Source organism: Acomys russatus, chromosome 8, assembly GCF_903995435.1.
Source record: "Acomys russatus chromosome 8, mAcoRus1.1, whole genome shotgun sequence".
NCBI lineage: Eukaryota > Metazoa > Chordata > Mammalia > Rodentia > Muridae > Acomys > Acomys russatus.
Genome location: NC_067144.1, coordinates 73,774,168 through 73,845,936, shown reverse-complemented (window position 1 = coordinate 73,845,936; position 71,769 = coordinate 73,774,168). Strand labels below are relative to the sequence as shown.

Below are 71,769 nucleotides of genomic sequence, written 5' to 3'. Positions count from 1 at the left end.
AGAGTGCATCAAGTGCAAATGGCCTTTTGGTTATCGGTGGGAGCCCATGGCCACTTCCCCATGGGTGCTGGGACCCCATCTGGCTGGAACACGTTCAGGCCTTGCGTGTGCTGCCATTGTCTCTGTGAGTTCATATGTGCATCCGTCCTGTGTGTCTGGAAGACAGTTTCCTTAGCCACCCACCACCTCTGACTCTGACACTCTTCCTGTTTCCTCTTCCTCATCGCTCCCAGAGGCTTGAGGGGAGGGCTTTGACGAAGACATCTCACTTAGGACGGAGTGCTCCAAAGGCTCTCATTCTCTGCACAGGGTCCATTTGTGGGTCTCTGTGTTAGTTCCCTTGTCCTCCGATGGGGGCTGCTTACGTTCCTTTAAGCAGGATAATAGGATTAGGTTTTCCCATGACCTTCCTAATCTCAGGCTATTGGCCACTTTAGCCGTGTGTGTCAGGCGTGGGTTCTGTCTCGTGGAATGAGCCCTAAGGCCAATCAGAAAGTGGTTGGTTGTTCCTATAACATGTGTGTTGCTGTTGCACCAGTATATCTTGAAGGCAGGCGCTGTTTTGTTGTTGTTGCTTATTTCAAATCTAGAATACCTGTGCATTCAGAGAGATTTGTAGTCAGCGTTTGCCCTTCGCACATCATCTGTGGATAAAAATAGCAGGTCTGCACATCTTAATCTCTGGACGTTATCTGCAACTGTAGTTGTTCCCTGTAGAAAGTCACTGTCTACCAGATGTCTCCTGGGCACATGAGGCAAACTTGATGCCACAGACAGGTGGTGTTTCTGTCCTCGTTCCTGCTGGGCAGTGCCTGTCACTCTGCTACAAGCCCAGGCTGAGCCGGATGGAGGTGGACATGTGCGCTTCTCACCATGCAGCGAGGCTGCGTTCTGAAGGTGATGGCTTCTCTCCTCTCCATCTTGGCCCACTGCAGCCTCCCCTGGAGCCTTGCACTAGAATAGCTCTCCAGGGTGGTCCCAGGCAGTTTTCTGCCAACTTGAGTCAAGCTAGAGTCATCTGGGAAGAGGAACCTCACCTGAGGAAAAAACGCCTCCTTTCAGCAAGTCTGTGGGGCATTTTATTGACTAATGATTGACGTAGAGTGATCCAGCTCGCTGTGGGCGGTGACACCCTAGGCAGGTAGGCATGGGGTGTACAAGAAAGCAAATCCAGCCAGCCATGAAGCAGCAGCATTCCTCCATGGTCTCTGCATCAGGACCTGCTCCAGGGTCCTGCCCTGTGGAGATGGAGGCGTAAGCCGAGCGAATTCTTTTCTGCCTTGGGTCGCTGTGGTGTTTATCCCCGCAACAGAGACCTGAAACAAGAACTTAACACACAAGTCTTAGGATACTTCCTGAACCCCCCTCCCCCCGACGTAGATTTCTGCTGCCTTTCCCTCTGCCCTTTGGCTCACTCCTAACCTTCCTATGGGCGGCTCCTCCATCCCATGTTCTAGAGAGACAAGAGGCGATGGACACAGTAGAGTATCAGGCTGGCGGAAGATGGTTCTACCCATCGGCTGCTCCACCCTGTCAGTCGGCACCGGGGGCACATTAGCTGGACCCAGAGAGGAGAAAACGCACAGTTAAGTGGCTCTGCTTCCCACCTCTGCCTGAGCCTGTCCTTAAAGAACTTGTCGTTTTCCCCTTGTTTCCTACGCTGTTTGTCTTTGAGGCTGTGTCTCAGATAGCCCGAGCTGACCTTGAACTTGCCATACAGTGAGGGAGAACCTTGAACTTCTGATGTCCCAGTTCCCGCCTCCTGATTGAAGGTATTATAAACTGAGCCCAGTTTATAAAGTGTCAGGGATCCAGCCCAGGGTGTTGAGCACTGCAGAGAGGTCAGCAATCTCCCAAGTGAGCTATATCCCTAGCACCCAGGAGATTTTTTTAGTATATTCCTTGAACATATTGTGACAGATATGTATGCAGTTCTAGGACCCAGCACCGTCTGAAGCGTGACCTTTCACCTGAACTCACCTTTTCTGGGATAACAATTTTTCCAAACTTCCCCATTCTTTCCTTTTTCCTAAATACAACCAGTTTTTAAAAAGATAAACCATTTCTCATATTTCTTGGAAATTTCACTATGTTTTTCACTAAATGAAGTGTAAAGAAGTTGAACAACATAGATCAAATTCCCTTTAAACTCCACGAATTTTCTTCCAAATGAGGGGAGTGTGCTTTGCAAAAGCCACGGGTTTGGTTTTCCTGAACCAAAAGCACTTGGAAAAAAAAATAATTCGAGACATTCAGCAATTCCAAACCATGGCAGGGCTCACCCATTCTTAATTTCAAGGGAAATTAAATCCAGCTGTTTCTCATTCATGGCCATTCAGCTCGCCACATGCTATTTGGTTAGGAGCAGTGGGACATCCAGGAAGCTGCTGCAAGGCTGTTTTCAAGTCACACTGTTCTCAGCTGGGAAGTGGGCTTGGCCAGTGCCTCTCTTGGACCAGGCTCTCTGTCTTCCACAGGGAACCCACAATGTCCTAAAGAATTAAAAACTCGCTTAGGTAGTCCCATAGCTATGTGAGGGCGGTGAGGGGTCAACCCGTCCAATCTCCTGCTTCAGCACACAGATTCCAAGGTTCATCCTCAGAGTCTTTATGCTAGCCCTGTCTCAGAGTCACCGTTAATCTGTTGCTGTCACCAGAGCTCTTCCTCCCCAGGAAGTGCCCTTCATTCAGAGATAGGCTACTTTGATCATGGACATTGCTAATGCGTCACCTGGCTCTCCTGAGAGCATTTCCCACCTCTCTGCTCCCATCCCCCAATCCCGTATTGTCTGGGGTCGGGAGTCCTTAGCAAGAATAATGGCCTGCTTTCTCTCTCACTTGGATGGCACAAGGCGAGCCATAAGACAGCCTTGACCTCAGCTGCAGTCGCCACACTTTAGTCTAAACAAACTTCTTTAGTCCCAGGGATATCGAATAGCCTCCCGTGTCCCTGATAAAGGCTGGAACGGTTCCTCAGATCCCCAGAAGTTCATAGAATACTTTCCTCATCGTGTGAACTTTCCGGAATGAGATGGTAGGGGAAGGAGCACAAGATGACCCCACTGGCGGAGGACAGAGGGAGCTGGCGAGGATAGGACAGTGTTCTTGGTAAACGGAGACAGCCATCAGCATTGGTGCTGCCAGATGACTTGATAAAAGACAACACAGTCTCAGATGGGCAGAGAACTGAGGCTTGGCTCACCCTGGCATGGGGCAGCCCCCATCAGTTCCCAATGAAGGGCAGTTAGAGCCCCCGGCAAAGGGCAGCAAACTATTCTTGGATGCCAGCAACCGTTAGCTCTGGTTGTTGCCCTGACAGGGTCTGGAATCAGCCAGGAGACGACTCTCCAGGAACATAGGAATTATTTCCCCCACCCCCGTGAGATGTTATGTTGACGCAGCCTGAGAGTGGGCGGTGCCATTCCCTGAGCTTGAGTCCTGGACTGAGCTAGACACAAGCATTCATTGCTGTCTGCTTTCTGGTTGTGGGTACTGTGTGACTGTGACCCCTGCTGCTTTCACTGCCTGGCCACGAGGGCTTGAACCCTGGAACCATGAGCCATAATAAGCCTGCTCTCCTGTAAGTTGCTTTTGTCAGAGAGTATTTTATTACAGCAACAGGGAAAGACGCAGACGGTGAGGACATGGAGTGTAGCAGTGAGGCATGGGACACAGCAATCTGCCACCGTGGTGGGGGATGGGAGGGGACACAGGGGAGACATTCAGTGTAAAGTGCTTAGACCTGAGTCTTTCATGATGAACAGTTCCATACACATTGTGATTTGAATGTGGAGTTTTCCTCCAAGTGTGTCACATGCCAAAGGCTCTGTCCCTTAGCTGGTGGCAGCATGAAGAGGTGATTGTATGAGGAAGGTGCTAACTAACCTCATCAATAGAATAAGCAATTGATGAGTTAATAGCTGGGGAGGCTTAGAAGGTAGGGCCTGGGTGGAAAAGAGAGGTCTATGCAGGTGTGTGTGTGATGCCTGTTTCCCCAGGTCCTGCCCTTCTCCCTGCGTCCTGTGGCCGTGGATGGCCTCTGGCTGAGGTGCCTTCACCACCAGCATCACAAGTTGGCACCACTCGGCCGTGGAAGGCTCTGAGGAGTGGGGTCCTGGAATCACGGGACTCAGCCCAGCAGGGGACATGCTGCTTGGGAGAGCATCGCTGATGCAGAGGCTCGAAACTGACCCAGGCTGGATGAAGCAGGGTCTCCGCTTTAACCGCCAGTCACTGTATGGCGCTAGGTCCAGCGGTGGCAAAATGAGGCAGATGATGTACACGTGGAAGTTTCCTTGTCCCAGTTGATGTCCTGAGGGAACTAGAGATTTGTGACCTGCCATTTTGTTATGAGGGTCCTGGGTGAGGGGGCGGTCATCTAAGGGTGGAAAGATGTGTATGAGAAAGACGGGAAGTGACCGAGAAGTGCAGCGGCAGATAGGGAAGAGGGTGGGGCACTGAGCAGCATGACGTCATCTGGAGATCATGAGCTTGGGGTTGGGAGAAGGAAAGGAGGATGTCCTAGACACAGGGCACACAAAAGGGCTGCCAGACAGAGAAAGTAGCAGATATAGATAGTCTAAAGGCCTGGAGAAAAGCCAGCCACCCAGAGAAAAATGACCAGCTTTGTTAGAACAGGTGACTAGCTCCATCAGAGGGATGGGAGGAGCGCCCCACCCCCACCCCGGGGGAAGCGGGGTATCCACCCAGGGTGGGGGCTCTGGGATGGACTTAGCTTCAGACCCCTCCCTTCAGGCCTTAACAGTTTGTGGTGGTTATTAACAGTTGCAGGATTCTCTGAAAGCTGGCAGGAAGGCACTCCCCAGAGGCAGCAGGGGCAGGCCCACTTAAAGGGGTTCCTCTGTTTCCCAGATTGATCTAAGATCCCTTGACCCTCCCTCAACTTCAGTGAAAATTAAAAGTTCCTTTGCCCACATCATCCACTCCCAACACCAGATATTCTGCTCTATAGGGTGTTTTGAAGGCTTTGGGTTTGGCCGTGTGGGATCTTACGGAGTCTATTTGTGTGTGGCTCTGGGTGAGGACTGTGGAACTCCTGCGCTGCTGACCCCACTAGAGAGCTTACATTTCTGTAGATTCCCTTTGGGTGAACCCACGTGGCTTGTTTTCTCATCTACTGATAAACAGATGCATAGAGACCCAGGAACACTTCCGAGTGCAGCTCCTGAGTCTGAGGAGACAAGTGCATTTCATGCCACTGCGGAATGCTCAGACAGTGGCCCTGCTAGGTTTTCCGGTGGATGGAGGATTGGCTTTAAAGGAAATCTGGTGGCTGCTCTGCCTCCTAGGAGCCCCGAGAGGCTACGAGGGCCTTGCTTTCTCTAAAGACCCACATGGGGCATGGCAGCTAATTTTAAAATACTTCATTTTATTATTTTTAACCACGTGCACATGCGTGTGTCTGTGTGTGGGTTTGTGCCTGTGTACGTGTCCCTGGAGGCCAGGAGGGGGTCAGATATGCAAGAGACAGAATGACTGGAGTTTATACAATTTTCAGGTTTTATTTTCCAAATATATGCTGCTGGTGGTCCTTACAATTTTAATTGAAGTTTTATTATATAATTGAACTTTTATACCATGTGCCCTTATAAAATTGAGTTAGCAGTTCAAATAATTTTCTCTAAGTATTTAGCACTAATAATTTTAATGTTTCAAACTTATCAGAGTTAATGCTATACGGAGATTAAGTGTGAAAGTCTCGAGGGTGTTAGGTGCTTTGCCTACCCCCCCCATCTTGTATGCTGTTATTTGTGTGTCTGTGTGGCACACGCACTTCTGCATCCCATAAGGACTGAAGGGTTAGGCTGAGGAAGGAGGAGCAAGCCATTGCCATGGAGGGCTGCGGGGAGGCATCGCGGCCTGAGGAGGACGGGGGGGCATGGGGCGGACGGCCGGGTAAGCCTAAGAGAGCCCGGGAACACACACACACACCACAACAACAGACACACAGACGCACACGCGCACACACAGAGACAGACATACACTCACGCACGGCACCACACACGCACACGCAGACACACGCACACAGGCACGCACACACACTCGCACCACACAGACATACAGCACCACTTGACACACACACACACATAGCACACACGCACACACGCTCACACACAGAGACATACACGCACGCACTCACACACACCACACGCAGATACACTCACACATGCACGCACACACGCTCACACACACACAGACACTCACGCACGGACACACACACACACACATACACACACACTCACACACTCTCACACACATATACATACATACACTCACTCACTTTCACACACACTCACACTCATACACACTCACACATGCACTCACACACACTCTCACACACATACATACATACACTCACTCACTTACACACACACACACACACTCACACACTCTCACACACATATACATACATACACTCACTCACTTTCACACACACTCACACTCATACACACTCACACATGCACTCACACACACTCTCACACACATACATACATACACTCACTCACTTACACACACACACACACTCACACACTCTCACACACACATACATACATACACTCACTCACTTACACACACACACACATACACACATACTCACACACTCTCACACACATATACATACATACACTCACTCACTTTCACACACACTCACACTCACACACTCTCACACACATATACATACATACACTCACTCACTTACACACACACACACACACACATTCTTTATGGTTCTGGTAGAAGCAATTTCTCTTATTTTTCCTTTATTTGAAAAATTTATTTTGTCGTCAATCTTGAAAAATTCTTCTTTGCTGAAGCTAGAATTCTGTAGCGACAGCTTCCGCTTTGGTGCTTTGTGACACTGGCTGTGCACTCCGGAGCGTCTCTGCAGCCTGTGGGCACCGGCTTCCCTGAGCGCGGTGGGCTCAGCTTTCTCCTTCCAGAGAGTTCTTGCTGTCATTGTTGGTGGAATTTTAACAGGTGTCTCGGAGCATACCCCACACCTGCACTTGAGCTCTATTTGGGGACCCCTGGCCTTCTGGAACCCACCAATCAGTGTGTTTCACTAAATGATTTCTCTCAATTTTTTTTCTGCATTATTTTCCCCACTTTTGAGGATTCTGCTTCTTTTGACACGAGGCATTTGATGTTACCTCACAGGTCCTTGGAATCTGGTAAAGTTTTCAAATGTTTTTTCTTTCTTCAGTTTGGATAATTCTATTCATTTCTATTCAAGTTAATTGTCATTCCTCTTTTGCCACTATTTTTTAAATGATTCCAGACAAATTGCTTTAGATGATTTATTTTTCATTCTAAAATTTCAGTTTGGATGGATAAGACACATGCACATATATGCATTATATTTTTATTCATTGCTGCTGTATGTTCCTTGGCCTTTTGGATGAAGGGCGTTGCTTGACTTGTTTTGCTGTTATCATGCTGAGTCCACTGCCTAACCCTCCCACTCAGCCCTCTGTCCTGCGCTGACCCCAGCCTTGTCAGTACTGCTTAAATGGACTGCCTGAAGGCCGTCTGTGCATCCTGGTGCGAGCGAGCGTCTGCTGCTGTGGTTTTCTCTGCTGAGTGGGTCTCACCGTCACGGTGATCCTATGTGCTGCTAAGTTTTAGATTGTTTCCCAAGGGTTATCAAGGATGCAGGAGCTCTCAGTTCCACTGTGCTCTTGTGTGTAGTGTTGGTGGCTCTCCCATCAGCACCCTGGCTACATGAAGCCTTCTCTTACAGTGACGTTCGTCTGCAGTTATATCCCCATTAAAATCCAATGGTAATTTCAAAAACTTACTTTTGTTTATTTTATTCTTACAAAGTTGTTATTAATATTTTAAAATGAGCTTACTAAGCACCAAGTTTTCCTTGTGCATTTTCGTACCTACTTCATCTTGGGAGGTCGCCTGCTCCTGTCCTGTCCCCACTTTCACTCCTCCCCTTTTCCTGTCCGTGCCCTTTGACCCACTATTCTCCCTTCTGCGTTCACATTTTGTGTTCAGTCACTCTATTCACACATTCCCCTAAAACCTCTTTTTCGTTTTTTAAATTTTTTTCTTCTCTCCTGTGTCACTTTCTCCTTTCCTTCCATCTTGATACATTGACTACACACATGGGACCTCTGCATGCGAGAGGAGCTATGCTGTGTTTGTCATTTGGAGCCTGGGTGACCTCACTTACTGGAACATTTCCCAATTCCATTTACTTTCCAGCAAGTTTGATTCTTTTCTTCTTTGTCATGGATGAATGCAATCTCATGTGCACACACACACCTCACTACCTCACCTACCCATCCGACAGGGGCATCTCGGCTCTCATGTGGTGGAGCTTGGCAAGGGCTGGGCATCAGTCAGAGCTGGTCTCACCGTGTTGGTGTAGTCTGGCTGCTCTGAATTTTCAGTGGATGCCTCTCATCCTTCAGTTTCCTGGGAGCCTTCCTGTTTTTTTTTTTTAAGGGTGAGAAAATAAGAACACCCAAGTGGCATTTTCCTTGTGCAGAGCTGAGGAACACGGAAACTTTCTGGAACATTCCACTCCCTCCAACAGTTGCTTGCTTTGTCTCATACCCTCAAGACCTTGGGCAGTTGGTGTTAAATGCTTTTCTAATATTTATGTTAGTCTTCTTGAGAGTGTAGGTTTCTTAGAAGAAAAGCTCTTGATGGTTTGGCTTTTATTTCATTGATCTCTTCATTTTGGTTTGGGTTTACTTTATTCTTTTTCTAAGCTATAGGAATGAACTTATGTAAAAGATCCTCTCCTAGAGCCACAGTAATACTGAGTGGACCACTTGGGACTAAGGGCTACGTAAGGCAGGGCTGGCTGTGGTGTGCTGTGTGTGGGCCCTCACCCAATGTTCAGAACCACAGTCTTTTTTTTTTTTAATTTATGTATTTTATGTATGTGAGTGCTCTGCTTGCATGTACACCTGCAGGCCAGAAGAGGGCAGCAGATGTCACTACAGATGGTTGTGAGCCACCACCTGGTTGCTGGGAATTGAACTCAGGACCTCTGGAAGAGCAGGCAGTGCTCTTAACCTCTGAGTCATCTCTCCAGCCCCAGAACCAGGGTATTAAGCTCTGCCATTGAGCTCGGCCCCGAGCCCTGCTGTCTGGTTGGCTGGTTTGTTTTGAGATGAGGTCTCTCTGAGTTGCCCACAGTATACCAAAAACTTGGAATTCCTCCTGCATAGCCTCCCTAGTAGCTGGGCTTCCAGGAGTGTGTCACCGCACATGCGCAGGGTGCTAGCTTATATCTGAGCCTCAAGGAGTGTGTCCGCTGCCTTTCTAATCCCAGAACAGAAAGTGAAATCCCCGGCTCATCTCTTTCTTCTAATTCCTCTCATGCCCCCCATAATCAACGATCCTCCCAGTCACTTTCTCCTGCATCCTTTCAGCACTGAGTCCCTTACTCACTGCCCTCACACTCTGGTTTTTGTTTTTTGTTTTTTTTAATACATTCAAAGAAAGACACTTCTTGACAGATGTCTTAGAAGCTTGGATACGGGTGTGGCTGTAAACCAACATACCTATTTAAAAACCCACATTGCAGAGGTAAGTGTCCACAAGACAGCTGCTCGCTATCTGATGAGCAGTCTCCCATGGAGACTATGCACGCATACAAGAACATGTCTCTTCGATGATTATTTACAAGTTCAAAAAACTGTCTTAGGCATGTCTCAGAGTGTACATTGGTGTAGCTCCCCCACAGCTATCAGCAAAATACCATGGGCCTTGCTAAAAGTCTGTCTCTGTGTATTCTGCAAGATATGGAAACCCAGAGCCGCTGGGTACCTTGGAGGGGTGCTCTCAGTCACGGGGGCAATGTGGAGCTGTAAGGTAGAATAAACTCCTCCCCCTGCCCCGCAAGTTGCTTTTTGTTGTAGTCTTTATCACAACAATAGAAACCTACCTAGGACAGAAATTGATACCAGGAGTGGGGTGTTGATGTGACAGACCTGGTCATGTATTTTGCAGAAGACTAGAGTGGCACTTGAGCTTTAGGTATGAAAAGTCATTGAGTCATCAGAGTTCATTGGGATGTTCTGTGGGCGCCTGGAAGATGACAATATCATGGACAGTGAAGACAATAGATGCTTAGCTTGTGATGTCCAGAGGAATGTCCACTGTCCTGGAACTATCTGTGTGGTATTTTGATTAAAAATATGTGGTGCCTGGTCAGCTGGAGCTGAGGCATCAGCTTGGCCTGTGAGTAACAGGAGCCCAGAACCCGCTGAACTGAGGTTGCTGCTTTCACAGAAGGGAGAGGGGGCATTTCCATGTTGTGGATCCACTATCGATGGTTGTTGAGGCATGAACTTGAAGCCGCTGGCTCCATTGTATTCCAGCCAAGAACTGGGAGGAGTCAGCACACCCGTAATGCCTCCTCCAGCCCTTTCCTGTCCTCCGTAGTTTAAGACCTCTGACCTAGGGAATAGTGGCACTCACAGTGGGCTGCATTTCCTGCATCAGCTAACAGTTAAAGCAGTCCCTCACAGCCATGCCCACAGGCCAAGCTGGTACCCACAATCCCCCATTTGAGCCAACTTGACATTTGGAACTAACCAGACAGGCTCCTTCTGATGGACCTGAAGCCCTGGCATCCATCTTGGGTTACACTACAGGACTAAGCGTGCCGTGGGCCAAGCCTACCTTCCTTAGGTCCAGCTCTCTGCAAGCCCTCTTTCCAGGTAGCACTCCTGCGAGCCTTACCCAGTTTGGCTCTTCCCCGGTTGCTTTCTACTTCTGTCTTGGCCAGCCTCTTGCTGCTGGAGGTTCAGCCTTTATTTCGTTTTGCCCAGAAATAGAGTTTTTGACCTGCTTCCTTCCTTCACTAACTCCTTTCAGAGACATGTTCTTCCTCCTGGTTTGGAAGCCCTGAGTCTAAACCTTTTGCTCTGAGAGCTTCCCTCTCCTCGTCATCAGTTACCACAGACTTGTGCTCTGTTACTCTCTTGTCCACCCCTTTACTCATCCTGTTCCTGTAGTTTGGCTCTTGAATGCCCCCTCCTCCTTCCCCCTCCCCTTTCCTCTCCCCCTCCCTGTCTCCCCCCAAGGCCAGGTGCTAGAGGATTCATTCCCTGTTTAGAGAAGTTGGCAGGTGGCCACACCTCTAGGAGGTGGGACTTGCTGAGAAGCTTGGACTTGCCCTTGAATGGGACGGTGGGATGTTGGGTCCTTTCTTTCATTCTGACCTCAGGGAGCATTGTGTTTCGCCACACTCTCCTCTGTGACTTGTTGCCCAATGGCAGGCTCCGGGAAACAGGGCCGCCACCTATGGACCAGCGCCTCCAAAACCCTGTACCAACAGTCTCCTGCTTCTTCTACGTTAATAACCTCAGGTACTTTGTTAGTGATGGAAATTTCATGGCACAGCCGTGCATGATGCCATAACCCATCTGCCAGAGCATTTTTCTCCGGTCAGCTTCTGAGGGTGCCCTTGCTCTCTAAAAGCTTGTCTCTAGCTGGATCATTCCGGCTCTGGCTTGCTCGTTGCAGCAGCACTGTTCTGGGGATGGTTGCTTGCCCTCATCTGGTTCAGAGGCTGACTATCAGATTCTGGCCATCGCTGCTGACTCCTCAGGGTTTGCTTATAGATACACAGTACAACCAGCCAAGTCCTTAAATCGAACGCCTGTCTAAGAGTTTCTTAAATCTGGTTTTCAGAGCTCCACAGAAGCACCAGGAAGCCCACCTGCAGGTGGCAGCACTCTGGCAAAACCTTTTCTTATTTCTATTGTTGCTTCTAATGAAATCAGTGTAGGGGCGGGGTGGGGGAGCTCAGGTTTGTGGTGAATGCAGCAGTTCCACCATGGGTTTTTTGTTTGTTTGTTTGTTAAAGCACTTGAGGACCTATGACATATCACTATGCTCTAAGGGCAATCAGCTGCCAACCCCCCCACCAGCCACCCTAGGCTGTTTCCAGTACATCCTGGCATGGCCTCTCTGCAGCAGGACAGAGCACAGGACAGAAGGCACATTTGTGTGTGTCAGCCTTGCTCGCTAGATGGGTAACCTTGGACACAATATATGGCTTATCTTCTCTGAGATCTGGTCTCATCACCTGGAAAGTGAGATCCTCAGAGAGCTCATTTGTTTTGGAGAGATACAATTTAACCACAAAGGATCTCTGAAACAAGCTGAGCGCACAACCTTGCTCACCATGACCTTTCCTCTGGCGCTACTTAAACTACGGTCCTCATGACTTGTTTTGAATAAGGATGTGTCCCTCCTCAGGTGAACACAAGAGTTGGGTGTCCTGTTTTCATCTTGGTTACTGGCATCTGTACTCTAGTGTACTTACTTTTGTTTTGTTTTTGTGGTGTGTGTTTGTGAGTATGTGCATGCATATGTGTGTCTGTGTGTGTGTACGCATGTGTGTATACATGCACACACACGTGTATAGGGGCTAGAGGTTGACCTTGGGCATATTCCTTAGTTGCTCTCCTTTTTTTCTGAGAACATATTCTCTCACTGCACCTGGAGTTACTGGTTGGCTACACTGGCTGGCCAGCCATCTCCAGAGGTCTACCTGCCTCTGCTTGCCTGGCATGGACCACATCCATGTTTTCACATGGGTGCTAGAGTTCTGAACTCAGGTCCTCATGTGTTCCCAGCAAACAAGCTGCCACTGTTTCCCCAGAGCCTCCTGTATGCTTTTTAATTGATCACTCTGTGTCATGTCTGTATCTGGATTTCTAACCCATGACCACAGTTCATACCCCTTGAAGCATAGAAGGCTTCCAGGGACTCCTTCCATCTTCCAGCCGTATGAACTCCTAGGGAAGTCCATTCTGCCTGGACTATGACCCACTTCGTGTGGAAATTTAGCCCACCCACCCCCAGTAGAAGACATGACAAACTGCGGAGCCAGAACAGCAGGCGACAAGGGAAAGGCTCCAATGGTCACAGGTGGCTTTTGAATTCCTCTGGATCCGTGATACTGCAGGGTCTTTTCCAATGTACAACTAGACCTGCCTCACCCCCTTCACAGGATGTGGAACGCCTACAGTCCCCTGAAACAGCTGGGGCTGTATAAGTGTATTATTTAGGGTCTGACGAGATGGCTCTGTGGTTAGGAGCACTCGTTGCTCTTGCGGAAGAATCCAGTTCTCTTCCCAGCCCTTGTCAGGTGGCTCACAGCTGTCGGCAACTCCATCTCTGTGGAGCCCAACACCTCTGGCCTCCAGGGGACCTGTAGTCACATGTACCACATACCTAGCCACATAGAAACACACATGTAGCCATAATTTTAAAATACATTTAAATTTTAGAATAATGTAAAAATAATAACACAGTGCCAAGCTTGACAAAAGGACCAGCCTAGCTTCACCAAGAGCAGATTTCACAAGCCAAGTATTCCTGGGAACATATAAAAATTTTCGACCACTTGTGATTTTTTTTTAAAGTAATTATTATTATTATTGAGCGTGTGTGCCTATGATATGTGTGTGAGGGCACGCACATATCATGTGCAGAGCTCTCCTGGAGCCTAAAGGACAATCTTGTGAGGGGTCCCCTCCCTGCGCCTCTATGTGGGTTTGGGGAACAGTGTTGTGGTTACCAAGGTGGCGCGGCAAGCATTTCATCCGCCTCATCTTTCCTGCTTTTGTGTGAGATGTTTCGAGGCTGAGGGCAGGTGAATGAAATCAGAGCTTCCTGAGAGGAGAGTGTAGAGCCCCCAGATTGCTCCAGCGTCACAGTGTCACATACAAACGCCACACTCCCTGTCCCCAGGATGGGGTGTGATGAACGCAATATTCTGTGCGTTGTGGGCAAGGACAGCACAGTTCTCAGCTGGGGTCACCCAGTGAAATAACGGAATAGAAAACAGAATGAGAAATTCAGTGAAAATCAAAGCTCCCAGCCCGGCAATGCTGCCATGGTCCATAAGACAGGCCCTGCCCCTCTCCGAATGCAGCTCGCACATTTATCCTGCCGTCTGCAGAGCTTGGTCATTTCCCACAGTCAAGTACTCACACCAAGAACAAGGGCTTGTCGGCACCTTAGAGGAGCCACACTAGACAAGCCGAGCCTCTTGGGGACTCAAGCAGACATGTTCTTGTATGCGTGCATAGTCTCCATGGGAGACTGCTCATCAGATAGCGAGCAGCTGTCTTGTGGACACTTACCTCTGCAATGTGGGTTTTTAAATAGGTATGTTGGTTTACAGCCACACCCGTATCCAAGCTTCTAAGACATCTGTCAAGAAGTGTCTTTCTTTGAATGTATTAAAAAAAACAAAAAACAAAAACCAGAGTGTGAGGGCAGTGAGTAAGGGACTCAGTGCTGAAAGGACGCGGGAGAAAGTGACTGGGAGGATCGTTGATTATGGGGGGCATGAGAGGAATTAGAAGAGAGAGATGAGCCGGGGATTTCACTTTCTGTTCTGGGATTAGAAAGGCAGCGGACACACTCCTTGAGGCTCAGATATAAGCTAGCACCCTGCGCATGTGCGGTGACACACTCCTGGAAGCCCAGCTACTAGGGAGGCTATGCAGGAGGAATTCCAAGTTTTTGGTATACTGTGGGCAACTCAGAGAGACCTCATCTCAAAACAAACCAGCCAACCAGACAGCAGGGCTCGGGGCCGAGCTCAATGGCAGAGCTTAATACCCTGGTTCTGGGGCTGGAGAGATGGCTCAGAGGTTAAGAGCACTGCCTGCTCTTCCAGAGGTCCTGAGTTCAATTCTCAGCAACCAGGTGGTGGCTCACAACCATCTGTAGTGACATCTGCTGCCCTCTTCTGGCCTGCAGGTGTACATGCAAGCAGAGCACTCACATACATAAAATACATAAATTAAAAAACAAACAAACAAAAAACCAGGAAGACCCTGGTTCTGAGCCCATGCACAGCATGCCTCCAACAGCCCTGCCTTACGTAGCCCTTAGTCCCGAGTGGCCCACTCACTATTACTGTGGCTCTAGGAGAGGATCTTTTATGTAAGTTCATTCTGGAGATTTCTGAGGACACAATGGAACCGGCTCCATCAGAGCCACCAGCATCAGCACCACAGTAACATCCACGGAATGAAGATAAAAACACCCTGTGACATCAGGCTCTCGTGGGTGTCAGTGGTCCACACGGTAGGAGGGACAGAGTCAAGGCAGCTCATGGTCACACACTTGGTGAGGAGTCTTGTGAAAGAGAAATGGGCTTACAGAGTTTTAGAGGAGATTAAGTGGATTTGTTCACCCCTGATGCGGTCAGGCCCAGGAGTAGCATGCGTGCACATGGGTGATGCTCCGTGCGGTCTCCCCATCATGTACCCAACAATGGCCTAAGTTTCAGGAACACGCATCAGCATCCTGCTACAGCCAGTTCCAGGATCAGAGTAGATAAGAGCCGCAGTGCAGAGGTCAGGTGTCTTTCTGCAGATAACAAGGAGCTGCAGGGTGATGGTTTCTGTGACGGCACGCTGCCAGTTGTCCTAAATAGTGGCCTGTTAATGTAGTTGGCTCCTGAAATCACAGTATTCCTTGGGATGAGGCCCCCCCCCACCCCATGACTTCCCTGTGAACTTTATTAAGCTGTTTCCTGTGGTGCATCGTTTTGGATTTTAGACTCTGTACCAAAGTCCCTTTGTGCCTTAGGCTTCCTCCTGAGCCTACAGAAATAATCCCTCAAAAATAGCCCTGGCTGGCCATCATCCTGCCTTCCTCCCTCAGTGCTATTTACTGCTGGGTCCGCACACAAACAGCATTTCCTTTTGTCCTCTGGAGGCCTGTTTTCGTAAAAAGCCCCCACACAGTCATGCTTCCTGTGACAGACAGTCTGGTTTGATCCAACGTCCTTGTTCCTCAGCAGTGACAGAGGCGGATAGACCGGTCAGACCCAGTGAGGACACACGGCAGCCCCCCGGGCTTCCCACCAGCCCCACGGCAGCGCTTTATGTTTCTATGGCTAAGAGGCCAGGTGCATTTTTAGTTCACAGTGGCATCTTCTGATTTGAGCTTGTTAAGGCCACTGTGCATCGTCGCCAGCAGTCCCTGGACACAGACTGTGTGTTCTAACTTTTATTTACTTGTACATTTTACCCCGGGGGGGTGGGGGGGCATCTTAGATGTCACCAGGCTTGGGGAAGCAGAGATAAATAAATAAATTAAATATGACCTGAATCAAGATACAATGATATTGAAGGCCATAGAGAAAGTAGCTGAACAGAAAATCTGGCTACAGGATTTTAAGGCAACCCTGTTTTTTTCCCCAAAAGTTTCAATGGTATTTTTGATAACCATACAAATAAGTGGATTTTATTGTAACATTTTCATCTTTGCATGGATGGAGGCAGACTCTTCTTAGATTCTGCCCCTCAAGTGGTGGTGAGGAGCCCAGAAGCCTCATTCACTCTGGGGCTCCAGAGTCTGCCTTATTCTCACCCACGAGAGGGCGACTTGGCACTGATGACTTGAGGCCATCACCAGGAAAGGCTTTTTCCACCTGGGCAGGTTCAACACTGACTAGGAGGGTCACAAAGGCATCACAGTCCATGAAATGCATTGCACTTTTGCTGAGTGAGCGGGAAGGGGGGAGGGGGCGTGGCTTTGGATCACCCGCTTCTGTGGTAGTAGCTGTGTCAACACTCCAACTTCCGGGAAAGTGACATGCATTCATGCCCCACTCAGAAGTGAGCCTAGCTCAGGCTGTGTGAGTGCCCTCCGTGGGCTTGCCAGGTTGGATGAAGACTTCCAGTTACGCCTGGAAGTCTTGTTAAATTGATTTTTATTATTTTAAAAGTGTGTGTCTGTGTCTGTGCTCTGGTGTAGGGGTGATGTGCACATTTGTGCAGGTCTCCATTGCATCCAGAAGAGGGCGTTGGATCCCAAGGAGATGCAGTTGTGGGTGGTTGTGAGCTGCCGTGCAGGAGCTGGGAACCCAACTCAGGTCTCTGTGTGAGCGACAAGTGCTCTTGACAGCTGAGCCGTCTCTTTCAAAGCTGACTAGGAAGTTTGGTTATGTATGAAAAGCTGCTAACTACAGGATTTAAGAGCGCCCTTGGGGGACACATACAGAATGTATAGGATCTAGGGGAACATATCCAGTCCACACAGCGTCCCTCACTCTATATGTGTTCTGAGATGTCACAGCATTTCCTTCCTGTGGCATTGCTGTCTTCTGTTAGTTTTGTTTCACAGTTCTGGGGAGTCAAACTTGCGACGTGTGTAAGTCAGGGCTGTGCTCTGCCGCCGAGCCACACCCACAGTTCTCCAGGGGAGGCTTCTATCCATGTGTCTGTCACACCCTTTCCCTTTCCAATCCTCTATCTTATTAGTCATTGATTATTGACCCCAGCCCTTCTTGGTTCTATTTTTAAACACCCTATGGCATAAGACTTGGAAAACAGAAGTGCCTGTGGTCAGGTTTTAGGTATATAGAAATGTGGTTTTGTTGTTGTTGTTTTGCTTTGTTTTTAACCCAGAAAAGGATTTGCATATGTAGGATGGACAGTTTATCAAGTGGCAAGGAAGCAGAGTGCTGCTGGAGGCAGGAGATGGGGAGGAAGTGGCGTGGCCAAAGCTTAGGTTTTTCCTCCCCCTCCTCCTGGCCCCTCCTCCCCCTCCTCCTGCCCCCTCCTCCCCCTCCTCCTGCCCTCTCCTCCTCCTGCCCCCTCCTTTCCCTGCTCCTCCCCCTGCTCCTCCCCCCTCCTCCTGCCCCCTCCTCCCCCTGCTCCTCCCCCTGCTCCTCCCCCCTCCTCCCCTCCTCCTCCCCCTCCACTCCATCCTCCCCCCTCCTCCCCCCTCCTCCCCCTCCTTTTTACTCTTCTCTCATACATCACACCCTGCCCACAGTTTCCCCTTTCCCTGTTCCTCCCAGCCCCCAGGTCCACTCTTTCTCCACCTCCCTTCAGAGAACAGAAACCCTCGGGGTATCAACCAAACATGGCATAACAAGCTACACAGGACTAGGCACAAACACTCATGTCAAGGCTGGATGAGGCAACCCAGTAGGAATAAAGGGGTCCCAAGAGTAGCCAAGAGAGTCAGAGACACCCCGACTCCCACCACTGCAAGGCCCATCACAACATGAACACCATGCTGCACAACCATAGCACACATGCGGAGGGCCTGACTCAGCCACACAGGCTCCATCCATGGTCGTTGCTTCAGTCTCCGTGAGCCCCTGTGATCCCCGCTTAGTAGATCCCATGGACCGTGTTCTCCCCGTGTCCTCAGCCCCTCTGGCTCCTACAGCCCTTCCTCCTCCTCTTCCTCAGCATTTGCCAAGCTCTGCCCAACGTTTGGCTGTGAGCCTCTGCATTATTGGTTGATAGATGAAGCTGCTGCTGCTTCTATATGACAGTGGCAAAGCTTCGGAAAGAACATGACCTCCATCCTGTGGCATTGCTAGGGAGATTCCGGGGTTGAGAGAGAATGCTGCTGTAAGGCAACATTAGATAGCCATTTGGGTTGTAGCCGAGGTCAGACTTCCACCTTGTTTTTTTGAGACAGGGTCTCCTGTTGGCCTGGAACATGCCAAGTTAGCTAGGCTGGCTGGCTGGCCAGCAAGCTCCGGAGATCTCAGTGTCTCCACCTCACCACCAGCAGGACTAAGAACTCGTCACCAGCACACCTGGCTCTGGGGAGGGACCTCAGGCCCTGCTGTTAGGAGGCCAGCGTGTCCCTGAGCCATCTTCCCAGCCACTCCAGTGTATTTCCTACACTTCCCTGACTTCCTTTCTTACTCTGAAGCCAAAGACCATGTTCCTGATGCCTTTAAAAAGTAAGCGATGAGGACACAAAGTGAAGAGACTGGATGGCAGTAACACCTCAAGAAACCAGGTAAATGCTTTATCCTTTAAATCCAAGCAAGGCTCCAGCCTCTGTCCTTTTGCTGCAGACTTGGACTCTGGAGACCTCAGAGCTGCAGATAATCACCCTTTGCCAGCCCCAAACCTGAAGATCAGGGGACAAATAACCCACATTCAAGGCCACATGGTAGCCCCACAGGGCAGAGTGGTTAGTTAAGCCTCAGGAGGGAGTCAGCATGCCTCACGGCCTGCCGTGGTCCCATAACCAGATGCTGTCTTACAAGTTACAAGTTCTCAGCACGGGAAGTGGAAATCAAGACTTGAGATCGGGCAGCTTTAGTTTCAAAAACATCGTCAGAGAAAACTGGCCACCATCTTTTTTTTTCTCTCTCTCTCTCAAGACAGGGTCTCTCTGTGTAGCCTTAGCTGTCCTGGACTCGCTTTGTAGACCAGGCTGGCCTCAAACTCACAGTGATCCACCTGCCTTGCAGTCTCCATCTTAAATGACTCTTTCAGGCACTGTATAGACAAAGACATTCTAAGATGGAAGACAGCCACACATGGGGGTCGCTATGCCCAGCATCAGCGCCTGAGGTGGGCCTGTGGTGAGCATCCTGCAGCGGCCCAGGCTGCGCCCCCTTCTTTTCCCTCATCCCTCACCCTACTTTCTCCAGTTCCTTTCTTTTTCCTCTGCTACATCCTCTGCCCATGCGTGACAAGGATCTAAGTAAGAGAGAATTGCATTAGGATAGAAAGGCCTCTCCACACTAGAACAAGTGGCCTTAAAAAAAAAAAAAACAAAAACCAATTTTACATTCCAGTGATGTCAAGACCACAGCCAATTCAAAGTGAATTTAATTTAATTCAAATAAAGATCAAACAAAATGGATGTTTACATTAATCTAAATATTTGGTCCACTAGTGAATATTAATTATTTTTATCACTATACATTTATTTTAGATACTCAAAAACTTCACTGTTAATTTCCCTGTGAATAAAAAGAAAGCAGAGAACCAATGTTTAGCTCCTACCCTCAACCCAAGGTGGTTCACTGTGTGGGACAGAGGGTACATCTCTCGCTCAGTGTCTGGGTCACAGGCTGCAAGGCAGAGGTGTGGTGGTGTACACTGATCCGCTGCCGCTGGCCCTGTGGCTTCCCAGATGAAGGGCGTTTTGAGTAGAATCATTGAGAAGGCGAATGCATATTAGGTTCCTGAAAAAAAAAAACCCCACAAAACTCTCTTGGGGTTAAACGCTTCATTGCTTTGATGACTTTTATGCGTCTGTTTCAATCAGAAGACCATGTAGTTAACACCCCATAAGTTTATTACCTAACTCAGTATATTAACATGAGAATATGTGATTGAAAACAGTAATAGCTAAGCTAATAGGAAAATGTTGTTTCAAACCAGTCAGCTGTGGAGGTGCTTACTATATACTATGTTACAATATGACTGTTGACCCATAGATCATTACTCTTTTAGTCGAGGGGCTCATGTAATGCAGGCATTATGTCATCAAGGCTGTCCTTGTGCCCCCACCCATGTGGCGGGATCACAGGCATGTGCCAGCACACCTGACCCATACATTGGTTTTGAAGGCACTACCTATAATTGCATACATTACAAAAAAAAAATCAAATAATCAGATAATCCAAATTTGGCTGAAAATAATGTGCAGCGATTATACATAGACGATTTTGAGCCTGACGTGTCACCCATGTACCGTATACAACAAGAGAGGGCTGAGTGGCTGGTGTCAGTCAGGGTCACATGGGTACCAAGGTGGATTGTGTGTGAGGAACTTCACACTGCAGTAGAAAGGACACCACAAACACCCTCATAGCGAGATTTTCCCTGTTGATTTTACTATAATATATGACACAAATACACAGGATTAATAGCTAAAGGGACTAGTGTCCAAACAGGCATCTAAAAGTTTTTAAAGAATGGCAGCCTAAAACAGCCATGAGAGCAGGAACAGAAAAAAATATTGAATGATCTAAGATCACTATCTCTGTCTGTCTCTATCTGTGTGTGTGTGTGTGTGTGTGTGTGTGTGGCACTTGTGGGGTGGGGGACACACACCTATGCCCAGAGGCCGGAGGAGTGGGCCACTGTCCTCCTCCCCTGCCTTACTCCCCTGAGACAAGGTCTCTTACCGAACCAGAAGCTCTTCCTGGCACCCAGTCAGCCCCAGCAAGCTTCCTGCTTCGGCTCCCCGTGGCACTGGAGTTACAGGGTTATGAAACCCTCCCTGGATCTTTAGATGGGTGCTGGGGATTTGAACTGGTGTCCTCCTGCTCTTACCCACTGCACCATTTTTCTAGCCCTGAATTCTCCATGAATCTCGGGCTTTGACTACATTAGTCAGTTCCAATCCAAAGATTTTATTTACACATTTTGTTGTTGTTGTTGTTGTTTAAAGGAAAGGCACTTGCAAATGTGGGGACATGAAGTTGTGGCTGGGAGGGCAGCAGTTGACACCAACAGCCAATGCCACCCCAGCTTCTCTGAGCCCAAGTGGCATTTTCTTACAGAGTCAAATACACATTAGGATCAACCGTGGTGGACATCTGACCCCAGATGCCTGGTACTGTGTTTGCACATCCAGAGCACACACTGGCATGTTGTATGAGGTGTGTACACGTGCATGTGCGCGCACACTGCCTACACATTCACGGTCACAAGGCACTTGGGTGAATTTACAGTTTGTCTTGATTTGAGTAGAATGAACACACACCTTTTTACATATTCGGCCAATCCTGGCCCAAGGATATGCGAGTGTTTCACTCCTCATTACGCCCATTAACACTGATTTGTGTGAGGTGTGTTTGGACACTAGGCGTATGCTCTTGGCACTTGCATAAGGCGGCCTCTTGACTGCAAACTCCTGTCTCTCAGCTCCTCTTTCCTATGTCACTACCCAGCCTTGCAAACCATAGCATCTGTTTAGACTCCCTATGTTGTGACACAGTCTCAGTTTTCTCTTGTGGTGACTATAGTCTTCTACATACTTTGGCAGAGAGCTGTCTCATTCTCTCTTCTTTTCTTGGTTTTTCTTTTTTTTAAAGTGCCATTGACTTTGGTGGGACTCGAACTCACAACCTTTGAATTTTTCTTGGTTTTTCAAGACGTGGTTTCTCTGTATAGCCTTGGCTGTCCTGGACTCACTTTGTAGGCCAGGCTGGCCTCGAACTCACAGAGCTCTGCAAGCCTCTGCCTCCTGAGTGCTGGGATTAAAGGTGTGCGCCACCATACTCAGTTGAGGTACTTCGTTCTTAAGACATCAGTTAATTGTATGTAATTTCTTTGTGGCCAAGCTATGCTCAGAGGGAAAAACTGAAATGGCTAAGAGATACTGGCTGACAGCACTGACTAGGAAGTGGGTCTGCAGGTCACAATCTTTCATGACCTTGAAAACATTACTCAGAGTACAGCCTACGACAGGGACGCTTCTGTAAGCCTGGCTGAAACCCGCTTGTGTATGTTGCCAATGTGACCCTAAGTGGCACTGGTTGGCTTGTCTGTCATGGACGTTAAGAGGCTAGTACATACCTCTCCCTAAAATAATGGGGACAAACAGAATCAAGATGCGGAGGTATTTTCACAACTCTGATTCCTGATTAGATTACTTTCACTCCACACAATTAAATCCATTGAAAAATGAAAAACAGAAAACAAGGTGACTGTGTTTTGCAAGCTTGAAGTCCTTGCTTTCCCAACACTTTTGGTCATTACCAGATAATTTGTCATTGCAAGTAACAACTTATGCACTTGAACAAGAGAAGGGAGGAGGTTCTTAAGTGAGAGTCACACCTCAGGCCGCCGCCACTAGTGCCCTCGGCAGACGGGTTAAATAAATACTTTGCGTTATATACGTTCGTGTTCTTGAACAGACACATTTCATTTGCTGTCGACATTGCTACATGTCTGTCCCCCAACAGGAATCCTCTCTCCGTCTTTCTCTCCGTCTTTCTATGCTCAGTTCTTCAATGTATATATAGAGCTCCATTGTATGGGTGGCGGGGGCGGGGCAGGGCGGGGCGGGCACCTGAATTTGAGCGTTCATCTCTGACCAGGCACTCTGAAGAGATCCTTTTATATATTCAGCAATGCTTGTCCAGCTACCAGAACAAAGGGAAAGACGAGCCATGAATGTCCGTCTGTGAGGTTGGGTAGTAGGCCCACCTGACCCACGCTCTCGGCGGCAGCCATTGCTCTTGAGAGGAGGCCTGGTTAGGAGACAGCTCGGGGGGTGCCCGGAGGCCGGCCGGGGTCAGACGTTGCTCTGCTGCAGCAGGAGGCTCCTCAGCTCACGCCCTCTCTGGTCCTCCTGCCTGTAATGCTCTTCCAGCTTCTGTTTTTCAGAATCTGCACAGTAGAAGGTGCAATCCGGGCTCTTCCGGATCTGCTCGAACTGACTGAAGTCAGCCACATACTTTCCGTTTTTGGAGAGAGAAACCACAGGCACGAACTCAAAGCCCCAGTAGATCTCCTCCGGGATGTAAGATGTTCTGCTTTGGCACACGGCGCTGGTGGACTCCACGGTGGCGTTGAGAAGCACCACCAGCTCAAAGTCCTTTTCCTTTAGGTTCTGGGGCGTGAGATCCCGCAGGGGGCTCGTCTCATCCAGCACGTGGTAGAAGGTCATGGGCAGGATGAGGAAGGGGCTCTCGGAAGAAGAGTCCACATGGAACCTGACGGTGGCCTGATTAAGGAGGATACGCTCTCCCTCCTTGGTGACATGTGTCTGGAGCAGTTTCCCCGAGAGCTGACACTGGATCAGGAGACTCTTCCTCATGTTGGCCACCTGGATGACCAAGCACAGCCTCCCGTTCTGCTTACTGATGACCGCACAGTGGCTGAACTTGATGGTCTCGGCTCGCTTCTTGGGTCTTGCGATCTTGGCCAGGAAGGTCCCCGTGATGAAGATCTCAATCAACGTGGTGATGACCAGCTGGGCAACCAGGAGGAAGATGGCATGAGGACACTCCTCCGTGATGGAGCGGACCCCGTAGCCGATGGTCGTCTGGGACTCCAAGGAAAAGAGGAACGCTCCGGTGAGGGAGTCCACTTTCATGATGCAGGGCGTGTGGTTAGAGCTGGACTCCCCGAGTTCTAAGTCGCCGTGAATAAACGCGATGGCGTAGTAGACCACCCCAAACAGGAACCAGGTCATCACGAAGGTGGCCGCAAACAGGGTGAGCTTGTACCTCCACTTCATGTCAATGACCGTCGTCCACAAGTCCTGAAGGTAGAGCAGGTAGATGCCGTCAACCTTGTCTATCCTCACATTGCTGTGGCCACTCTTGGACATGACTCGAGGCCTGTGGGCCTTGAGTCCAAGGCCGCTGGCGTGCTTCACCAGCGGGGCACTGGACATGCCGCTGTGAATGGCATCCATGCTCAGGCTCCTCGGACCACCTGGATGAAAAACAAAGAAAAGATGTGTCTGACAACCAGTGGGGCTTCCAGGAAGCAGAATAGGTAGCAACCTTTTTGTTATGTTTTGGCGCCAATCTTCTACCACGTACGGTAACTACAGTCTATGGCCATGTACAGTAAGGTCGGGTGAATGGTCATCCCTTGGTACCCATGCCAGGTAGCTCTAATTATCAGCTCAGCACAATCTAGAATCACACGGAAAGAAGAGTTTCAGCGAGGGACCGTCTGCGCGCGTGTCTGTGGTGGATCTTCATGAGGTAGGAGGGCCCGCCTTCTGTAAGTAGCATCACTCCCTAGTCATAAGGGATCTTGAGCTATATAGGAGTGGAGAAGGTGGCTAAGCAGCCCTGCCTGCCTTCCTCAGTTTCTCTGGTGTAGAGGCACGTGGCCAGCTCTGTCAGGCTCCTGTCTCTGTGCCTGCCCTCCATGATGAACCATAATCTGGAATTTTTAGTTAAAACGAAACCTTTCTCCGTTTACTTGTTCCTCCCACAAAAGATGTTTGAGTGTATGTGCGTTGCAGGGTTGTGCCGCTGAAGCCAGAAGAAGGAATCTGATCCCCACAGAGCTAGAAGACTGCTTGGCCTGGGCGCTGGGAGTAGAGCCCTCTGCACGAGCCGTAAGCTATCTCCCCAGAGCCTGCCTAAGTTGCTTTTGCTAGGGTATTTTAACAAAGCGATAGGAAGCAAAACTAAGGCAGTTTCCAGGGGCCCTCTGTTTCTAGGACCCCGCCCCCCCTGCCAGGGCCATAAAACTCTGTCCTGAATCATAATTCCTTTACAGAGATGACAAATTAAATGCATGTAAATCTATGTGCAACATTCTCAGTACTGTAAACCAGCTCTGCATGATTCATACAACTCAGCATATGCTCATAGTATATAGAGGAGAGACTTCTGCTCTGTCCGCTTGGGGAATAATTGCCAGACCAGTGTCTGCACACACCCAGGGCAGGGTCAACCTTTCTTATACAGCCTAGACCACCTGCCTAGGGGTTGGCGCCGCCCACAGTGGGCTAGTACTGCCAGCATAAACCATCAGTCAGTAAGATGCCCCATAGACCCGCCTACACGTCAGTCTGGGGGAGCCATTCCTCAGCTGAGATTGCCCCTTTCCAGGGAATCCTGTGTTTGTGTCCAGTAGACAAGGACGGTCCTGCTGGTCCAGCTCTCATGATGACTGTGTTAGCACCTAACAAAGCCTTACTCTAAAAACAAAATGAGTTAGTTTTCTCCTGGCAACACCAAAAAGTTATGCAACTATCTTACAAAACATTATCAGCATTCATTTATAGCCAGCTTTAATGGTTTACCATGATAATACTGAAAACTTCCTTGGCTAGACCCAGAAGTGATCCAATATATGATGTTGCACACAAAAGATCTATCCACCCATAAACTGATTTTGGTACAGCAATAGAGACTATTACTCCAAATTTTCAGAGCCCAGGGCAGTATCAATACATTTTTAGATCTTCCTTTTAACCCATATACTTTGGAGCAATTCACCTGTCACCCCAATCAAAATTATTTTGGAGCAATTCATTTGCCACCCCCATAAAATTATTAATAATTAAGCATCAATGGTTTCTCTTGGTTCTGATGACATTCGGAAAAGCCCAATTATCAAGCAACTATACCCCCAATAACAGCAAGCAATTAAGCCTTCTTAACAGCTCAGTTGCTATGCAGGTTATTGTTAGACAAGCACAACCAATGTCGTTCTAGGTGCGATATTTAGGTATGCACGAGATTCTGCCCTATTCTTTAGATCAAAATAGAACCAGCTGGAGGAGTCTATTTTAAGAACAAACAAAAGGGTGTGTAGTGTAAGTGTAGAAATCTGACGTAGTAACAAAAGAAAAAAAACAAAAACAAAAACCACCTACCAGCAGCACTGGACTCCCAGCTTAGCCCAGGGATTGCTCGCCCTGCCTCAGCAGCCGCAGCTAGCGAAGAGCTGGCAGCAAGGCCCCCGGAGCATCTTATAGCACCTGCCTGGCAGATGACTCCTGCCTTCCGAGAAAAAGATGTTGGCTGTTACAGAGTAACTCTACCTGGCTGACCATGTTTTTCCCTACTTCACTGGCATTTTAAGAATTGGGGAAAAGTTTTTTTTTTTTTTCTCCTTTGGAAAGCAATAGATGGGCACGTAGTGCCTTATGACTCAGACAATGATCTTTCTGGTAGAGGGGTGTTTATGTCAAAAAAAGAAAAAGTTTTAGAATGAATGCAGGCAAATCCCTTCACGGAAATGGCAAGGGTCCCATGGAAGCCAGCGCCTGCTCAGGATGTAAAATGGAGCCTCTGGGCCACTTAATCTTCCTGTTTCATTGTGAAGGACTGAATATCCCTTGAAATGACCTGTGCCTCCACCTTTCTTTCTTGGAAAGTCACTTTTTTTTGTTTTCATTGTAAAGAAGTTACTCAGAGGTCTAACTTCTTGAAGCCTACTGCCCTCTCTTCCTGGATCTATTCTTTAGAAGGCAGGGCCATCACAGAGCGCATAGGCCTTCCTCCTCTGTGTGCCCCCGGCCACACTACTTAGGCCATAATGAGGCAGAAAGCAATCTCACTGAAGGTCTGAAGGTCGGAAAGGGGACGCCACGCCAGCCACAGAGACATTGGCGACAGGAGCTCTGCCAAGGGCAGACGCAGCAGCTTACGTGCAAGCAACTGGATGTACTTAAGGAAAAAGACAGAGGAAAGAGGACACGCATGCCCAAGGGCTTAAGCTTTTCCAGGACAAGTGAAACATGAGCATCTTGCACACAGAAGGCAGACCTCCTGCACAGCAGCCTGCAGACTGTGGGCACTGTGGCCTTGTTCCCTGGAAAGCAGGGCTGTGGGGCTTCTGTTTCTCCCTTCCTCTTGCTGGGAAGTGGGCCTGCCTGAGGAAGAGCTGTGTGCCTTCCTGTTTCTGGTAAGCGCTTGTTGGCTGCAGGCCTGAGCACTTGGCTTTAGGGTTAGTGTCTGAGCAGCGCCTCCTAGCAGTCAGGGCTTGGCATCTGAGGCCCTCCTGTCTCTGAGAGAAAGACAACAGCTAAGGGACAAGGGTCTCAGGACAGCCAGTCTCCTTTGTCCTCCAACCCGTGCCCCCAGCCTAGTACCCTCTGCCCTCCGAGCCCTTTACCACCTGGTCACTCACTCTGTAGGTCAGGAATCTTCTGCAGGGCACGTGGCACGTCCTCGCTTCCCTTCACCCACCTTGCTACCATGGGGCTCGGCTATAGCCTGAAAGAAAGAGGGGTACACGTGCTGTTCACAGGTGGTAGATCCGGGAGCACCCAGCAAAAACTGGCCCCTGAGGATTTCTTCAAGGCAGTGGGTGTGGCGTTTACCTTCGAATCCCTGGCCATCTGGCAAGGTGCCCAGTCCAGGCCAAATGACCAAGAATTTTTAAGAATGAAACCACCGTTGCTACCACCACAGCCCTCGCTGGGAATCCAGCCCCTGGAGGGAGCTCATTGGCAAAAGGCGCTGCAGAGAAGGGTCAGCCCACCCCCACCGAGGCCACAGGGATCCGAGCAGGAGGCAGGAAGGGGAAGCTCGGAGGAAGTAAACAGCACGCATTGGAGGGGAAGAGACCAGAACAGTTCCCACTCCACTGCCTGTGGAAACACATGGCTGCTGTCGAGTCAGAGAGAGTGGATGAAAAGATAGGCTGTCAGCACCACCTCCAAAAAAAAAAAGGCGGACTGGACTGTAGCAGCAGAGACTGAAGCCTGGAGCAAAAGGCTCCATGGAGCGCTGGAGGAGGTGCAAAGGCTGTGGAAGGTACCCCAGTGTCCCCCCAACACACACCACACCCTCTGCTCCTCATGATCTGCTCTAAAATCAAGGGGCTTTCACTCCTTTCTGAAATACTCTGTGTATGGGTGTGTTTGTGTTCTCGTGTAATTTGTCAACCAGTTATCAGTCACTTTCCCACATTTTATCTGCTATCTAATCCTCTATAATCTATGTGTCATCTCTACAGCAGCTACCAAATAAACTGTTAATCTACTACCTCCCTGCATATTGTGTACCACCTGACTACTACCTATGTTACCCACATCTTTCTATTGACCTTTTCACCTCTGTGTGGGTCCCACTCAGGCTCACATGCCTGCTTGTTGCCGATCAGTCACTTTGTTTACAGCAGGTGCTGCTTTATAGTTAACCCAGTCCCCCCTGTCAGCCCCCGCAGCAAGTGTCCACCGCACGGTTGGAAGACAGCCGCTTGCTCATGGCTCTGCTAAGGCCAGGGATCTGCCTTGCGCACACGTCAGTTCGGCTGTTAGCTTCATTGGCGTTTACATATCGGCACAACATGCTCTTAATTTACTCTACTTGTTCTTCAGCGCCCTTATTTCAGGAAATGTACTTCTTGGGGGATGGAGGGATGGCTCAGTGGTTAAAAGCGGCTGCAGCTATTGCGGAGGACCCAAGTTCAAATCCCGACATACACACAGACACACACACCTGTAACTCCTGCCTCAGGGGGTTGGATCCCCCTCTTCTGGCCTCCATGGGTGCTGCATACACAGCCGTACACACACACTAAATAAATACACAACATTTAGAATAGAAGTCTGCTTTTTTGCACCCTGACATGTTTTCATGTTGTTGCCTCTGGTTTTGTTTTTCCTCCGTGATGCTGCAATCTGCATGGCTTCTCTACTAAAATACTAAGAGTCAGCCACAGTTTTCCATGTGCTAAATGTGGGTATGCATTGTCACGTGACTCCCCCATCCCTCCCCCTCCCCCCGCTGTCAAAGCTTACTGGTCCAGATCAAAGTTCTCAGGACCGTGATGTCTTCACTGACATCCTAGAAAGTATTGGATGGAGAAGTCAGGGCTACCCTTTCTTGCTCACACAGGGCAGGGCCTGAACTCCCTTGGCATTTGTTCTGCAGTGTACACCACTTGTTTTCTGAAGATGAGGGAAAGAAAAGTCGGTTTAAGAAGGAAGCTAAACAGTAGGCACACTGCAGGAGACGCTTGGCTGGGTGAAGAGTGGAGCAGAGCTGCTCTGGTAGCGCTGGGAACCAGGCAGGGAAATGGGGGGCAAAAGCTGTCAAATTATCTTCTATCAGAGAGGCGGGGCTCCAGTGAGAAAGGAGGGTCTGGGAAAGCATGTGGAGCACCCTGGGGGGAGTCTCTGCTGAAAGGAAACAGCCTGTGAGTGGACAGAAGGCTGTGAGCCAATCAGAAGAAACCTGTGGGGAAATAAGGGGTGGGACAGGAGCGAGAAGCATTCAAAGTGGAGATTAGGACACTGCAGTCAGAAAATCCTGGGTACCACACTCCCTGTAGAATCCTCACAGATAGTACAACACCGACAAAGCAGCCCTGCCTCAGCCAGCTTCCCACACGGGCCCTTCGCTGTGCATCCCTGCAGCCCAGCAGAGCGAGACTGCCATTTGCTCTTGCAGGAGGACACACCGAGGCGCACACACGGGCCATGGAGAAGTGGCTCAGTTCACGCTCCCAGCACCACCGACTCATGGCAGGCCTGTACGCCTCGAGTCACACCTTTTCCAGAGGGCTCCGGGTTCAGGCCTCAGAACCACCTGGAAGATCTGAAGCCTGCCAACGTGAGGCCTAATGGACCCCACGTGCTGCTGCTACTCTGGGGAGTGTGCTGTTGCCACCGTGAGTGATGGAGCTTCAGGATGTGTGGTACTGGCTCTGCCTCCTCTCAGCATCCTGAGAAATACTGTTGCCCAGGTGTTGAATACGTCTGCACATGGATGATTACGGTATCCAACTCCACCATCTTTGTAGATGGAATGCCACCTCCTGGTGCCCAGAGCCAGGGACAAGGTGTTTAAATCCAGAAATACAGAGATTCTAGTAAAAACTGTGACATATTATTTATGCTTATTTTATAAGTACTTACATGTCATAAAGATTAGAGAGTATATGTATGTTATATATTATAAAATATAGCAAATATATAAAAATTATATATATATTTTAATTTATATTATTTATAATTATTTCAGTATTATTAATCTGTTAATATATGACATAATTATTGTATTAAATATTTATATTAATTAATATGTATATTAAATATATTACAATATATTAGTTATTTGTACAGTACAAATAACTAGCTAAAATTAATCTATACTAATTGTATAAATGTTATTTATATTTTGTGTTAAATATGTATTTTAATATAATAGAAATAATTCTAGCAAAAATTAAATGCAGAGATATTTTTAACTCTCACAATAAATTTCACCCATTGTTTTTGCTAGCCACTCCTATTTACACACCTCCTTTTTTCTAATTCTTAAAAATAGGATCTTCTGCCTGCCACAGATACTTTCTTAAGAAAAACAGATTCATTTGGGAATCACTTCCCCCTCCTGCTTAGCACAACTCTGGGGATGTTGTGCCCTGCTTTTCAGCCAGGTCTCTAGTGTCCCCACTCCAGACGCACTCACAGGGAGGGCAGGTGCCAAGGAATAAAACCTGGACCAATTCATACCTTGATTTTCTGGACTAACAAAATACAAAGGGTCTAACTTAAAGTTTTGACAAAATATAGCCTCTTGTTGATATGAAAAATTGCTTTAAAAAAATTGGGTACCAGCTGCTTCTGACACACCATTTTTTTTTTTTTTTTTTTTTTGATGACCTACAAAGCCCAAAGATTACCCAGATTAAATTCCATGTTAAGTATACACAGGATTAAGTATTAAGTAGGAAAGAAAGTGCTTAACAAGAATTTGTTCAGGGTTCACTGCGCTTAGAGGATTTCAAAGTAGCTGGAAATAGAGCCAGCCAGGCTGTCCTTTGGACCCTGTGGCAGACCACACAGAAAGACACCGGGAGACCTTTGTTACAGCTTTGAACCAACATTTTCTCTCCTCTTCAAAACCATCTGCCATTCACTTCAAAGTCTGGCTGAGTTCTGGAGCCAGTTCCTTGCTTCACCTAGAGGGTAAGACACCAGTGGCTTTGCCCACACACCCCAGCACGTTCACAAGCCGGTTTCCTGGGTCAGTGGTCTACGCAGGGAGCGCTGTGGCAGGCTTTGGTTAATGTGTGTGATAGGGATGCCAGTTATTCCCAGCATTTTTCTGAGGTCTCTGTAAAGAATCCTTACTGTAGGCCTGACCCTTTGCTTCCTGTGTGAGAGGGTCATGTGACTTTATCTGAACAATGAACTGTGCGTGGCAGTGGCCACCACAGCTGAGCAGAGGCACAGGGCTCATACAGGGGCTTTTGTGATGCCCCCAGGCTGCTCCTCATTCTGGGGAGGGAGAAGAGGAGAAAGATGTCCAGATCTGGACCACAGCAGAGCAACTGCTACCTTGTAACAGGTGAGAAAGGATGCTTGTGTGGGTCATGGAGGTTTTGGAGTTTTGGGATCCACAGACAAATCGTACTGAAAACTGGCACCAGAGAAGCCTGTGAGGCCAGGATTTGGTGTTGGATTGCATGCTACCTTAACCACACACAGAATTTAAAGGGAAGGCATACACACTCTGAAATAGCCCCAATGGAAACTCCAAATGCTGACCTAGGGTGAGAACTTGGAGCAGAGAAGTAGTCTAAGTCTAGGCAGAGACAGGTGTGCCTCATCTCCAAGCATGGCCTAGGGAAGGAGGCTGCTGCCTACCAACAGACTTCAAAGTCAGTCAGCGCTTAGGTGCCAGGCGCAGGGAGAGCCATCAGAACAAGCGCATGCGCAGACCGGACCTCCATTCGGACCTTCCTTTGGAGAGCCTGCAGAACACAGCGCATGCGCAGACGGACCTCCGTTCCAACCTTCCTTTGGCTTGGGGATCTGTGCTCTCGCAGGCATACTAGATGTAGGGGCATGGGGGCGAGGGAGGCGCATTATCTCTGTGCTGCTGATGGACAGCTTTGATTTCAGGAGGGGGACACTCCGAAGCAACGTCGTTTTTTTATTCCATCCTTCTCTTTACCAGCAGAAGAAAGAAAAAAAAATCTATTTTCTAAATGGGGAGCTTAAGGTGGGAGAGATTAATTCATGCACATGCATAAAGCCTGTAGTCAGAAGACTTTGGCCAGAGAACCAGGTCTGTCAGGCCCTGCCCTTGGCCTCTGTCAGCCTCTGGCACTGGCCTCCCAGCTACAACACCATCACCAATGACACGGTGACCCCTGTCTTCTCCCAGTGGCTTGTGATGGAACCCACACTGGAGGAGAGCACCCATCGCACAGTAAATAGGCATCTCTGACTCATCGCTTACCCTCTGTCCCGCCTTGTGTAGGACCTTGTCTCAACAATGACGCAACAACAATGATGAAAAGCTTGAGAGATTTGGTGAGGGCTCACTTCCTTGTACAGGCACAGCCTTCCCTCCCTCCCCAGGCTCCACACTGGATCGGAACCCCAGAGGCCTGCCCTGCACAGAGAGGTGGCCTCCTGGGATGCCTGGAGTCTACGCACCATCTGACTCAAGCATGGCTCAGGCAAAGCCCCGTCAGAGGCATTTGTAGGAGGCCAGCTGACGTGTTTTGCTGGCGAAGGCCATGCTGCTATAAGTCCTTGTAGTCAAAGAATGCTACAGGACCATGCAGACTGAGGGGCTCGCCCCAAGCCTTTCCCTGACTCTGCCACTGTGGGGCCAAATGCTATTTCCTGTGCGGCAAGGAGTATGTAAGGAGTCACTCACCATACTTCAGCGTAGATCTGACCTTCAGAAGCACCCTAGGGAATCCTGATCTGGTCTATACCGAACAGACCTAAAAGAGGATCTAAGGGTGGGGATGCTTTGTTGACAGTTCCTCACCCAGCAACTAACCGGCTTAGCGCTGGGACACACTTGTGATTCCCAGGCATTCCCGTGAGCAGATGTCACTCCTGGCTATCACCAAGTGTCTCGAGATGAGTTCATTGGAAGTGCAGGGCTGCGGATCCCACCCCTGAGCTGAGAAGCCAAACTTCTTCAGGTAGTTTTTTTCAAGAACTTGAATCTTAAACCCAGTTTCCCAGAAGATGGAAAGGGTAGCTTGGTGAGTTGGAGAAAATTTATCCTTCATCCTGTCTCATACAGTGAAAGCAGCAAGTGTTCCCTGAGTGACTAATTCCCAAGTTCATGTGCCACGTGGCCCTGTCGGGGACCCATTTGGCCTCTGTGTTCAAGTATTTAGCCTCCCTCCTCTGTCTCTGTCCTACTGTTATTCTTTCAAATTCCATAAGTACTAAAAAAAAAAATCCTTTTCCATCCTTAAATGTGGTGTGCACAGTTGTACCTTTAGTCCTCAGTGCAGTCCCTTCTAGTGCTTTCCAGTCTGTAGACTGTCAGTCAACCTTCTCTCCCCAGCAAGGACAAGTCTAAACGGGATCCCAGGCGCAGCAGAGACTCGTTTTCCATGGCAAAGAACCTGAGCACCAGTGCAAGTCAGAGCTATCATTTGCAAAGACAGCTTAATTTTAGGCTCTTTATTTGCAGGAGAGCTGGCTAACCCAAATAAAAACGTTATACATCTGTCTGTTGTTACAAGTGACCAACTTCAGCCGAACACTTCCTTCATAACAGCAGGCTTTCGTATAGACCAAGAGTGTGCGCAGCTATGGGCAAGTGGAAATTTCCTGTGGTTTACCACCTGGATCTTGCCTGCTCCAACATGCGAAGAATGGGGGGTGATAAGCATGTTCTCCTTTTTAATCACAGCGTGGCTTGGACATGCCTTGTTGTGAGGTGAAACAGGAAAATTTATGTCTGGGACATGGGGGGGGAGGGCGGCTGGGGGGAAAAAGGCAAACTGTGTTGTGTTAACCTCCCCAAATGTGCTACTCAAACTGTTCTCTTTGGGGAAAGTGCTTCTCCAAGAGGCTAACTCAGTCTCTCTTGCTACTCCTGTCTAGATCAGTCCAGACACAGAGAATTGTTAAATGGATTAACACTGTTCTGTTTGGTGAAGGAAGAAGAGTGGCCGAGCCAGCCGTGGCGAGTGTCTGACTGGCACGGTGGAGGCAGCAGAGAGGAAGACAGCTGCTTGTGCAGACAGCTCTGTGGGGGGGGGGGGCAACAATTATTTCATATCGTGTGTTTTACTTAACGAAACTGCAAGCTGGGTGCAGCGAGACCTTGCGAGGGGGAAGCCAGCTAGCAGGAAGCAAACAAGGGGATGGCCTTGGCTTTCCTTAATGCCTGTCTTCCTGCGAGGAGCGAAGGTGTCTGAGGGGGCAGCGCTGCTGTCTCTTTAATCACACATCCTTGAATAATTTACAACACTTCAGATTGACTCCCCCTAAATAAATCTCCCTCATGGTGAACCTTTTACTATTTCACTTGAATGTGACAAAGGCACAGAGACACAGGAAACCCCTTGTGAATGTGGTTTCTTGTTCCTCTGGCATTATGGGACATTTTCTTTGAAAACAGAAATGGAATTGTGATCTGAGTGGTTAAATGGGTTGAGCATGATTCACCTGCCATGGGGTGCTTTTCTCCCCTTGCTGGTTTTCCTGATTATTACTATCCCAATGGGAATTGTAGGCCAGGCAAAGGGAATAGCTGACTCTTGCTTGGTTTGGAACCAAGTTATTTAATAGCGGGACCCATGTCAAGCCGTCTCACGGTCTAGTCTCAGCCTATGCTTCGACCACATGTCTATGACACTGAAACTGGAGTGTTCGTGTCTTGGGGGGGGGGGGGCGGGGGAGCACAGTTCATGCCAGCAGCTTAACGTGGAGGACAATACACGTCAAGGACCAGGGGTACGTCACGTGTGATCTCTGAGTGACAGGGGTGTTTTCTAATTTCAAAATACCGTCACGTCCAATCAAAATCTTAGCCTTTTGGCAGTTAACTAATCCGCCATCAGTAAACAGCGAAACACAATCCACGGCAGCCATCTGTGCTTAATTAGCTGGAGGGTGGTTGGCTCGGCCTTGGCCATGCTAGGGCTGCCAGATAAGCTACAAGAGGCTCGGTTAATTTTGACTTTCAGGTGGCTAGCAAATACATTTTATTATAACTATGGCAACATTTAATATTTAATGATATGGATATACAGAAAAAAGTCATTGTTGATCTAAAGTGCTTGTATGCATCCTCTCTACATATGTGCAGTTTATAGATATATATAGCTAGCACGGTGGTCTCTTATTTTTATTTGCTAAATCTGGTATCTTTAGGGAGGAACAAATCTACAATCCAGAGTTGTCTAGAAGGCCAAAACACATAAAGACAAGGTTTTATACACAGAGTTCTTAGAACAGCATCTTGTTACTAGGAGTTCTGAAAACAAATGCAGGCATTGTGGCACTGTGGGGGCACAGTGCAGCCTTTTCCTGCACAGTTCTTAGAAGCAGCCTATAAGCTGGTAATCAAGGCTTATCCTTTGTTTGTTTGGGGGGATTGCAGGCCTGCACCACCATGCCAGGTTTGTGAAGTGCTAGGGATCGAACCCAGGACTTTGTGCACGCTATGTAAGCGTTGGATCAACTGAGCCACATTCCCCAGCCCTGGTTTCATTTTCAACAATTTGGTTCAGAGATTCTGAATCACTTTTTGTATTATGGTCTTTGTGTGTGTGTGTGTGTGTGTGTGCGCGCGCGCGCGTGCGTGCGTGCACGCACTAGATAAACGCATGCTTGCCTTCTTGGAATGTAATATTTAAACAGATAAAGGCAAGCCATGGAGATTACTAAAGTACCATCGCAGTTAAAACAGGCGCCTTACAACTCTGTACATGTGCTTCTTTCCCAGTCATTATGTAAAAGCTATTGTCTGAACTGCAGTGAAAGGACGCGCATATTCCCGATCCCTGGGGAAGCCAGCACAGCTGAGCTGTGTATGGCCGTCACTGTGCCAGGCCCATGGTTGGAGCGGACACAGCCATGGTTTGATGACCTGACAGAGATTCTAGTGGGAAGTCACTGGAAGTAAACGGGCTCCTTTCTTCTTCCATCTGAGGTACTTGGCCCTCTTCAGTTCTCCTGGCATGGTGGCCTGGATTTAAGTAAAGTTACATTCTAAATGCAATATTCTGTTCATGTCAACTGGGTCAGCCTATTCTGACCTTCCTGACTCCCTGTCCCCAAAGGCACAGCCAGGCATCTAACACATGATTCCTTTTATAAGTGTAGCATAGTTTAAATCACACTTAAGGAGTTGGCAAGCTGGCTCAGTGAGTGAAGGTGCTGCCAAGTGTGACAATCTGAGTTCAATCCATGGGACCCACATGGTAAAAAGGAACCGGCTCCTGCCAGTTGTCCTCTGACCTCCACACATGTGCCACAGCACTTACACACACACATATGCACAGGCACACACACTCACACACACACATGCACAGGCACACATAAACTAAATGTCCCTTCCTACAAGATGACACACACTGATGTTAGGCGTGGACACTGAGTCAGCATCACGCACTTGGGATGAGACCCAGGGGAGGCAGGCGGTCCAACATCCTTTGCTCTAGAAGTGGTACCCTTCCTTATGGCACGGAAACAAAGGAGAAAATAACAGGAAATGGCTGAATATGCTCAGATGATCCATGCTCATCATTTCGTTACATGGCATTTCTACAAACTAAGGAGTTTCAGCCAACACACTGCATGGTCCCGCACAGGGTTAGAGCACCATGGCTGCAGCAGAGCTCTTACCAGGAAGGAGAAAATGCCTTCTTTTACCCAGTCACACAGCACTGCTCTTCACAGCTCTCCCAGCGGCGCCTGCTGCAACCTGGCAGATCCTAAGCACCTTTGCCAGGACTGTGCCTACTCTTTAGCCCTAGCTTGTGTTCACGCGATGGCTTGGCTCTCTCTTGAATGGGACCTGAATTCTGGCTTTGTGCTTGCCTCTTCTAGAACAGCTTGGTGCCCCCAGGGCCTTCCCTAAGGCTCTCCTTTCTTCCGTTGTTGGCTCATCCGACGTCTCCTTCAGAAGTCAGGGTGAGCATAGCAGCCTCGGTACTTAATGATACACTAGGCATGTCCTCAAGGCATTGTTGTGTGAAGAAGGACAGAGGGCTCTATTCCTATTGGCACTGGCTCTGCCACTTTGGGCACATTCTTAACCCTTTGAGACTTGGTGTCCTCAAGTACAGACTGGAGGCAAGGATAATCCCTGCACCCCAGAGACTGGGAGGCCTTAAAATCCATCTTCTTTACCAAGTACCACATGGGAGTTGACTGTTACAGACTCATGGCAGGTGACCTACACAGAAGACCACCGAGGAGGTGCGGAGAATTCCGTTCTGAGTCTACAAAGTTCTCACAAGTGCATAAGAACTGTCACCTACAGCTTCTATAAACACACGGGTCAAAACACACGGCAGGCTGAAAAGACACTCCAGTTCTTCAACATTTGCTTATCTCAGCAAGAACTTACTGTGCTGAATGCTGAGCGAGACCCGGCAGCGAATACAAGCCACTCTTTTTTTCCCTACGGCTTAGAGTGGAACTGGGAAGTGAGGCCTTGCCTAAGATTAGGCAGCAATTCAAAGATATCCATGGGCATGCTGAGGGGGAGTCCGGGTCAGAAGACGGAACCAGGGTGTACGGTGTATTCTAGTCTGGGGTTCCTGGAACGTTCCGCAAGAAGGAGTGAAGAAACATAAAACCTTCAAGTCAGGTGAGAACTGAGTGTCTGTGGCAAAGTCCCTCGTAGACGGAGCTTAGCGCCTTCCAGAGCGGAAGGGAGGTATCAAGGAGGGAGAGGGTCTGGTGGGAGCAGGGGAGACTTAGGCCCTTGTGGGCTGAGAACCATCACATCGTCATCTCCAGAGAGCAAACAACTTCCTGCTTTTTTATTCAAAGAAAAGACAAGATTTAACTTGCTTGCTAAGCGGTTGTCTCTGACACCATGGGGAATGGCCTGGCAAGCCTTGATGCTGACACCCTACTCAGCTAACACTTTCAGCAATCCACGCTGAAGTGGCTGATGCAGAGACCGGGCTGGTGTAGCTGCTTGAGAGGCGAGCACCTGTGAGCTGTGGGCTCCCTGTAGGGTCAACAGGTGCTTGGGACTCAGCCAAGAGGCCTAGATGTAAGGCCTCAGAGATGATGACATCGGGTCTCATTCTCACTCTGTGGCCTCAGACTCACAAGGTGGCCCAGGCCAGCCTTAACTTGTAGCAGTCTCCGTGCCTCTACATCCCCAGTGCATAACAGGCGTGTATCTCTGTCTGGTCCTAATATGTCTTTTAAAAAGCAATTGATATGGCTGGATCCACTGTGTTCTCGCTCTCTTCCCTCTCTCTCTCTCTCTCTCTCTCTCTCTCTCTCTCTCTCTCTCTCTCTCTCTCTCCCCTCTTCCATCTTCCCCCCTCCCCACCCCCGCCCCAGGTAAGCTTAAAGTGAGATTGCTTTAAAATGCCAACACCACTCATTTCTTCGGAGGAAACACAATCAGAAAGGACTCCCAACCAGACTTTCCATTTCGTGCTGTTAATCTGAAAATTCAATCCCCCCTGCCCCCTGCCCCCTGCCCCAGCATGGGCTCATTCTCAGACCCTCCACATATTACTGTAAGTGAGCTGCACTTACAGTGTCCAGCTGAGAAACTTTCCGTGCCCTGCCACAGCCGAGTCTGTGGAATCATTTACTCTCAGATGTGTTCCAGCCATTCAAACCCTGAAGCCCACTTTGCGGTGAGCAGGGAGAGCTATTATTTCATGTTAGCTTAGGGCTTCCTCTAACTGGCTGAAGAGTTTACACTTGGCCCAGAGGGGCTGCGGGTGGATGAAGCAGATTCCTGCTTGATGCCTTTGCTCCGGCACACCCAGTTCCTCCGCAGCCCTTTCTGCCTCTTTCAAACCCCTAGCCTCTCCTCACAGCCCTGCTGACTCGCGTCACTTCTGATCCTAGGTCCCTCTCCTCTGCCTTTTCCATGTGGTCAGCAACTCGTGACAACGTCACCCAGCTGCTGTAGAACTCTGATCCAGAATCTGGAGGGATGGGCGCTCAGTTCACCTTTCGCACGTATGTATGTGTATATGCGTGCATTGCATGTGGTGTGTGGATGCACATGTGTGCACGTGTGTATGGAGGCCAGAGGTTGATGTTGCGTATCTCCCTTGATCAATGTCCGTCTTACTTCTTGATCAGAGTCTCCCACTGAACCTGGGTGTGTGCGCTGACTCAGCTCTCTGGGCAGGTCAGCGAGCCCCAGGGATTCTCCGTCTGCACTTACACACCTGGATCACAGACATGCATGTCACTAGCTCCTTCTGCTTGTGTTGTGGGCACTTTATAGATGGAGCCCTCTCCTTAGGCACTAGCCCATTTTAAAATCACTAATGCTAAAGAGAAAATTTGACACATATGAGTGACTTAACCTTTAAGGGGAGACCAAGGTAGGCAGAAACCACTGCTGCTGAAGTGAACTTGGAAGCCCCTGGATCTAACCAGGCATCACGGTTACAGAAACCAGACCAGCTGAGCATGGGTGGTGGGGGTGGGGAACTTCACTGACTGGAGTGTCAGCTGGAAATGGAGACACAGTCCATACGTTGACAGCACAAGTACATGCATAAATACACTCAGCTTAGTCTGATGAAAGACTCTCTACTACTGTTCCATGTCCCCTGTCTCACGTACACAGATGTCAATCAGTGTATCCAGAGAGCTGGGCTTCTATGGGCCTCTATGTTATGTTCTGTGCCGGTGTCTCTCGTGTGGAGACCCAGGCGACAGGGGCATATGGAGATGAAATAGCTGAGTAAACCATATCCAGCCTTACTTCATCCCTTAACATGCTTTTCCATCATGTGTGGCACTATGCGCGCACACATGTTAATACCATGCATGTTGTGTCCCAAGTCTTGGTTAAGAGAGATGAAGGATCATAAGTATTTGAATCATGTGTGTAGGTGGTGAACCTCCCACCTCTGCCTCCCAGACACTGGGACCATAGCCATGAGCCGCCAGGCCTTGTGAGTCTACAGCACCAGGTTCCAAGGGCTGTTGTGTTTCAAGACATGCACACATTTCCCGGGAACCCTTAACATGGACATTCTTATCCAGAAATCCCTGGGCTGCAGCCTGAGGCTCGTCAGCTCCCAGGAACCCCCATATGATGCCAACTAGGGCTGAGGGGCCACAGCTCACACTGCTTAGCCGGGGTCCCCACCTGACTCATAGCAAACAGGGCCCTGGAAGGAGCCTGCATGGCCAATGACTTCCCGTTTCCCCTGCAGATTGCAGCTACTAGTGTCACCACAAACACACACAAGAATGTCCCATAAGTTTGGCACAGAGACACAAGGGTTAGTTCCGCCATCTGTCCCTGTAGGAAGGGCCGTGTGGGAAATCTGCTTGAACAGAAGGCTCTCCCTCATTAAGGCTGAGAGCATCACATGTGCATCACCATGCAGGGTTACAAAGGTCCTGTCATCAGCAAACTCCTTTCCAGCGCTGGCTCTAACCTAAAAGCTTTCCTTCTGGGGAACATAGCTGGAGACTGAGGTCTTGGCCTCCCTGGTGTCATAGCTCCTGTGGGGCTCACACTGAGCTGGGCATGCTGAGTCAGGCAAGGCAGCTCTTCATGGTCACTCTCACTAGGACTCACTGGAGCTCACTGGATGAGGACCACATGGGGAGGACCTCATTCAAAATGAGAAAAACATCACAGGTGTGCGTGTACACCACACAAACACACACACCACACATACACACGTACATACACACTTCACATACATACACACACACACGCATACACACACACACACCACACACACATACATACACACACACACGCATACATACACACACACACGCATACATACATACATACACACTTCACATACACACACACACACGCATACATACACACTTCACATACATACATACACACACGCATACATACACACACACCACACACACATACATACACACACACACGCATACACACACACACACCACACACACATACATACATACACACTTCACATACATACACACACACACGCATACATACATACATACACACTTCACATACATACACACACACACGCATACATACATACATACACACTTCACATACATACACACACACACGCATACATACACACACACCACACACACATACATACCACATATATTTCTTAATTTCAGAGATATTTTGCATTAAGCAAATGCATTTGAAAAAGACTTGTTCTCGTGTATGTGTGTGTGTGTGTATGTGTGTATGTGTGAATGTGTATGGTGTGTGCATGTGTATGTGTGTGTATGTATGTATGTGTGTGTGTGTATGTGTGCGTGCACACATGCACAGGCATACATGGAGGCCAGAAGACAGTCTTGCTGTGGTTCCTCACCTGCCACACACCTTGGTTTTTAAGATGAGATGTCTCATTGGTCTAGAGCTTGCCAAGTAGACTAAGTGTGTTAGTCAGAGATGCCCAGGGGTCCTTCTGCCTCTGCTTTCCCAACCCTAAGACTGTGTGATGTATGAGGCACCACACCTGGCTTTATATGTGCAAGGAAAACACTTAGGCAACTGAGCCGTCAACCAAGGCCTGCACCTAAGTTTTTAAATACTGTGTATGTTCTACTTAAATGGAAAATTATATGAGATTGAGTACCATAAAAATTAGGTCCACAGTGCATAGAAACTGAGGCAAGCCAGCAGAAGGCCACCTCTAATCTCTGATGTGGGACAGATGTTAAATGCACAGAGACCAGGGAGCAGTGGTGGGAGGGCATCAGCTTTACCAGTTGAACCGAGTTAACTCTTAAATAAAACCTAGTTGGCCGACACCCATGTGCTTGCCTGGAGGTAGATGTGGGGATGGGACTGTGATTGAAAACCCTTGGCTGTGTCTTCACATTGATCTGCATGTCCTCACCTCTTCCTGTTGGCCTTGTCACTGCCAGACAAACAGACCATGAGAGCAAGACAAAACAAAACCCAAGATGCCCGTCTTTGGGTTATGAGAACTACCAGTAAGAAAAAAGGGGGCACTCATGGGCCTTATATAGAAGAGCCAACAAAGATTCCATTTAGTGCACTCTCAGTTCTGGGTCCCCTCTGATGGGAGCTGTGTTGCTCTCTCTGCTGGTCACCTTTCCAGATGTTTATTCTTAGTCTGTTTCACAGAATGAACTTGGCTATCCCCTCGGCAACTGCCAGCCCCCTTTTACACTTCCACACACTTCCAGTTATCTCTGTTTGTGTGTAATTCTTGTGAAACCCCAACAGGCTCATACTTGACATCCCTGTCTCAAGTTCATCTTCCTTCTAGAATGTTCTACACAGTGAAGCTCCGGTGAGCCCTCTAAAGCTCCCGACTGTCTAGATTAGGGTTCCCCATTAGTCAAAACTTCACCTCTAACCTTTTAAACATGGACCTGTAGCAGGCCCCACCTGCCTGGCTGTGGTTCTGGAAAATAGTTATCCTCGATTATTAAAGGAGGCATAGCAAAAAGAGCGTGTGCTTGAGTAGAGCAGCAGCACCCTCGTCCTCAGCACACAGCGGAGGAAGGTGAGAGGAGAGCCACGCTCAGGCTGTGTGGGATTGAGGAACTGGGGGGACGCTACAGCCTTCAGCAGGGTGTGGCTGCACGTCCCTTCATGCCCAGGGATTCAGGGTAGGGCTCAGCATGTGGGGCACGTTCAGGTTTTGCATTTTGGAGCTTTCTACACTTTACATTGTAACACATTTTCCTGCACCTCAACACTTACTCTCTACATTTAACATTTTGTCTCCTCTGTCAGAATCTTCTGGTGCAAGGCCCATGAGTTACTTTGTGTTTCTTTGATTGCTACAGTAGAGCTACACTGGAGGTTCCTGTCTCAAGTTATCTTCCTTTAAGAATGTTCTTCCCCTTGGTGGGGAGGCCTGGTGGCACTCAGAGAAAAAATAAGCAGGCTACCAAGATGAGACTTGATAGTCTGTGACCATATAGTGAGGGAGAACGTCCCCCTCGGTCACAGACATAGGGGAGGGGAATAGGGTGAAAGTGGGAGGGAGGGAGGAATGGGAGGATACAAGGGATGGGATAACAATAGAATCTGAATAAATTCATTAAATAAACAAAAAAAGAGTGTTCTGTGTACTACAACCTCAACAGTCTCTGTAAAGCTGCCTGCCGCCCAGCTCAGCAGCAGCCACTGCCTGTCACTCGTGGGCTATGACACCCTGCCGTCGCTGCCCCAATCCATGGCTGGCTTCGGCAACAGCTGCTCCTGAGCCCGTGCCTACACAAGTTGAGCGACTCACGGCTGTCCTGACAAGCTGCCTGTTACCACGGTCTCCCTTCTGCAAAGGCCTTTTTTCCTTTCCTGATGTTTCAGATTTTGTTTTGCAACATTGATCATTCGGGGCAGATGCTTTTCTTAGCTGTGGGGACGGGCTCGGTGCGTTCCCTCCGTGTTTGACTGTGCTTGTGTCCAAGAACCCTTCGTTCAGCATGTGTAGTCGCCTGCTTCCATGCCCACACACAGTAAGGTAGCCGGCAGTAGGAGAGTTGAGAATGCGCCCACGCTCCCAGGACTGTGTGGACAGTGCAGACATTTCTAACTCCAAATTTCAGAATGGCTGGTGAAACTCTGATAAAAACTAGGAAATGGGGGACTATAAGCTAAAGAGTTTGCCTGCAGTTGTGTCTAGGCCACAGTCGGCTTCCCTTCGGGATGGCAGGGAACCCACACCTCAAGGATATGTATGGGTCAGGCTAAGCTCATCTTGTGCCCTCATCACCAGAGCCCCTGGCATAGGACAGGTCTCCAAAATTTTTTTTTTTTTTTTCTTTTTATGACTCATGACTCTAGAAATGTGTCGGCACATGAATCAGGAAGTGGATTACTTGTCAGTTCATGAGATGAAACACGAATGACAATCACAAGTGTGACTAAGAACACACGAGTGGCTCCTATGCCCTCAGCACTGCACACAAAGTCTTCTGAGCTGCTGACGCTGAAATGCCCTGAGCCTGCACACTGTCCTCTCTCTCTCTCCTGGAAATGAGTTTCCACAGCTGAGATCCTTCGGGTTAAGAAGCATGAGTTTGTGTCTGTCTTGACTCAGACACCTGTGAAGGGGTCTTGGGGTTCTGAGAGAGCATGTGAGCATTCCAAAGTAGGCTCTTTTCAATAGAATGTTGTATTTCTTAGGGTGCGTTTGACCAAGGCTTAAACTGGAGAAAGCAGCAACCTTTCCATGCACACTGCCCCATGCCTTAGTTTGCCCTGACCAAAGGCATACCTACAGAAAATTAGCTCAGGAAACCTGCTGCGCTCACCAGCGGCCACTGAAACAGTTTTACCAATAACGCCTTTAAGAAGCCCAAGCGTTCACCTTGGGAATGGGGCAAGGTCAAGGGAGGGGGAGGGACGGCTCATGGGTCTGCTGGGCGAGCATCTCTCAAAGCCCCTCAGTTCCTTCTGCTGCCCACCTAGGCACCATTTGCCTCCTAAAGCCAAAGAATTTTTGACGTCTTAGCCATTAGAATTGGGACCTAGTTTTAAATGTGCTATTCTCATTCTCACCTTTAAAACATTATAAAAAGATGGCAAGGGAAGTAGAAATCTGATATACAATTTAGGATGGAAAATTATGTCTTTGAATTTGATGCAACCTCTTACCCCTGCTTCAAACTCTGGACTAAATGGTGCCACTTGCTTGGAAATTCCATTCTTTCCCAATTATTCCTAGCCACAAAAACTTCTTTTTGTTTTGTTTTCTTATTCATTCTGCAAGCATTTAACACTTAACATTTTTTCCAAGTGTATAAGGATAAGTGTGATATTGTTTTTATACCCAGCACAACAGATCCTTTAACAACTAAATAGTTCCCATTTACTCGTGGATGCTTATCCGTTTCTATGATAAAATTCAATATTCTCTGACTCATATGTTTCATTTCCCTCCTCCCAGAAGACTGTTAGCAAGAACAAGGGTCTGGTCTTCCCATCTGTGCTGCCTCTGTCTGACACAGAGTTGGCTGGGTGCCCTTGAAGGAACGCGATCAAAAGAGAAGACTGGGTGCTTCCAGAAGAAAGTCAGATTAGTTTCAATTCAAAGGGTCAAGGAAGTCTTTGTAAATTTCCTGGAGCAAAGAAAACAGGAAACAAAGGAGCAATCTCCCAGGCAGAAACGATTTGGTAAAGAGCGTTCACAGTGTCCTCGCTGGCTGGATGACAGGGTTCATCAGTCACCAGGACCACCGCACAGGGCTGGTTCAGATGTGCTAATGTCTGGGCTCTGGCACAAGCCAATCAAGTCAGGATCCCCTGAGGAGCAAGTGGTTAGACTCCAGCTGTGGCCATATTTTAAAAAGCTCTAATTTGTTTCAATGCGTATTTATGGTTGCGAATCTCTGGGTACCACAAGCCAAGGTTGAACATGGCCAGGTTGTGGGTACACTAGTAATGAATTTTATAAGAAGTGAAGGTCAGACGGAGAAGTTTGACCTTTCAATGGGCAGAAAGAAGGGAGGTTTGTGTAGCTGGGTGGACTGAGACCAGGAGAGTGCCCGTGGGAGATTATGTGGAGGATTTTGGATTTGGATGAACAGTACGTGAGCCCAGGTAGGCCTTCACCTTGGTTTGCCATCAGGTAAAATTCACACAGCTGTCATATGGGCAGGTGACTGGAAGTGGAAAGAAACATGGATTTTCTGCTTGGACAGAGAAACTTGGAAGAAACGCAGACCGAGCTGAGGGTGATACAAGCCTTGTGGCTGTCCACACCAACAAGAAGGAGAAAAACTTTCCAGGAAGGGGCCAGAACAAAGCAGCCAGATGGTTAGAATGTTTACACAAATAGCTTCCTAAGATGGCGGCAGATAAGACCCAGAGGGCAAGGGTTTGATGGAGGATGAAGAGGTGCTGATGCTCACAGAGGTAAAGCTTTGGAAAGAAGGAGTTGCCTGTTACAAAGAATAAAGCCACTGTGTGTACAGTAGATGCACAACTTAGATACGGGGGTACAACGGACAGGCAAGGTGCATGCTCTCACGGAGTCTGCGGTCATGTGAAACTGTAGAATCTCTCTGATTAGGGACAGGGCGGTAGCTCAGTTAGAAGAGGCCTCGCCTAGCATGACAAAGCCCTGGCTTTCATCTCCAGCACCACAGAGAGCGAGTCTCTGATTCCAGAACTCCAGCGGTGGATGGAAGACGTTCAGAGATGCAAAGTCACCCTTGGCTACATAGCTAGTTTGAGGCCAGCCGAGTCTACTTAAGGAAGAAAAGAATTCACGCTCAGAGCTGTGAATACAGGTGATACGGTGTGAAAGGGCCAAGGAAACCCGGACGTGGGCTCATAGATAGTGAGCCGCCTGGAAGTGCTGGCTGAGTATGGAAGACATGAGTCACTCTGACTTGGGGCCCCAAAGGCCACTGTAGCGGGAGATTGCAAACCCAACATTAGGAACATAAACACTTGCAAGCCACAGGAGGTGGGTCCTCAGGTCACAGCACACTCATCAGTTTGTGCAATCTCTAGCCGAACACACAGAGGAGCCGACTGGCCCGACCATCTGGTCTGAGAAAAGCCGTAATTTAGCATCGCAGGCTATCAGTTAGTCCCATTTTCCTCATCTGTAAAATGAGAGGTTTGGCTGACATGACCTCAGGATTGTCCTACGGCCTGGTGCACAGTGAAGGTGAAGCCCTGAGAGTTCACTGAAATCGTCAATGCTTGTTTCGAGTGTTTAACTGTCCATATTCAAAATCGCAGTACCAGGGCGATATCCTCAAAGCTCTGAGCTTTAGGAACCTGCCTGGTTTTAAAATAAGTTGCTCTGTGAAAATACAAAACCTAAATTCTGCATGAAGAAATCTCCAGGGGTCTGGAGAACCGCCCATGGTAGCTGGTAGATGATGGATTGGACATTGAAACAGGCCGTCTAGGAAATGACTAGGAATGTTCCCGCCCCAAGGTGGCAGAGTGCTGTGTCAATACTGAGGGCTAAGAGCCTTCCATGGGGTAAGGGTGCAGCAGGTAGGCACTCTCCTTAGTCCCTCTCAAATACTGGAGCTAAGGGCTCAGGAGATGGTGAAACAATTAGGAGCACTGGCTGTGTTTCCAGGGAGCCTCGGTTTGATCCCAATTATCAGCCACCACATGGTTGGTGCCCCCCTTTTGAGTGGATCCTACACCCTTTCCTGGCCCCCACGGGCACTGCACACACACACACACACACACACACACACACACACACACACACACAGTGCACCGACATACATTCCGACAAGATACCCAAGTGCATAACATAAAATCTCTTTTTTAGAAATAAGAGCTAACCGAGCTTTCATGAGCTCTACATGTCCAGCACCACAGTACCCTGCATGGCAGTTAGGGACCAGGCACATCGAGGCGTAAACAATACAGCGTACAGACTCACCTTTCCCAGTAGAAATGTCTGAAAGGGCTGCTTAGACCTCTTGTCTGGGGCCACCTAGCAGCTCACTCCAGTGCTAGTGGACCACTTCGCTGTCTCCAAAGGAGGGAGCTGAAGGGAGACCAGACTTGTCCAAAGTCCCTGGCCCAGGAGAACCCTCCCTCCATCTTTAGAATGGCCCAGACCGTGGCCTTCAGTTCCTGCTTCCAAGTTTCCGTCTCAGCTGCCCTTCATGGTGAGCTATAACCTGCGAGCCAAATATGCCTGTTGTAAATAGTGAACTGTGCCCAACTGGTGCAGAGCTGGGACCTGCAAAGGGTAGCAGGTCCCACTGCAGCCAAGCACAACATGTCATCAGTCCTCCAGGGACCCACTGTCTCCTAGGAAGGCATCTGCCTCAAACACAATGCTCAGATGCGGACACAGTGACCACTAGCTGCGGACACATCATAGACACGGTGCCATCATGCTCAGCCTAGAGAGGATGAGATTTGCGGACCGCAGAACTGGTCAGGCTTTGCACGGCTGGAAAATCAGAGTCTGGGCCAGCCTGGAGAAGTGGACAATAGGTGCTAATAGGAAAAGCAAAGGCTGGCTTTCCCGGAAGGAAGGGCAGGGCACTGGGGTTGAGGAAGAAGCCTTTAGCAGCTGGGACGGACCTCCCAGGGAGAAGTGGGACCTGAGTGATGGCTGAATTGCAGGGCTGGTGATGGAGGATGAATTCAGGCCGCACTGCCCCATCCTTCCAGCAGCATGGGCTACAACAGTGGGCATCTTGGATGACCAAGTCCAATGGGTGTGTCTAAGCTGCTGGGGGCTCGTCTCATTATGATTCCCAGGGGAGCGGAGAGGTATGTGGTCGGCGCTCCCACTTCTCTTGTTCCCGGCAGCCTCGAGGTTTCTCTCCACCCCAGCTCAAGCAGAATGCGGCCAGTTTATAGTTTATGGGGGTTTCCTGCACACCCATCCATGTTTTCCACTGAGGTCTGTGCTTTTTCCTAGACCCACCCAGATTCCAGAACACTGCCCGCTTGCGTGCCAAGTTCAGGCTCTTTTTCTTTGTCATTCCATTCTCCAACTAAAACACAGCAGAGTTACCTTTCAAAGGCTTCTGTGAGTTCTTCACAGGCAAAAAAAAAAAAAAAAAGCTTCTAAATAATTAAAAGAATAATATCTAACTCATTTTGCATGGTAAGCAACAACGCTCCTAGAAATAAACCAGTGAATCGGTTCTGTCCCATCTCAAGTCCTGTTTGTCAGTGGTTAGGCAGCATGATACTCTGTGTGTGTGTGTGTGTGTGTGTGTGTGTGTGTGTGTGTGTGTGTGTGTGTGCGCGCGTGCATGTGCATGCATACATGCGCAAGTGCATATACATGAGTGTGCATGCATGTACACGCATGCATGTGCATGTGTGTATGTGTGCATGCACATATGTGCGTGTGCATGCATGTGTACATGCATGTGTATGTGCATGCATGTGTGTGCACATGTGCATGCATACATGTGTGCATGCACATATACATGTACATGTGTGCATGTGTGTGCATGCATATACATGTGTGTGCATGCACACATGTGAATGTGTGTGTGTGCGTGTGTGACAAATTGGGTGTCATTCCTCAGGCACATGGTTATTACTGCCTCTCACTGGCCTGGACCACTCCAGACTACACTGACTAATGGAGAGCCTTGGGAATTGCCTCTCTCTGCCTCCCAGGCTCTGGGATCACACGCATGCTACCATGCCCTGATTCTTTTTACATGTGGGTTCTGGAGATCAAACTCATAGCCTCATCATATTTGAAGGCAAGCACTTTACCAAAAAGTCATGTCACTGGCCCCGTGATACCCATTTATAGGTTAAAGGACACTTCTTAAAGATTTTGTAAGAGTGATAACTTAGATACTAGAATTCAGAATTTCTTTATGAAATAATTTTTTTTTTTAAAGCAGAACTGCGTAGTAAGGAAATTGGGCCCTTGGAGGAGGAAGCTAGGAATTATTCTTTGGTCATGTAAGAACATTTGTTTCCTATCAGTTCATAGAATACAAGGCAGAAGTGGTTACCAACACTGTCACTACCACCATCACAGGTGGCTCTCATCACCCCTGTGGTGGACATTTCTCTGGGATTTTCAGGTGAGAAAAACTAAACAGTTCATCCAGAAGCCGCCGCCCTGTGAGCAGGACCCCAGCCCAGGCCATCTTCCAACTCCCACCTTCTCCCTGAAACTGACTCAGGGAACAAGCATGCTGTGTGCCTGCTGAAGGAAGCCAGTGGTGGTGAGGGCGGGCCCCAGGACGCCCCGGGATGTCCGTCTGCTGAGCACACTTCTGCCTGCCTGGAACACCTGTCGGGTGCCTGGAGTCTACACACCCGGAATTCACATCTACAAAGTCTGGGCCCCAAGGACCAAAACCTCTGCATGGGGCCAGGTTGCCTGTCTCGGCAGAGTGACCCACTGCTATCCCTACTCCCCTCCGCTCTCTGCAGAATTTTAAACGTGCTTTTACCCTGCATGTCACTTTTTGTCCCGTCAGGAGATTTCCAAATTGTGTGCCACTCGTTTGGCTAATGTCTGCCCCTCCATCCTTCCATTCTTCCCTTCCTGCCACCCTTTCTTCAAATGCATGTCAATACGTAGCCTGGGCACAGCTGGGGCTGATGAGCCTCCTGCCTGTGCGCCAAGGGCTGGAAGAGGTTACCTACCATCACATACAGCTCCCATTTGACTTTTTCTTTTTTAAAAAAATCTATGATTACTCTTTTAAGCTCTCTATGTAGTTTGCAAATTTACTATCACATATAGTCTGCTGAAATTTTGCATTGTCATATCACAGTTCTGAAAATCCAGAGGGCAGACCCAGCGACAGGAACCGGGAGCTGTAAGAAGGCTCATGGCCCTTGGAGGGCTGGCAGGGCTTTCTTGTCCTAATTGCCTGTGTTCAAAGGTCACTGATCTTATGAAAGAATTAACATGAAAGGTCTTGCTTTAATCACAGCAGTAATTAGCAAATTTGGACTCTTTTCTATTCTTTCTTTTTTTTTAATTTATCGGAAACATGCTCAAGAATGGGCTTGCAGTCTGTTCAGTTTCTTGGAAAACTAAAGCACGTCCCTGGCAAACACCGGTGCTCACCCTGTTCCCCCACGTGATGCCTTTCACAAGTCAAATCCCTGCTCCTGCCGCCTGCAACTAGCATGCAAGTGACTTGACCTCTGTTGCTGCCTGCCTAACCCCCACAGGGTTGATGATGAGGTTCCCTCTGTGAGGGTCAGAAGTGCTCAGCCTGCATCCAGTCTTCTGTGGTCATAAGTCTATCAGAGCTGCTGACTGGCATCTCCTCTCTCCTGTCCCTTCCCCCAACAAACCCTAACCTTAGGCACATGGCAGCTGCATTGCCTAGCCAGCTTTATCTTATTCTTCTGGACTCTGACGATGCCTCCCTGCCCTCACTTTTGGACTCCATTCTGTTCTTCAAGGCTTGTCTTAAGTGTCCTAGTACCTTCCCCCAGCCCTCTCTGAAGATCCCTCATCCAATTGTTACCATGCTCTGCCACGTACCACAGCTGTTCCCAGGTCTTGGGCATCTATACTTCTTCCATCTCCCTCCCTATCCACATCTATGCTCAGCAACATCCAGAATTCCTTTGAGTCCAAGATCTAAGTTTGGGGGCCAGATAGATAGCTTGCTGGGTATCACACCCAGCACCAAGCCTCACAATCTGAGTTTGATCTGCAGAATTCACACCATAGAAGGAGAGCCCTGACTTCTACAAGCTGTCCTTTGACCTCAACATGAACACAGTGGCACACATAAATATGCAGACACACACGCCAAATAAATGTACTTTTTAATTTTTAATAAAAAGGCCTTAATCTTATCTGGCTAGACAGAAAACTGCTTAGCATCTGATAGAGAAAACTGCCAGCAAGAACTGCTTAGGGGAGAACACTGAAGGTCAGAGCCTAAGAATACAAGACACAAAGGGTAGTTGATTACAAATCTCACTTAACAAACGTTTCTACCAACCATAGGAGTTACAGATACTGAAAAGTAAACGGCCGGCTGCCTTTCCAGGATAATGGAGCAGACAAGTTACTACCCATAGTGCAAGAGTTTGTGTTTAAGTGTGCATACTTCTCAAGCAGCCTTAAAGGGCCCCCCACCCGCTGGGAGGAGAGGCATTTGACTGCAGGCACAGTAAATCAGTTCTTCAGAGTCAGAAAGAGGATGTCATGCTCTAAATGGGAAAATCTAGAAAATGTGTCTTGACTAAATACCGAAAACCTCTGAGAGTCCATAGCTTTAATGCCATGCACCCAACACAGCCCTTACGAAACAGCCCTTGTGGGAGGCCGGCATGGCTTTAGCTCAGGCTCCTGGGTGTGCCTTGCTGTGCCCTGGATCAGCCCTTCCCACCCCAGGTGCACTCAGTTCCTCTCTCGTCAGAGCTGCAGCCCACGTTCCCCGCTCCAGCTTGCTGACTCAGGGGTCCCTCTCTGTTTTAGCTCAGGCTCCTCCATCTTCTTTTTTCAAATGCTCTACGCGCTGTGTGCTCCCTCTCCTGGGTTTGGAGCACCACGGTATTGTAGGCTCAGGAGGTTGGCTCCCTCTTACTTAGGAAAATCACCTCCCTCCCAAGTCCCCAATCAACCGGTCCCAGCAGCTAGTCCATCACGCCGCGGTGTTCACCCAGGAAGATAAAGTTTCACTTAGTAGTTTTCAGATGTGTATTTCAAAACACTCATATGAGACGTCTGTGCTGGACTAGCAGTGGGAGGCCAGTGGCGAGAAAAAGGCACAAGAAAGTCTCCCTTCATGTGGGTGCATAGACTCAGTAAGCGTGGCCCAATGGAGTCCCCAGTTGACACCGGGAACACAGAAGAGAATCAGGCAAAACCTTAATTGCCAAGAGGCTTTGGGCCTGTGAAGAGGCGTAACTAGGTTATTGTGATGTCAGTGAAAAACCTATATCCAGGAATGGGAGAAAATTCTGGAAAGTCTCTAGCCTTGGCTTTGTAAGCCAGAGAAGACATCCTCATGCTGAGGCTAGATCTGCCAGGGATGGCGTTCTTACGAGGAGGCTAGAAAGTTTACAGACCTCACTGTGGACAATGCAATGATATGCAGAGGGGTGCAAAAAAACAGCTAAAGTTAGAAACATGCACAGCAAAGAGTGAGCACTGCCTTTCAAAAGGACCACAAGATGAATAACAATGCATAAGGAGTTCTTCATGGGGCCTACAAGACGCCTCACATAAAAGTGCTCACCACTGAGCTTGAGGGCCTGAGATTAATTCCCAAACCCCACATGATGGGAAGAATAGACCATCACCTCCTGGATGCCCTTTGACCTGTGCCCATGTCACATGGTATACACACACACACACACACACACACACACACACACTCGCACGCGCTCATGCTTGCACATATGCAAATAAGTATTCATACACAAAAGAAGGAAGGAAAGAAGAAGGGAGGGAGGGAGAGGGGGAAGGGAGGGAGGGGGAGTGGGGAGGGAGGGAGGACCTCCTAAACAAACCCCCAAACTACAAACTGCATCTAGCAAATACCCAGTTGATTCCCAGATTCATGTTCAAAGCTATGTTTAATTTGGAAGTTACTAATGAGATTCCACCGCTGTGGGTATTGGTGTATTTGATTCTGACTTATAGAAAATATCTATGCAAGAAATGATTTAGCCAATGACCTCTTTGAAACTTTTGAGACAAAGTAGATGAAGAGAAGCAAATGACATTTGGCTTTGCGACAAATGTAAAACGCTTTTTCTAGGGCAGACTGAACAAACAGGTCCACTTTGTACCCTGAGGCACACTTGCAGTCACCTGCATGGGTAGCTCAGGCCCCAAAGACACAGCTTACTGCAATGCTCTCAGGGGAAACACAAGGCCCTTGTCACCCCACAGGCATCCCTGTTCACCGTCTCCAGGGAAGCCACGTGAACATGAGCCAGAAGACTCACAGGAAGAGTCCCCTGCCTCAAGCAGATGTGTAGCCTGGGTCGCAGCTGAAGGCTGCTGAGCTGCCTGCAGAGCTCGGAGGTCTGATATATCAGCGCCCAGGACCTGCAGGCTTGGAGCGACCTCTTGAAGCAGAGGGCAAGGGTGCTCTCGTTTCCTGCAGAGGCGGGGCTGCATGGGACCCTTCTTGGATTCTGCACACAGGGGAACAGATTGGAAAGCTCCTGATGTGAAAGTAGGTGACCGGGAACCCAGCTAAGAGGGCTCCCCGTGGTGTTCAGTCTCGCACAGGGCAGCAAGCTGGATTTCTGAGTATCTGTTGGTCAGAGGATCATAGCACTGTTGTGGCTAGAATCATTTCCTACCACGTATGTGCAGTGGGAGCGTTGGTAGCATGTCAGGACCTTGGTGGCAGCAGTTAAGCAGCAGCTCAGAGGGCGTGGCTCCTTACCATTGCCTTTATGCGTTCTTTATTGATTTTAGTTATGAGACAGGGTCCTGTGTTTCCTAGGCTGGCCTTGACCTCACTATGTTGCTGAAGGTGACCCTGAACTTCTGATTTTCCTGTCTCTGCCTCCTGAGTGTGAGGGCTATGGGCTTGTGCTGCCGCACACAGCTCGTGTGTTGCTACAGATGCATCTCAGGGACCTGGGTTTGCAAGGCAAGCACTTTATCACCAACCGAGTGATGCCCCACAACTAAAACTAGCCTCTAGCACCGGCCTCGTAGAGATAGAAACCGGAGAGGAAGCTCGGCGGTTACAGCATTGCGGAGAACCAGAGCTGCGCTCCCAGCCCCACGTCAGGCATCTCACAGCCACCTGAAGCTCTAGCTCCACAGAGTCTGATGCCATCTTCTGGCCTCTGAGGGCCATGTGCACGAGCACCGGGGCACAGACATAATGCACATAATTATAAATATAAAATCTTCTAAAAATTCAGATTTGAAGTGTATTAAACAAGTTATTGAAAACAAAGTGTAGCTGTGTTAAGACATGGCATCGGAACTGGCTACATTTACACACTTTTAGTTTTATTATTAATGTTCTAGCTAAAAGCTCCCTCAGTTTGTCACCTGCCTATATACGCATGTGTATGGTATAGCCTGCTAGCCATTTATAAATTCTTTTCATCACTTCTCAAAAGATAAAGAACCCGGCAGGACTCTTATTCTATAGTATTTCAGCATGTCTGCCACCCTGTACAACCAGGTGCTTCCAGACGCTTATGTTTTCCTATCTCCTGGCAGGTCTGTGGGATGATTGACAGGTGGGCTCACCAGATGTGATAAGGTAAGTCTAGGAATCAAGACAGCAAGGTGTGGCCCTTGACTGTACATCCCTCAGTGCAGGGGATGAGAACAGAGCAGATACCAGCACACAAACACCCGAGGGCACAAAATACCTGCAAGGGAGAGCGATATTTGGTAGGCGTGAGCTTAGCAAGCCTTCATCCTACAAGATGACAGCTAACTGATATATAAAGTCAGCATAGCTCTTACTCACAGAAACCGGTGGTGGTGGGGCAGTCCTAGCCACACACACAGGCATTTCACTGAGGCCAAGTACTTGGAGTTCACTGGGGAAGACATGACTTGTTGGCGTATCTGACGCCATTCCGGGTTCTGGGCTCTTGCCTGGCAAACTGTTCTCTGTACCTTAAGTTTGTGGCTTTCCGGGTAGAGAGTGTGTACATGTGACCCATTGTAAGAGGAACACACTGATTGCATCTTACCCCGAGGCCTACATGTGACCTAAAGGGCCAGCCATCGTGTGGAGGTCTCCCCTAGGTCACATGCGAGTGACGTAAGAGACATTCCAGACATCACTAGATTGAATTCTCATATCCCACTGGTGAGCAGATCCCTGTCTTGTTTTCCATGGCTGCTCATCATCTACCATTTGCGTACAGTCACTGGTCCCCACCTTCAGCAACACACTGAAACTTTCATGACACAGGATCTTAGGAAATTGATGAGGCTCCAGCTACACGGTTCCTCTCACATGCACAATCCCTCTTCAAAACCTCCTTCGAACTTTAAAATTTAAATTCATGTTCTTTAAGGGGAGCCCTGTATTGTATAACCTTTGAGTTCTGTAAAATCTTGACCAGCCTCTGCTTTGGGCAGTGGAAAATACTGCACAAGCATTCAATAACCCCCAGCCTTGTCACCAAGACAGCTCCGACTGAAACGGGACGAACTCAACCCAGACCTTCCAAGTCCGCTAACAATCCTTCCCTGGCCTCTTCCTTCTCTGGGTCAAATTCACCTACCTTGAATTTCAGTGCAGCAGAACGGCTGAGCACTCCAGGGGCACAGCAGGCTTGGAGCGCCATTTGCTCTGACCCCGACCCTTGAGCGGAGCAGGAGCATCCGGCTGTCACTGAGATTTTGAGCGTCCCAATATCAGACACGTCTCTGCTGGTGCGGATGGCAGCAGCCTGGGGTGTGTTCAGTTCGAACTGTAAGGTCATAGGGGAAACACTAAACAAGGTCCAGGTTTTCCTCCCATCGCTAGCTCTTCCCAGGCTTTTCTCCGTAGGGCCTCAGCTGCGAGGGGACAGGCACAGGCATTCCCACTTATCCATTTAACGACTTTGTAAGCAATGGGCTCAAGCCAGCTCTTGGCACCTGTGTGTTTTTATGCCCCACATCAGAACCTCTATTTTCTTCTGGTGGGCCTCTGATGTGAGCATGGCCAAGCAACCTTGATTCATTCTTATGTGTGACTGAGAGAAGCTGTGTGATTGTGTTCTGGTTAACCCTTGCCTCGCTGAAGCCTTCCACCCCGCCTCCCCCCATCAGGGGGAATGCAGGCAGCTCCGCTTCTCAGAACCCCTTGTTAAGGAAGGAACCCAAATGTGTGTGATTCAAAGTCTGGAAATGCATGCTACCCTCTATTAAAGCTGTGTTAACCCAGGAGACTCCACATAGAGAACACTCTGTTGCCCGTGCTTTCCCCACCTTCAGGTCTCCCTCTCTCCTTTACTACAAGCTGGTTAACCACAGCTTTACCATGAGCTGTGGCTCTGTCTGGCCTCTTGTAAGGAATGCCTGCCTCCCCATGTGTTTTTTGTCTCAACAAAGCAACATTTAGTCAATAGCCTCTCTTTCTGAGAGTCCCTTGCTTACACCCGCTGCTCCCAGTGTGCCCTTCGAAGGTGAGGAGAAAGCCCAGTCCCTTCTTTAATTTACCGAGGACTCAGGGCTTGGGTTTTCTGCAGCTTGGCTTTGAATTTGTGGTCACAAAGCTCCTTTACCTGTCAGTGGATTGGCATGAGGAAGCCACCTGAACAGCAGCGAGGAGCTAGGAGTTTTGGGTCACACCTGCCTCTTTGCAGGGCACTGCGTCCGTCCTTGAGAGGCACAAGGCCAGGCCTGTCTGTGGCTCGCTTTGCTCCTGTGCTATGTCTGCCACCGCCTCCTTCCAGGAAAATGGAGGTGGCTCTGAGGAGACAAAGCTGAAGGGCAGGGAACCCAGGAGGGCAAGCAGCCAGCAACCTCTTCTGCTTTGCTTCTTGCCTTTGACCACCAGTGAGTAACTCTTCTTTGCCAGTGTAGAAATCAATATTAATTCCTACAGGAACCTCCTGTTTTTGCAGTATAGAAAAATAACCATTTTCATTTGCAAGAACAGACATGAGAGACCCTGCATTTGCCGCATTTGCTGCACAGAGGAAAGTGTAAACACTGTTGCAAAGCCCTCAGAAATGTCCACAGCCTCCTAAGGTGTTCGTGGGGCTAGCACTCGCCCTCCGCAGCACCTGCTTTCTGTCCACACTGCTGCCGTGATGACCCTGGGGTTATGTACAGATTCACTCTAGCCTTAACCTGGTACTCTGAAGGGACACGTTCGTTGGCAGCAGTGGGCCTCCGCAAGGCTCAAGCAGGCGGGCTGACTGCGTAGGGAAGGCTGTGTCTGACAGTCATTGTGTAAGTCAGAGAAAGGCCACCTCTGTGTTTACTGCCTAAGGCTACATGGGTGGGCTCTCTTATCCTCAGCACATGCTGCCGTTCAGGGAAACATAACAAATCATACACACGAACACACACACACATACATGCAAACATACATGCACACACATATTCACATGTGCACATACAAGAGTGCACGTGTGCACCCCACACACACATGTATACATGCACACACAGCATATGCACATATATGCACACTCTCTCCAACAAACACAGAAGCCTTTCCAGCTTTCTTCCGTGAAGGGGAGGGGGGGAGCCCCGAGAGAAGGAGCCAAAAAAATCTGTTTTTGTTAGTTCTGGGCCCGCTGGCATGAGACGCCTGTAGTCTCATTCTTTTGCGCCCCCCCTCCCACCCCCGTGAGCTGTCTGCACTGGTTACAGCGTGAGGTGAGGAAATTAGGGAAGTGGTGCTTTCTGTAACATGGCAGGGCACGTTGGTGGGAGGGAGGAGTGCTGAGAGAGAGAGAGGGCTTGTTAAAAATGCATTCTCCTGAAGCCGGCAGAGTCGCACACGCTAGCTAAGCCTGTTTCCCTAAGACTTCCACATTACTCATGTGCACATCCTGGCTGAAAAGGCTCCCTGACTGACTCTCCTGTGCAGGGCTGGGAGTCTCCAGTTGCGTGTGGAAGCCCCACACGTGAGCTCTGGGTCATGTATTCTACTTCAGGAAGGAGCTGTTAGTAAGTCAAACCCCTTGGAAAGAGCGTTGCCCCGGGACCCATGTGTGAGGTGAGTGTAATTAATCCTTCACCTGAATTTGCCCTGATAGGCAGTGTTCACACGTGGATGGCACTTAAAGGCACATTCCAGTTTTATGTGACACTTTGATTTTTTTTTTTTTTTTTTTTTTTTTTTTTTAAGCACAGTTGTAAATTGGAGAGAATGTGTCACCCACGGCTATTACTGACGGAGACCTGTTTGTTTAAACCTTCATGAAAGGGGGCAGATCAGAGAAGGGTCCAAAGTCACAGAGACTGCCCTGTGAGTGTGAGCCTGTGATTTGAGACTGCCAAAAAGGAATTTTTAAGCTCACTTCTGACCTTGCCAGTGAGCTGGGGTTTGGTAGGTGAGCACACTCAGATACAAAGAAGAGAACACTGGATCGTGCAGGGCACGGTGTGGGCTTCAGTTTTCCAAAGTTCATTTCTACATTTGCTGTGAGTTTTCTAGCCTGTGGCTGAAAGCATCTGTGAGGTCACGAAAAGTCTACGAAACAAATTCTTATTTCCTTCAGCCGACTGAATGCGGAAGTGTAGGAAACAGACAAAAGCAGGCTTTGCAGGGGCCAAGGTGGAGGTTTTGCCTGGTAATGCGCTCATTAGCGGAAAACAGTCTAAATCCACATGAAATTATGTGTACATTAGAGAAAGAAGCATTCTCTATGGGTTGCCCCATGAACACAGCGGTTTCTCAAGTCAGACTGCTGTCTATCTGCTCCTTTGCCCTACCGCAGAAATGCACAGATCCGCCTTCCTTCTACCTAAACTGACTTCTCCACCAGCAAATGAAAATGACAGGCAGAGAACTTAAGAAAGAAGTATATAATCACTGAAAATCAGTAACACGCTCACTGCCTCCACCACACGACATAGCAAAGCCCTGGCGAGAACAAAGTGACTCTTAGACGCTAGACCCTTTGCTCCTCAGCATGCTGCGCTGCATCTGGGTTATTTTCTGCAGGCAAGGATAAAACTGCCTTTCCTCCCTTTGCCCCGTCATTAAGGGGAAAAAAACCTTCTCCACACTTAAACAGCACTCGTAAATTCCCCCAGATAAGGTTGACTGGCTTGAACGATTTAAGGAAGTTTTTAAAAAGAATCACGATGTTTTCATTACCTTTGGAAGCCAGGTCTTTTTTCAGAAACATTTCCAGCATGCTGCATGCCCCCACGCCGACATAAGCCCCTGCCTCTCACCTGTAGAGTGCCCAGTGTGGGCTCCTGGGCGGATGGAAACTATGATCAGGCAAGGAAGTGATCAGTCCACGCAGGACGCCTCTGAAAGGTAGGTGCTGAGGGCTCTTCAAGTTGAAGAAATGCTCTCGCTGTCAGTCAAAAACAAGTCGGTACAAGTTTCTGTAGGAATTACCTGAGGGAAATGAAGAGAGAAAGAAAGAGATTGGAATATACTGAGTGAGAAAGGAGGGACATAGGAGGAGGGAGGGAGGGAAGGAGGAAGAAGGGGGAGAGGAGAGGAGAGGAGAGAGAGAGAGAGAGACAGAGAGAGAGAGGGAGAGGGAGAGAGAGAGAGGAGAGACAGGCAGACACAGACACAGAGACAGACAGACAGACAGACAGAGACCAAGAGAGGAATCTGAGGCAGGAGCCCATGGTGTCAGCATGTCTAAGGTTTTAAGGAAATCTACAGACCAGCACAGGGTGGCTGGGAACAGCGATGAGGACTCCCAGCTCTCCAGGCACCGTGGATAAAAGGGCCTGACGGTCTTACTAAAGAGCACTAGCCTGTTTCTGGAGAAGCCTTGCCCTCTCTTATCAAAGGCCTTTTTTTAAGGTCTCTCTTGCCTAAGTAAACTATGCACCCACGAATTGCCTGTGTTAAGGAGCCTGCCTGAACCTCCTGCCTCCTGCCCTCCCTCTCCCCCCTCCCACCCCAGATGAGTGCAAATCAGAGTCTGAAGCTCCCAGGGAAGCAGGGACCAGCAAGCTCAGTGGGACCACAGCTGTGTCAGAGTGCGTTCAAGGAAACCGTCGTCGCTGTGAGAGACAAATGCAGTTTTCAGCCCTGCCCTCTATGGCCACAGTGATTTTTTTTCCCATGGGTTTTGTTTTCCTTCAACTAGTTGGAAAGGTAAGGGTAAATAAAGTTTGTTTTGTTTTTTTTGTTTGTTTGTTTTTGTTTTTGATGGGACAATTGGAATCGGGATGTAGTTCTGGGTTAGAATTAGGGGTTTTAGCATTGTTGCTCAGAGTCTGTCCTGGTCATCGTCATCATCATCATTAAAAGTTAGTCAGTCACATTGGGAGCAGCCCCTAAAGGGAGAGTTCTGGAGTATACAAACAGAGTGACTGAACCTCTAGGATCTATCTATGTGCCTGTGCCCTTCCTACACACCCTAAGTCCAAGGAAGGAAGCCCAGAGCCTCTGTCCCCTGAGGCATCCTTGGAGAGGGACAGGCATCCCATGGCGCTCCCCGAGCCGAAATGCCTTTTGCTGGTCCAAGGGCAGTGATGGGGAACACAGGCTCATTGTCACAAGAACACGGATGACAAACCTGTCCCCCTGCTCCCTGCTTGCTGGGCCAGGCAGCTGCACCTGTTTTCACTCATTATCACTGACCAGGCTTTGGCCCACATGGTATGCCTCCCCGGGGGGGTGCTTAGTCTACACATCCCTGCCCCACTCCGGGCCTCCATGTTCCTTGCTATACGTCACTTACCACTGTTGGAAATTGTCTTGACTCCGGCATTTACTGACTGCCTGTGCTCCACTTTGGAGTTCCTCACTTGCCTTGGACGTTAGAGAAGAGTCTCCAGGGACACGGGACACAGTATAAGTCCCCTTACAAGTGTCATAGCTCCTACATAAGCCATCTACATATTACTTGTATTATTGTATGTATCGTGATATGTAATATATATGTATTTGCTCAGTGAATTGATGAAAGGCCTTGACTGGAAGCCATGATAATTCATAAGTTAACGGCTTCAATTCTTATTCTCTGTACTTGATGCTTATTTCCAGCACGGGCTTTAGTTATGTGAATATTCTTTTTCCAGAAGTATAAAAGTCTTGCAAAGTTTTTTTTTATCTGTTTGATGCTTAGATGCAGGCTTTGTACTTTTTCAAACCTACTTTATTTGGGCTTCTTTAGTGCTTACACACATACATACACACCTGCCAACCCACCTATCCTAGATGGGAGAGAAAAGAGGTTAATAGGAAGAGAAGAAATAGACCTTTTTAGACTCAGTTCCTTGGAACAATTACACTGGCGCAGTCAGCAGGATTCCAATAAACCAGTTAAACAGCAAACCAGCAATTCAGAGAAGGTGACTGCAACTGCAGCCGCCAGAGCCCAGAGCCTCAGAGTGTTCACTGGAGTGGTTCTCTCTAGGAGCATCTTGAAGTGGAGGGATGAACAGTCAAGACCAAAAGCCCTGCCTCTTGTTTTGGGCATAGATACAGAGTCGTGCTAGGATGTTTATCAGCTGGCAAAGACCACGCCCCTCAAGAGGCGGTTCCTCTTCCAGTGGACAAACATTACCTGTTCTCTCATGAGTCTGTTTTCAGCGGAAAAACACCACACACCCTTACACAAGTCTATTTCACATCCCACACTTGAGATGAAAACAAAAACATGTTTACATCCACTACACTTGGACTATAATGTATACCAGCATGATTAGCTGTTGCCCGTGGGGAAGGGAAGAAAAACCAGAGAGTGGATCTGCCCAAAGCCAGACCTACAGGGCGGCAGACGGCCATTCAAGACACCTCTTTCCACATTACCTACCCATGTGTTTCATTGCTCTGCGTTTTTCTTGCTGGTCCACAGGGGATGTTTGCATGCTTGCATAAGTTCCAGGACACCCCTTGCAGCTACAAACACTTACAGGTTTGGTTTCTTGCAGGTTCGTGTCTAGTAGAGCCAAAATTCACTTATATATGAAGAAAATGATAATTTATAACGTAATAATAGTGACAATGAAAAAAGGAAAAGCAGTCAAAAGTAGTATGAATGCATTTAAAACCTTAAATTCTGAGATAGTGTTCTTCATGGCGGCAATGTCTGCCTTTTCATTCCTTATAATTGATCATATATCAATAGTTAGATTTTGTGATTGTAAATCTGACACAATGCACCAAATGTGGAGACATTTAAAAGTATACAACTGTAGTGCTCGCAGGGGAAGCAAGGACATTTTAGAGGAGTAATCCATGAGCCTTTGGTCACTGGAGACAGACTTTGTTTTGCATGATTTAATGGCTGGATGACCTGTCTAGGTATTTCTGGAAATTTCTGAAGCTGAAGGGAGTAGGAAAACCTTTCAATCCTGGCAAAACATTCCTGTGTGTCACCCAGTCTCTCTTTTATCCGTGAATAAAATCTGCTTCCTATCCTGGGGTTACGGAGCAGATTTTTTTTTTAAGTGGTGGGGTCTGAGATTGGCACAATTAATGGTTCTCATCCAAATTGTTTAAAGTAATTGATCTGGTAGCCTAAACCACTCCCTCCCTCCCTCTCTCCCTCTCCTCTGTCTGTCTCTCCCTCCCTCCCTGCCTCTCTCCCTCTCCTCCTTCTGTCCCTCCCTCCCTCCTTCCCTCTCTTCCTCTCCTCTGTATGTCTCTCCCTCCCTCCCTCCCTCCCTCCCTCCCTCTCCTCTGTCTGTCCCTCCCTCCCTCCCTCCCTCCTTCCCTCTCTCCCTCTCCTCTGTCTGTCCCTCCCTCCCTCCTTCCCTCTCTCCCTCTCCTCTGTCTGTCCCTCCCTCCCTCCTTCCCTCCCTCCCTCCCTCCTTCCCTCTCTTCCTCTCCTCTGTCTGTCTCTCCCTCCCTCCCTCCTTCCCTCCCTCCCTCCCTCCCTCCCTCCCTCTCCTCCTTCTGTCCCTCCGTCCTTCCTTTTGTTTCTCCAGTTCAATGAAAGCCATGGGTGTGTCTAATTTGCATGGAGTATAATCTACAATCTGCATTTGTATCTGAAATTCTGAAAAGACACTCACATTTTGGGCCTGGGCATTTTCAAGAGATCCGTCTAGTTCCCTCAACATAGAAACTGCAGTGTTTTCAGTTCTCCTCCTGGCCAGAGCCACAGGACGAAGCCCCTGGGACAGCAATGAGAGGAACAAGGTACAAGCTTCCGTGCATCATGTTAGACAAGGAGCAGGAATCACAAGAAATGTGGCTTTGTTTACCAAATGCTCTGTCTGGACCGATGGCAGCCACTGGCCTCTTGGAGGCTTCCTAAGGCACCACCCCCCCCCTGCGCCACACCCAGCAGGGAGGATTCCCCCCTGGAAAGTGGCAAAGCCACAATATGGCTCCTTCCAGCTCCTTCATGCAGATGGTGCAGGAATCATCAACAGCACACAAGTGACTCAATGAAAATGTGGCCTCCAGGAGGTTGGTCTCTGGAAGATGATGACAAGCCTGGCTTAACACTAAAAATGCTAAGAAATCCCATCATCCTAGGCAAACTGCCACTGTGGGTCAGCCTGCTCCAGTGTGGATCCTTGGCCTCCCCCTCTCTCCCTCCCTCCCTTCCTGCCCCCTCCCTCCCTCCCTCAAGGTCTTACTATGTAGCCTTGGCCAGCCTTGAACTCACAGATCCATCTGGGATTCAAGCTATGCACAACCACACGCAGTCATTCTCTTGTTTTTGAAGCCACTTATTTAATATTAAATAGACCAACTGCGGGAGACAGTCAGAGATATTTCTGCTTCTTTCCCCATGCTCGCAACTTTGCGATGGGTCCTTACTTGATGATAAACTGCACATTGTATTGGGGCACCTCTCTCTCTTTTTGGGTAATTGATAGCAATCAGCGGTGTGTGTATAGGGGGTGTTGGTAGTCCTCTCTGTTGAGTGGCTACTGTCCTCCATCACCTCCAGGCACTGCCCAGGCATCATCCTCACTTTAAGTCTCACTTACTCATATGTACCGTTTTCTGATACTTCTACTCCTGAACGTAGACAAGACCTCTTTACTGCTTCCCCAAAGTTGGTGCCTGGCTTCTGGCAGAGATTATGGGATCACACTGCAATTTTGGGCAGGCATTATTTCGTCTAACTGTAGCCTTCAGTGGTACAACTATGCTGTTGCCCTCACTGAAACACCCTGAGAGATTCCTTGTAGTGACCCTGATTTTCCATAAGCAACCTATTCCCTTATTGCACACAGGCAGAAAAGCTTCGAAGGCCCCCAAGCACACCCTTGGCATGTATTACAAGCAGGGGAGGGTAAACACCTGTGCTTTTTCGGGTTTGATGTTGGAAAATTTCCCATTGCACAACTGTCACTTCTTGCCAAATATTCCAGTTATTGTGGAAAAACTGAGCAATGAAAATTGGCTAAATGATGTCAAGTGACAGGGCTCAGCCAAGCTGTCATTAAGGTCTCCAAGAATGCATGCTGAAGAAGAAACGGGAGTGGGGAGGGGGCCCTGACCTCTAGGGCTCTGGCTGCAGAGCCCGCCTATTGTTTTCATCATCCCTAGCTAAGCCGCGGTGGGAACTAGTGCAACACTGTCTAGAAACCATTGTCCACGTAGCGAACGGAAAGCTGAGCTGAAGGGAAAGCTGCGCCTGGCTCTCTGCTGTGCTGCCAAGTCCATGGCCACCTCGCTGGACTCACGCCCAAGTGTCTATCTGAAGGAAGCGCGCTTGGAGACAGCCTGCAGGCAGCATTCTCTCTGTCCTGTTCCTCAGCAAGCCGGCATGGAAAATCAGGGCAGTTAGAACCATGAACGAGCCAAGATCAAGCTTCACAAACTGAAGTCAGACGCTGTTGATCTCCTCAGCAGTTGACACTCACACAGAGGGAAAGAGAGTGACTGGAGATACTTAGCGACTCCATTAAGAAAGAGATCATCGCCTTCTGTTTACTCATTCTCTCTCTCTCTCTCTCTCTCTCATATGTGTGTGTATGTGCGTGTGTTATTCATGTTCATGTGTTCCTATGTGCGTAGGTTCATGTGTGTACCTGTAGAGGTCAGAGGTCAGCCTTGGGTATCATTCCTCAGGCCGCCACTCTGACTCTGAGATGGAATCTCACTGAAATATTGGGCTCATGCATTAGGCTCCTCTGGCTGGCTAGCAAGGCCCAGACATCCACTGGTTTCCGCCTCCTCCCGAGTGCTGGGATTGCAAGTGTGATCTACTAGGCCCGGCTTTGCATGCTGGTTCTGGGGGTTGAGAACAGGCCCTCAGGCTTGTAAGGCAAAGACTGTACCAACTGAGCCGTCTCCCCAGCTTCTTTGCTGCATTTGTCCTCGGCCACGTGCAGGAGAGGTTCTGCCCTTGTCTCTTGTTCTGTCCCACCTCCGTTGCTTTGCTCTTGCAGCCACCACAACCCACAGATGACTTGCCCTTCTCCAAATGACTTTCACTGAGGAACCCACACTACTCTCTGGCTACCTCAGCTCAGCCGACTTCCCTTCTGAAATCTGTGTGTGTTTGGGAGGCAAGCATATTCCCAAGGGTGTAGGACTCTGACTTATGAAGAAGTGAAACATTTATACCACTCCATAAGAATGCGCCCCAACTAGTGTACTTGGATTATCAACTTAGCCCCATTTTAGTGTCTTGGACAAACATGTCTTTTGAGTTGCTCAGTGGCTTACCTTTTGAGTCAACTCTCGGCTACAGTGCACAGAGTAGGGCTGCAGCCCTTGCCCAGGTTGCTGACATGCTAATCCTTCTTGGCAAGAAGTTGAGTAGCTGTGGGGGAGGGGAGGGGAAATGTGGTTTTCTTTCAGCCATTGGTTCAGACTCTGTGGAATTGCTACTTGCGAATTGTGACTTGGAAAAAGTTAACCCCTTATCTGAGAGGTTTTGTTTTTTGTTTTGTTTTTTGTGCTTGTCAACTGAGCACATCAGTTTCAACTCCAGGGCTCCTGCAGCTGGAGGAGAGCACGGGGGGGGGGGGGGGGGGGGGAGTGGAGGGGGGGGGGGGGGGGGTTGTGTGACCCTGGAGTCACATGTCTTCTGTCAGAAGACATTAAGGAGCAGTTCTGTGGAGAAGGTGGCTAAAATCAAGGTACACTTCTTGCTTTGTGTTTGCTCATCATCCGTGGCAAGCTCTTTGCTGTGTTTTACCTGAGGTGTCCAGAAACCACCCTGTGCAAATCCACAGGTCCTCACTTCTTCCTCCGTGCACATGCCAGCCCCTTCAAGATCTGTGTGTTCACCACTTATACTCGGTAACCCTGAACTACCTCAAAATAGTTCCACGATTTTTCATTCCTTCAAAACACCAGGGCTTCTCCAAGAAGAGCAACGAGGAGCACCGTGGTTTCCTTTCTTACTCTGTTGCTGCTTTGAGGGGGAGGAGTCAAATCATTTGCATGCTTAAATAGGTTATATTAGTCAAAAAAATAGAATTTCATTAGCTTGTTCCTAGGACATTGAATTTAATCAAGCTAACTTTCCTGGAGTGCCTTGTGGTGTGACAGTAATTTGTAAGGTTTATTTAGAATGATTTTTCTGATTTCGATCACATGCCATGCCTTCCCAGAAATCAAGTGTGAGAGTACATCTCCTGTCACAGCTGTAGCACCTGCGATAACATTTGATGGTGCTTGGAATGGTGTCTCTGTTCATTTGCTAACAGAGTGCCAACAGTGCCCAAACTTGGGTCAATTAACAGAGACTAGATGTGTGCATATAATGCTATCTGCTGTTCTTGGTGTCCAAACTGCCAATTGAATTACAGAGATTCACGTGGTCAGAGCCAGCATAGCCCACATTTAGAAGTAATGACATGTGACAGTTCACTGAGCCCTAAAGATGCAATTTTTAGTTAAGAGACTAGCCTGCGTCAGAGAAGTACTTTCGAGTGTTTGCTAGGTATCCAGTTTCCTCCTCAGAATTCAGGGAGCATAGAGGGTGGAGGAGGCAGGAAGTGGGAAGTACCTCCCTCAGCTCTACATGTCTGTGAGAAAACAGAGAGCTCAGGTACAAGACGAACTGGAAACGATAAGAGTAAAGCCAACTTTCTCTTACGAGGTGAACGTGACAAGTGGCCATGAGAGCTCAGGAGCACACGGAGCTGTCGAGACAGCTGCGTGCAGCCAGTAACTGACGCTTGGTGGTCATTCCATCAGTCTCTCTACCTTTCCTTTCCTCTGGCTACCTGTGTCATCTACTTATGTACCACTGTGACCGACTCCCTAACAAACCGATCTGAAGGAAAAGGCTCCTCGGCTTATGGTTTTAGACAGATCAATCCAAGTTCATTAGCCTCGTGCAGTTGAGCAGAGCATTACAGCAGAGGAGAAGTGTATGTCCAGGGACCTGTTCAACTCTCCAGGGCCAGAAAGTAGAAAAAGATACCAATGGCCTACCTCTTATAATTAGGTAACATCTAAGGTTTCCAGAACCTTCCAAAGAAGCTAGTGATCTGGAGAATCAAGCCTTCAAAGCACGATCTGCCAATCATGACAGAACCCATGATTATGCCACACATCTTTCACTTTCTAGTTTTATTATCTGGGTTGGCCTCGCTCTTAAAATTATAGCTGAGTATAACTTCTGACATGAAAAAATCCTCATGTCAGAAGGACTCCATTCCAGTTGGGTCTCAAGCATATGTTGTATTTATAAAGAACAAACTTCAGAGGTTAGGTCCATAGATCGAAGCTGATACCATCACTCTGGTTATCAGGAATTCCACTCACAGCCTGTCTCAAGCCCAACACTTCCTTAGGGAACTTTTAGTATACTGCCCCCAGGTCATCTGTAGACCCTTTTGGCCAGAGCAGGAACACTAACAGTAGCCACAGCCCTCATACATATGGTCAAGAACTCCAAGGCAGGCCCATCATGATCTGCTCTATGCTGTAGAAAGATGTTCTTAATATCCATCATTTTACATTGACAGTGACCAGCAGCAAGGGCAGTACCGAGTCGGACTTCCACTCAGGTCTCCAGCCCCTTCCCCTGAGCCTCCTCGTGGCCTCTGGCTCCATATGCCTTTCCTTGGCTTTCTGCTGTTCTCAGACTCTGTGGTGATGATGCCTATAGCAACCTCGTGTGGTCATGGCGGTGGCTCCGCCTTTTCCTGGCAGCCATGGGCCAGTCACCGCCCTTTAAAGAGTATCTTAGACCCATGTGGTCATCTGCATCTGGATGTATCCAATTTCCTTTGCTAGCCATATGGACTGCATCCAACCCACAATCCAATTACTTAGAATATCTTTTATTAAGAAGAAAAGGGCTATCATTGGTCCAGAGGACTTAATGGGAGCTCTCTTGTTTTATAAAATAAACGCCTTAGAAGTCACAAGCTTGAGGCTGAAGAGATGGCTCAGCAGCTAAGAATGCTTGCAACTGAGAGCATATATAGGGGGAGGAGGTCTCCCTCAGTCACAGACATAGGGGAGGGGAGAAGGGGAGAAATGGGAGGGAGGGAAGAATGGGAGGAAACAGGGGAAGGGCTAACAATCGAGATGTAATATGAATAAATTAATAAAAAAATTAATTCTGGGCCTGGGAGAGATGGCTCAGAGGTTAAGAGCACAGTCTGTTCTTCCAAAGGTCCTGAGTTCAATTCCCAACAACTACATGGTGGCTCACAACCATCTATAATGTGGTCTGAGGCCTTCTTCTGGCCTGCAAGTGTACATGCAGACAGAGCATTGTATACATGATAAATAAATAAATCTTAAAAAAAAAAAAGAATGCTTGCAAGCAATAGTGGGGATCAGAATTTAGTACCAGTATGCAAGCCTGGCACCCTCAAAGTGCCTGGAACTCAGGTCCAAGGGCAGTGCGGACAAGAGGGTCTCTGCTGCTTGCTGGCTTCTATACCAGCTGAGTAAAATACTGAAATGCTAGTTGCAAGGTCAGACTAGACCCTGTCTGAAATGAATTGTCACAGGCGTGCACACACACACACACACGCACACACACACACACACACACACACACACACACACTATTTTTTTACAGTTGGTGCAAGCCTGACTGCCACTGTCCATATCCACACATAGTGCTGCCCACAGTGCCCGGGATGAACAGTTTTCCCCTAAGAAACTCTGAACTCTGTAATATGTGGAGCTAAGGCTGGAACCAGAAATAGTGATCTCTTGGGAGCTATTGAATTCAGTTATGACTAAAGAGGACACTTGGAGAGTTAGAGAGATGGGAGGTGTCCCATACTGCCTGGGAAGTCTACTCCTATTCTTGTAGAGGAAGCTAAGATCAGCCCAGGTCAGGTGCAGACTAGGGAGAGACAGTTCATTCATGCTGCGGCCAGAAGGTCCAGTTCTGTTCTGGTGTCTGTGTTCGCCCTGCAATACACACTCTGCTCCCTTGCTTTAGAGTTGATGACAGTGAGACAGACCAGGGCCTACCCCTCTCTGGCCACTGGACAAGTATAAAGTATTGTCAAATCAGTGTTAGGATCTGCTAAAAATCAGTGCTCCTGTTCACAAAAGTTCTATGAATTCAGATTGTAAACATACTTTCTGGTGTTTGTTTTTCTTTAAGCAAACAACAAAGACTCTCTTGTGCTGCCCATGCTACCCTGAGCAAAAGGACCATCAGTTTAACAGCCAGACAGACTATGCTGTGCCAGCACCAAGTATCTTTAGCACTTCTTAAACACAAGAATATGAAAACCTGTGGTTGCCCAGGACCTTGAAGGTTCAGCCTCACTCAGAGCTGTTTAAAATACTTGACCAGCCACTCTGCAGCCTTGACCTTCAGATAGCTGTGTCCACCTTGGCTGGGGGAGAAGGTCTTTCCCTTCCATGAGTGCTAAGGTACAAGCCCATAACCTGCCCAATACACAAGCCTTAATTTATGTGTCTGGTGCCAGGGGCAACGTTGGACGCACCAGAGGCTATAATTGCTCCAAAGACCCCTTCTGGGGCTGGATAAGCAGGCCGCTGAGTGAGTGGCTGGCAGACACTCTGCTGGGCTGCCCCGTCTGGTAGGGCAGGCAGCTGGCCTGGAAGCCTGAAGAAAAAAGCACCAGACAAGGACAATGGCAGAGGCAGCAGAGGCGTCTTGATGCCACAGGATAATGTGGGGCGTTGCCTGGTTGGACAGCCAGGGCTCCCACAGCCATGCAAGCTCAACATCGCCTGATGTCACCCATAGGTGTCCGTCCCAGACTTCCTGTTGTCACGTGAAAACTCAACGCCGCATACCAGCTCGGCGTTGGTCTCCTGAGCAGCCTGGCAGGCTGTAAGCACAATGGAGATCAAACACTCAGGAACCACTTCAGGAGCTGGTTCAACTTTACTCAGGGAAAACAAAGGCTGTATAGCCCTTGGGGAGCCAGTGAGGGCCTTCTGGATAGACACTCATAATTGGTTGGAACCAGGCACTTTAAGGATGCTTATTTTACATTTGGCAGCACACTCCTATCATATGAGCAGGGACACGGTCCCTAATTATCCTATAGGTGCAGGGAGGGGAGAGGTAGCAGGGAGCTGTGTCAAGGGCCATATATCAAGTGTGGTTAGGGGCATCTATGTCTAAAGACACTGTCCAGATGGAGTCAGGCAGAGAGCTGGAGGCCCTGCCAGGGAGGAGTCTTGCACCTAAGGCCGCTGAGCTCAGAATGGCTATCCCAACCGGGAGGACTGTGACCTCAAACAGCGGGGTCCTTCCAATGTGTGGTCCTGGATGAACCTGGCACCCAGTTACTGAGCAGCTCTAGGAACTCAGGCTCTTAGCAATAAGAGGTATCCAAGTTGCAATATAGCTCCCCGGTACTGCTACAACAGACACAGTGCCCCAGGCCTAGCGGTTGCCACTGACAACACAAAGAAGAGCTGAACAGATTGAGAGTGTCCAGGGTTGGAGGAGGGAAGAAGGAGGTGGAGAGGTGATTGGTGACAGCAGGGAATGGATAACAGGTCCTAAAGGAGCCAGAAAGAAGAGCCTGCAGGCTCTGGATCACCTGAAGAGTTGCAGGGAACTGTCAAAGCACCGTCAGGATCTGCTGAAATCAATGCTGTCAAGATCTCAGTCCTCAGGCCCAGAGGTGTTACACTGGCCCTTGGCCCAGGTCAGAAAGTCCCGATGTCTGAGGTCTGTGAGAGGAAACTCTGACACTTGTAAGGCTGAGGTCTGCATAGGGACAATAATATAGACAGCTGCTTCTGTCGCTGTCAAACACTGAGGGAGAGGGAAGCAGCTCTGGCCAGCATTTGAGGAGCTTAGTCCTGTCCACGTAAAGGAAAAGTATGCTTGGTCAGCCAGTTGGCGACAAGGGGGCCAGAGTTCACTGCTTTATGCTGACTTCCACACAGAACACTTACCCTGAGGTCCGGGGACACTGAAGGAGGTTTCTAAGCATGGGTCGCTGACAGAGGCCTCCAATCTGCCCCAGGCCTTTCTTTTCCTTTCTAGAATGTCGGGGTTGAGAAACCAGTTTAGCCACAGAGAGCACAGGAGCCCTGAACTACCGGGCTGTCTCTGTAGCTTAAGTAAACATGATGCTCATAAAGATGGGTGTTATTTTTAAAAGATGAGGCAGAAAAGGAAAGTAAAGCCAGTTGGGATTGGTATGCAGTTGTTAAGCTTGCAGAGGCCCTGGGTTCAATGCCCGACACTGCATGAAGCTGGGGGTGGGGGTGGGGTGGGGGGGTGGGGGTGGGGGTAAGGGTGGGATGTGGGAGG

At 48.8% G+C, this 71,769-nt stretch overlaps 1 protein-coding gene across 2 annotated transcripts; it reads right to left on the bottom strand.

The window, feature by feature from the left end:
- Positions 1–22,941: 22,941 nt before the first annotated feature.
- Positions 22,942–59,943, bottom strand: Kcnj15 (potassium inwardly rectifying channel subfamily J member 15). 2 transcript variants are annotated; one of them, XM_051150295.1, is made up of 4 exons: positions 59,828–59,943; positions 59,375–59,546; positions 27,362–27,447; positions 22,943–24,193 (listed from the first exon to the last, which is right to left on the bottom strand). In XM_051150295.1, the coding sequence occupies exons 3-4, from the start codon at positions 27,429–27,431 to the stop codon at positions 23,046–23,048; spliced, it is 1,218 nt and encodes a 405-aa protein (XP_051006252.1). In that variant the 5' UTR covers positions 27,432–27,447; positions 59,375–59,546; positions 59,828–59,943; the 3' UTR covers positions 22,943–23,045. The 2 variants fall into 2 exon arrangements, with proteins under 2 accessions (XP_051006253.1, XP_051006252.1); XM_051150296.1 differs by lacking the exon at positions 59,828–59,943 and having other exon boundaries at positions 22,942–24,193; positions 59,295–59,442.
- Between the last annotated feature and the right edge of the window lie 11,826 nt (positions 59,944–71,769).

What these genes read in the sequence shown, in the direction of transcription:
- Kcnj15 (XM_051150295.1), bottom strand. Translation starts at nt 27,431, where the DNA reads ATGGTAGCAAGGTGGGTGAAGGGAAGCGAGGACGTGCCACGTGCCCTG. An exon ending in GAAGATTCCTGACCTACAGA is followed by an intron (nt 24,194 to 27,361) that starts GTGAGTGACCAG and finishes TTTTTCATCCAG; the next exon opens with GTGGTCCGAGGAGCCTGAGC.